This window comes from Myotis daubentonii, chromosome 5 (assembly GCF_963259705.1).
Source record: "Myotis daubentonii chromosome 5, mMyoDau2.1, whole genome shotgun sequence".
In the NCBI taxonomy this organism is placed as follows: Eukaryota; Metazoa; Chordata; class Mammalia; order Chiroptera; family Vespertilionidae; genus Myotis; species Myotis daubentonii.
Window position 1 is genome coordinate 58,901,958 of NC_081844.1, and position 72,089 is coordinate 58,974,046.

The 72,089-nt window shown below is 43.9% G+C and overlaps 2 protein-coding genes across 3 annotated transcripts; both read right to left on the minus strand.

Annotated features, from left to right (window-relative positions):
* Window positions 1-5,205: 5,205 nt before the first annotated feature.
* On the minus strand, window positions 5,206-18,316 carry REELD1 (reeler domain containing 1). Its single transcript, XM_059697907.1, is given in 11 exon segments — window positions 5,206-5,616; window positions 5,618-6,114; window positions 6,885-6,948; window positions 7,449-7,561; window positions 7,564-7,649; window positions 7,652-7,738; window positions 8,109-8,138; window positions 12,079-12,203; window positions 13,809-13,895; window positions 13,897-14,032; window positions 15,831-18,316. Coding segments are annotated over 11 exon segments (1,542 nt in total). The 5' UTR covers window positions 16,018-18,316; the 3' UTR covers window positions 5,206-5,486.
* A 6,421-nt stretch (window positions 18,317-24,737) lies between these two features.
* LSM6 (LSM6 homolog, U6 small nuclear RNA and mRNA degradation associated) lies at window positions 24,738-38,241 on the minus strand. Of its 2 annotated transcripts, XM_059697905.1 has the most exons (5): window positions 38,088-38,221; window positions 36,582-36,685; window positions 31,457-31,572; window positions 28,091-28,204; window positions 24,738-25,058 (listed from the first exon to the last, which is right to left on the minus strand). In XM_059697905.1, exons 3-5 carry the CDS (start codon window positions 31,548-31,550, stop codon window positions 25,024-25,026), a joined length of 243 nt encoding a protein of 80 aa, XP_059553888.1. In that variant the 5' UTR covers window positions 31,551-31,572; window positions 36,582-36,685; window positions 38,088-38,221; the 3' UTR covers window positions 24,738-25,023. The 2 variants fall into 2 exon arrangements, with proteins under 2 accessions (XP_059553888.1, XP_059553889.1); XM_059697906.1 differs by lacking the exon at window positions 36,582-36,685 and having other exon boundaries at window positions 38,088-38,241.
* Between the last annotated feature and the right edge of the window lie 33,848 nt (window positions 38,242-72,089).

Below are 72,089 nucleotides of genomic sequence, written 5' to 3' on the forward strand. Positions count from 1 at the left end.
AAATCTGACACGGAGGTGCTCTCACCGTCACCATGGGTGCCTGGAACGTGCCCCCCTCACAAACATTAAAGAGAAAGAACAAACTATGTTTTGCTTTCTAGTTTGTGTTTTCATATCAAGAGGAGTTGATTTTCAGTCCCAGAGGGTCTGAGCCAGTAGGGGACTCAGCTTCATCAGAGGGCGAGGGCTTACACATGCCCCACAAATAACAACAATAATAAAAATAAAAAAAAATAAAAATAATAATAATAATAGAACTAATGCATGCGCTGCATTTGGAGCTGGAAATGATCACTGGCATTTCCTCGGATGAGGTTAATCATCCCGGCAACAGGGGCTGCACATTTGCATAATAAAGATCAGAAGCCACTGCCTCCTACATCTCCCCGGGCACCAGCCGACCAGTGTCCTTGGCTCAGGACACAACTTCCTAATGTGCGTTCGTGCTCGGTCCCGGGCAGCGATTCTCCTCTTTGGCTTGTGTGTGAAATGTCAGGGTTTCCTCTTTTTTTCGTCTCAGAGAACAACAAATTAGGCTTCCCAGTGAGAAGGTGCCGCCTGTAATGGAGAATACAATCTGAACGCGCAGAGGCCGCACCGGTGACCCCTGGCGCTGACCTAGCAAGCCCGAGTCCATTGTTCCCGCCCATCAGTGGACAGGAAAACATCACTTTAGACGTAATCATTAATCATTAGTCAAAATGGATATCCCCGTTGGTTCCTCGCCTCTCAGGCAACCCTGCCTAGCCCGACAATAAATCAGGAAAATACATTTCTTCATATCCAATGGAATGTATTTCCAGACAGCCTCTTTGCTATATGAAGTAACACAACACTTTGCAGAAGCCGTCCATCACCCGCGGATGGGAAGAATCTCCCAGGATACTGTTGTAAGGACGGGAGAGGCAGCCGGTGGCTGTAAACCAAAGAAACGTCTCCTCACAGCAGTGGCTCTAGGTCAGGGGACAAGGACAGCCAGCCCCTGCCCGTCTGGACCCACGGGTTCCTTTCCCCTTCGTGAGATCTTCTCCCCAGCTGGCAGGTCATGCCCTGGCCTGGCCACCGTGAGCACCAGTCCCCGAAGTCCGTCCTGGTCCTTGTTCTAATGTGGATTCATTTCTCCAGGCCATTTCTCTGCTTGCTCCTGGCTCTCTCTGGATCCACTGAAATGTTTACAGCCCCCCAAATGCTCCCAGAAGATAAGTGATCCGCCCGAGGACGGTGGGAAGAGAAGTGGACTGGCCGTCAAGAGGGGAGGAAGGGACTGAGGACTCCCCTAGACCCTAACTCCTTGAGGGTGACCTCCCGGGGGCGTGTTCTTTGCCCCTCCCCAAACCACCCCCACCCCACTGTGAAAGGGAGGTGCTGTCTATGGTTTCCAATCTGTGCTCCCTGGAGCCCTCAATTCCTGAGGCAGCGCCTCAGGGGGAGGTGTGAGGGAGGATGGGGAAGGGGGAGGGGGGACGCCTCAAAGGTCCACTAGAGCAGCCAGTTTTTATACGTGCTGGGGATACAGCCAAGGACAAAACTCAGTCTCTGGCCCTGGCTGGTTTACACAGTGGATAGAGCGTCGGCCTGTGGACTGAAGGGTCCCGGGTTCGATTCCCCTCAAGGGCACATGCCTGAGTTGCAGGCTCGATCCCCAGTAGGGGGCGTGCAGGAGGCAGCCAATCAATGATTCTCTCTCATCATTGATGTTTCTATCTCTCTCTCCCTCTCCCTTCCACTGAAATCAATAAAAATAGACATTAAAATTTAAAAAAAACAAAAAAAACAACCCTCAGTCTCTGCCTTTACATGGCATCCTAGTCAGGGGAGGCAGAACAGAATAAAAAATACAAATAAATGCTAAGACCCACTAGGTAAGAAGCATGAAAAATCTAAAGCGGGAGGGGCACTGAGAGTGGGAAGAGTTTCCTGTGGCCGGAGAAGCCGCTCTGATGAGGCAGCACCGGGACAATGTTATGAAGGCTGTGCCCATCTGGGGGCTGTGCCCATCTGGGGGCTGTGCACATCTGGGGGCTGTGCCCATCTGGGGGCTGTGCACATCTGGGGGCTGTGCCCATTTGGAGGCTGTGCCCATCTGGGGGCTGTGCACATCTGGGGGCTGTGCCCATCTGGGGGCTGTGCACATCTGGGGGCTGGGGTTCCAGACAAAACACAGCCAGAGTCCGTGAGCTGAATGGAGCTGCGCAGCATTTGTGGAGCCTTCACGGGGCGCTGAGAATGTTTGGGAGCCTTGAAGGTGGTGAGAGCCGGGTCAGCCAAAGGAGATGCTCAGGTTTCCTTCTGAGAGATGGAAAGCCATTAGAGAAGCCAGAGGCAGTGTGGCATAAACAGATTTATGGTAAAAGCAAAAAAATAAATAAAAAAGCACCAAAATACATTTGGCAGGCTTCAGGTGTCCTGGCCGCTCCACCATCACTGTCAATGGAGCAAAGTCTCCAATGTCCTTTTTGTGCATTTAAAGAACAGAAGAAACAGACAAAACGTCCTCTTTCTTTGCATCACAAAGGCCCTCCTGATAGTCTAAACCGAGGCTGCTGGGGCTGGTTTTGCAGCCCCCCGTGGCCATTTGGAGCAGAGTTCTGAATATCCTAAGACTGGGAAAAAGTTCTCAGGTTTAATAAAACAAATTAATGCAAATTCCTTTCACTCGAATAACAGGAGTTCCTTGCCGCACACCACTTTCAGGAGAGGGGAGCTGCATTTCCGAAAGGCCAGCGTCGCTGATTAATGCCGGAAGTCCAAGGCCGGGAGAGGGTCCGCTGTCTGTAACTTGCTCATAAGCTGCTAGCCTTTCCCACGCGACTTTGCAAAGTAAACGCGACACTTGTTTAAATATTTACCAGCCTGTTGACCCATTTTTGTTGTTGTTGTTAATTAGAATTTTTTAAGAAGAAAACAAACATCGTAACAGCAAATTAATCCAGACAGCCTCAGACAGTGAGACCGCTCAGCCCGACTACAGTTAAGCATGAAGTCAAGATTATAGTATCCAAGGGGAGACATTAATTAGAAATATCAAAGACAGGCTCTGAATGCAAAGGAGGTGAAGGCCCAGCCTGCCCCCAATCTGTGGCTGTTAAATTAACAATGGAGGTGAAAACATTGTTTAGAATATAAAGAGTCTTCAGCAATTGTTTTTCGGTTACTTTCCCTTAACCGTGTGGTCAGCTCCAAACCTCTTTCTCCTACAAGAAGTGGTTGGCTGAGCAATCCTGTAGCTGTTCCTACAAAACAAAACAAAAAAGCTATTTTTAAGATATTGCGTTGGAGTCCGTTGCCTTTGTAAAACTTGTAATGGCTTTGTGCTTTAGGAGGCCCCTTCAGGTTAACAGCATCCTGCGTGCTCCCCTCTGGGCCTCCTCTGAGGCCAGGCTGAGACCTTCAGGATCCCAGGAACAGAGGGTTTTATGTCTGCTGATGCAGGCCTGTGGACTCCAGCTGCCCTTGCCAAAAAGAGAGTTTACTCAGAAAGTCTCAGCAAAAATGCCCGGCCCCCAGCAGGAACTGTTGCCAGTGGCGACCATGATGACTCGGGCAGCGTGCACGCCTTGATTTGCTGGGCTGGGAAGAAGGGACCGCAGGGGTGGAGGTTGTCATGGGAAGAGAGTAACGTTTCCTTGGTGGTCACAGAATTTCTCTAAATGGACTAGGCTTAGAGCCATGTCGCAGCTGCAGGAGGAGGTTGGTCACCGTGGCATGTCCGTTGCAGTTAGTCCTGGACAGCTAAGTGCTGAGCGTGAATTTCTTCTACCCAGCAGCCGCAAGAGGTAAATAATTTTGCGATCCGCCTTTCTCTGACAAGGAAGCTCAGGCTCCAAGGCCATCGGCCAACTCTTCTGTGTCACTTGAGTCTTTTGCCAGAGCTGAAGTGCCCAGCGGGAGGGGAAATGCCCACCTGAGCCTGAAGCCTGGAGAGTTTCCTCACCCGCTTTGATGCTTCTCAGGGAAGGTGACCCGGGGCGTCTCCCAGATGAACGGTCTCTCCTTCCGCTCTCATGTAAGCCCCGTGGCAGGTCGGCAGTCCAACGAGAGAGGCGGTGAGTTAGAGAGAGCTTCACATCCTTTGCCACTTCTTCCATCAAAAAGTGAAATTGGCCCTGACCAGTTGCCCAGTGGTTAGAGCATCGACCTGAGGACTGAAGGGCCTCGGGTTCAGTTCCAGCCAAGGGCACGTACCTCGGTTGCAGGCTCAATCCCCGGCTCCAGTTGGGGCAAGTGTAGGAGGCAACCAGTTGATGTGGCTCTCTCACATTGATGTTTCTCTCTGTCTCTGCTCCTCCCTTCCACTCTGTCTAAAAATCAATGGAAGCCTTCATCAGTTTGGCTCAGTGGATCGAGTATCAGCCTGTGGACGGAAGGATCCCGGGTTTGATTCCGGTCAAGAGCACATGCCCAGGTTGCAGGCTTGCTCCCCAGTGTGGAGCCTGCCGGAGGCAGCCAATCAACGATTCTCTCTCATCATTGATGTTTCTATCTCTCTCTCCCTCTCCCTTCCTCTCTGAAATAAACAAATATAAAATAAATAAAAAATAAATAAAAATCAATGCAAACAATATCTTCCGGAGAGGATTAACAATGTGAGGGGAGCACATTCAAGGTTTATATTGGAACCTGTCGTTTTGACCCTCCGTAGTGTCTACAGGACTCTGGCTACACCAAGATGACCTTCCTGAAGTCACCAGGGCACTTGGGTGGGCTCCGTGCACGATGCTCTCTTCCTAACACCCCCCGAGGCTGTTCTCCGAACTGTGCTGGCCTCGTTTTCTGTCCAGCCTGACCTTTGGCAAAAGGTAATACATCTGCTCACTGTTGGGCTACGTGAGCCTCTCGTCAAGTGTAAATGGATGGGCGGTCTTAGATCCATTTACACCTGATGAAGAGCTGACTTTATGGCCTCGTGTTCTGTGTATGTTTTCCCACAGATGTGTTTAATCAAGCCCTCACGCTCTCTTTACTTCCAATCGATTTCCATGGCGGGTCTGCTGGACCTCTGAGTTCCCGACTACTCTGACTACCCTTGCGCTCGCCTAGCCCAGTGATCAGAGCCGGGTCTGAACTCTCGTTCTTTGGGGGTGGTTTGGATGTGTGAAGCGAGAGTTACAGTTCTTTCTCTTGCAAGAGACACAACCCCACTTTCCTTTTTTTTTTTTTTTTTAAGAGTTAGAGGAGATGAGGCTGACACAAGGGGGAGGGACACAATCTTTATTTCTGTGGGTTCCTTAAGGCAACAGAGGAAGCCGAGAGGCCACTGGAGTCTAGTTAATGAGCAGGTTATACAATATTCATTGTGTTGAGTTCAACTCTTCAAACAGGACGTCTAATTGCAAAAGAAGAAAAAGCAGCTAAATACAGTTGTTGAAACAACAAAGCTTGGGAAGGACTCGGTGCTTCCTGCACTAACCGCGAGCTGACAGCACCCAGCGGGCCCTGTGCTCCCCAGCTCTTCTCATTAGCTCTGTTCTGAGACACTACAGGGTCTAAGAAGGCCCCTGAGAGGCCGAGACGATGGCTTCTCCAAGGACTGTTTTCTTGCCATCCACAGAGGGGGTGATCCAGTTGTACTCAGCTTCAACCAGGACACAGCTGTTCTCCCCAAGCTGCCTCACTCCTGGCAACCGCACCCCCTGCAGGCTCCCTGAAGGACACCCCTGTCCGCTTGTGGCAATACTGGGTGTGCAGATACCAAAGGCCAGCAGCCAACACCATGCCCAAGGTGGCCAAAAGGCAAAGCAGGATTCCCAGTTGGAGAGTCTGGAGCTGGATCCCTGAAGGGGCATGGGCTCCCTCTTGCCCAGCCTCGGGCCTTGGGCGGGTCTTCCTGGGGTAGCCCACTCTGCCCTCTCCATTTCCCTCCCCCTCTCTGAGCTCCTCATGCTTTGACTGAGGCAAAAAGCTGGCAGAGGCCCCAGCTGCCTCCAATTGGCCAGCAGTAGTGAGTGGCCCGGGAGAGGCCGAGGTGTGGGAGACAAGTGTTGGGTTGGCTGCCCCAGCCCCAGCCCCAGCCCCAGCCAGTGTTCCAGAAGACCAGAGGCGCTGAGGGTAGGTAAGATGGATGGTGTCCATGCGAGGCCTCATCACGGTCCTGTTAGAGGCCTCCACCTTGTCCTAGAAAAGCAGAGGGGAAGTCAGAGGGGCTGGTCTTCACCCAAACTGCCACTGAACGTTGCAGCCAATCTGTGCTCTTGAAAGAATTCCAAGCAGCAGCTGAAAGCCCAGTCTTGTGCCTGCTCCTACAAGAGCTCAGAGTAAATAGCCCGACTAGATAAATATGCACGTGTTATTGATGGGACGGGGTGGCTAATGGAAACCCCACAGAGAGCACGGAGGCCAGTTACCAGAACAAACTTGGGGTGGCTTCTAGACCGATATGGATGGTTGTCATCGCCAGTGGCCGACAGCTGTGAGTTATCTTTTTATGCTAACACCCATGTAAGTGGGACCATTTAATCTGATAAATCTGAGTAAGAATATTATACCACGTTTTACTTTGTGTTCCTTTTAAGACTTCAAAGGAACATTAATTCACTGGATATGTCTCTTTTATATTGGCCATTTATCCAACCTCTGGGACTATGCATGGTCTTATAAGGCCAATGTTATGAAGCAGGGGTTGGGGGCAGGGAGGAGAGAGGAATTATTAACCAAGCTGAGTGGAAACATAAATCACTAAAACCATCAATTTCTACAATTGCCAATAACTTCAGAGACAAAGGCTGGTATTGGTTGGTAGAACGATGCTGTGTATACATTATACCCTTGCCTCCTTCTCTCTAGCTTTGGCTACTAGGCTAGTAGCTCTTATCTCCCAGCCTGGACCTTCCCACTCTGAGTTCAACATACCAACCTCACCCTCCATGCACAACTCGGGGTGTTACCTGTTCATTCCTATCTGAGGACAGGCAAGTTTCTGATGAATTGAAGCTTGGATCATCCTGAGTCCTAAAGGGAAGAATGGAGGTGCTGAGAAGAAGTCACTAGATCAAAACGCAATTTTTCCTATCACTGTTGTGTATACTGATAAAGTCAGATTGCCTTGAAAAATGCCTGAGTTTGGAATTGGGGCTGAATGGGGAAAGAGGTGAGTGAGGATGGCAGCAAAGAACTCACTGACCATTTTTATCTATTACTTTACATAAGTGTATATTTATATGTTATAAATACATATGTCTAAAATATAAAACATATTTATGTTTCATTTAATTTATAGCAGCCTTTCAGAGCCCTCACTCTGTCCAAGAGAGTACACTTTGCCCAGGTGATTATCATACCCAGCTCTTTTGACCAGTAGCCCTTCTACAATCAGGGTTTCTCATACACTGAAGAATAACTATGGTTGAGATCTTTTTCTGTCTGACTCCAAGAAGTTCACATTTCCTCAGCACCCTTGTGTGTGGAGTCATCCCACAAAATTACTGACTGGCCCACCCCTGGCCCATTACCTGTGGTGGGTACTAGGGCTGGCAGCAAAGCCCTCGGTGGACAATCTCCTGAGGGCCACGGGCCCCTCCAGCTGGCGGACATCCAGGGAGGGTTCTAAGGTTGGGTTGCTGTCCCGCCGGCCGGCCGGCCACGGCTGTCTGCAGTAGCTGTGTGTGAGGGCGGTTGGAACACAGCCTCTGCATCCCCAGGAAACACTGAAGCTCGAAGCTGTCCTCCTCTGCAGCCCCAGCGAGGGCAACGGCAAGAGTATCTGTGCGCTGCTGCCCAAGAGTGACAGGGAGACTGGGAGCTGAACAGAGGCCCACAGACACTACAAAGAGAGGGAGAGCGTTTCGTGGCATCGATCGGCACCAGCAGCGGCGATAATGGGCAAATACTCGAGACTTTGATGTGCCTTGAGGACAGACCATTAAGTGTGAGCCACTCAAAAGTGTTAATATAAAATACAAGTAATACAAGCCCTGACCAAGCAACAAAGCACTCCATTTCTCTTTTTGTTAATCCTCACCTGAGGATATTTTTTTTCATTGATTTTTAGAGTGAGCAGAAGAGAGGGAGGGTGGGGGTTGGGGGGAGGAGAAACATCAATTGGTTGCCTTCCACAAACACCCCAATTGGGGCTGGGCATTGAACCTGCAACCCAAGTACTGGCCCTTGACCGGGAATCAAATCCACGACCCTTTGGTGCATGGGCCAACGCTGTAACCACTGAGCAACACTAGCCAGAGCAAAGCACTCCATTTCTTAGCTCTTTTTAGAGTAAATTGCTGGACTTCTGGGCTTGTGTATTCCTAAATCACCAATCAGGGAATATGGAAACCACTGCATTTTTTCTCATCTCTGCCAAAACCTGCTTCTAGCTAGAAAAAAAAGTGAAATCTCATAAATCAGATGTTGAACAGCCCTCGATCTTTCTAGCCATGTTAGTAACACGAAGTTTCCGGGCTCTGGCAGTGACTTTAGCCTCTGCTGTGAGATCACTGCCCTGCACTGCCCTCCACTGTCTCGTGTCCCCTCTGTGACCGGCTAACACGACAGCCCAGCATCAGAAATAGCTGCACACAGTGCAGTGAGCCAGTGTGGGTTTCACAGTCAGATTAGTGTCTGGATCAGCGGTTCTCAACCTGTGGGTCGCGACCCCTTTGGTCGAACGACCCTTTCACAGGGGTCGCCTAAGACCATCCTGCATATCAGATATTTACATTACGATTCATAACAGTAGCAACATTACAGTTATGAAGTAGCAACGAGAATAATTTTATGGTTGGGTCACAACATGAGGAACTGTATTTAAAGGGCCAGAAGGTTGAGAACCACTGGGATTGTGCTCTCCACTCTGCTAATTGCTGGAGGCTTTGGGCAGGCCCTCCCAGAGCATCAGTTTCTTCATTTGCAAAATGGGACCCACAGCAGTCCCGGCAGCGCGTGATGCTGAGGGGGTGATGTGGGTCGTTGAAGGAGCATGACGCCCTCCTGGCACAGACACACGGTGCCGAGGCCCTTCCTCCTCGATGGCTAGGGTGATGGTGATGGGGTTCTCACCAAGTGTTGGCAAACTTTCCCTGCCCAGGGCTCCAGCTGGGTTGAGTTGAATCATTTTATTTGGGGGGGGGTAGTGGGTGCTACTTTGTTCCATTGACGTCATCACTCAAAAACATTGAGAATGAGGTGAAAAATCAATAAACCTAACACAGAGGTATGACAAAAATTCTTGGCAGTGTAAAACTCCCACCTGAACTCTGAATGCACTCAGACATCTGCGGGCCCACTGTGTGCTGGGCACTGCCACGGGTTCAGAAGGGGGGATTTGTTTCTGAACTGAAATCTAGGAGAGGCTCTTAGATGTCCAACCTGTCAACGACATTGTGGCGACAGCTTTAACACCAGAGCTAAGGAAGCAGTTACATCTGCCTACTGAGGAGAATGGGGCAAGTTTCACAAAGGAGATATCTGAACTGCCCCTTGGAAGGTAAAGAGATCACCATGAGGCACAGTCCGGTTTGAGGAAATGTCCGAAGGCAAAACATGGAGACATAAAAGTAGGTCGTGTCAAATGAGGTCGGGCAGGACCCCGAAGTTTGAGAAATACAATATGCTATCTTCCCAATGTGAAAATTCACAATTCCCACTGGCCTGGTGAGGTCGTCTTATGGTTAAGAAATCTATTTCATCTTGTTAGATGAATGACACCTCCCCCAACATACACACACACACACACACACACACACACACACACACACACTCCTTTATCCTTTGAGAAACACTAGGGTTTATGTGGAGCAACAGTTCTCAACCTGTGGGTCGCGACCCTTTTGGGGGTCAAATGACGCTTTCACAGGGGTCGCCTAAGACCATCGGAAAACACACATATAATTACATATTGTTTTTGTGATTAATCACTATGCTTTAATTATGTTCAATTTGTAACAATGAAATTGGGCGTCACCACAACATGAGGAACCGGATTAAAGGGCCGCAGCATTAGGAAGGTTGAGAACCACTGGTGTAGAGGAAGAGGCAGGAAAGCAGGCTGGGGTCGGAAGGGGAGGAATGTGAGCAGCATAATCAGGCATTACCCATTACCCACAGCTGCTCAGGCTGGAGGGTTGGACCCCCTCGGGGACAAGGTTCCCGCGGGGTCAGCCAATGGGGACGTGCATGACCATCAGGAGGCCCCTTCCTGAAGCCTCACTTTTACTCAGGCGCATTGAAGGAAGCATGCCTGAGATCAGAAAGCCACATTTGCATGATTTATAAAACAAAACATGAGACTTCAGACACATGGTGGGCTCGCAGCACCTGCTTCAGGCCACACAGAGAGGTTTGCTGCGCTTTTAGGAATATGCTGGTGGAGAGGCTGGAGGAGCAGCGCTGGGGGCTGGGAGAAGACAGAGGCTTGGGGCAAAGGCAGCGTGTGGAGGGTGGAGGCCCAGGGTTAGCCCTGGGACTGGGTCTACCAGACTGAGCAGTCAGGGATTCAAATTGGATCCCGGGCATAACAAGTTAACAGAGAATAAAAGAAAGAATAAAGGAAAGTGGGATTGATTGGATTAAAGACTAGATTTTCTGTGCATCTGTTCAGAGCACTTAACTAAAATTCAATAATGAAAATGAATTCCATAGCACCAGTAATTTTCAGGTAGGTGAAGCATTCTCTAGCTGGTTAATGTTTTTGTTTTATTTGTTTGTTTCAGAAGTTCATGGGTCAGTGGGGTCTAAAATCACATGGTGAACAGGGAAAGATATTTCATTGCCATCAACAGACTGATTCCTGGGACTGTTCTCCAACCCAGGCTGCCAAGAGCCATCTACGTACTGTGGAAATGAACAATAAACTGGATGAGTTCTTATTGAAGAAGGAAGAAGAGGAGAATGAGGAGCAGGGGAGAGAGGAGGAGGAGGAGGAGGAGGAGGAGGAGGAGGAGGAGGAGGAGGAGGAGGAGGAGGAGGAGGAGGAGGAGGAGGAGGAGGAGGAGAAGTGATCATTTCTTTCTTGAGCTCCTCTGCAGGGTTTGAGGAAAACCACTGAAATATTGTGACGATTGGTAGAGTTGGGGGTGGCAGAAGGCGGTTGCTATTTTTTTGTTTTATTGTACAGTTCTAACTCTTCACCCTAAGGTTCAACTTAATTTGGGTGGTTGAGTGGACAGTGTTTGTTGCTACAAACACAGAAACTGGGCACATCCCCACCTGCTAAGGGCTGTGTTACTGTGGTAGGCAGTGAGAGGACATGAGCAGAGCAAGGAGGATGGGCCAGGCACACAAGGTCGCCAGGGCCAGTAGTCCTGAGTGCCTAGTAAAGGACAGCGTAGGATGGGACCTCGCCAGCACGGCGCCCTTTCCTCTCCTGGCATACCGATGGTCATGCGGTTTGGACCCCTGACCTTTCCTCCCTCCCTCGAGATAACTTCTAGGCCTCTGTTGTATTTCAGCTCCCGGCTCAGAAAAGCCACAAAACCAGACCAGTGACCCCAGGGCTGACCTCAGGACCAGCTGCATTGAATAATGACCCCGCCCTGGTGCCAACCAATCAGTGGAGACAAGACCCTGAAAGGACACACCTGGAGAGTGCTGAATATTCTGTTAAGATCTCCCCCGGCCCTCCCCTGAAACCTCCACCCTGAAAACCCTTAGGCAGAGGGTCCAGTACCCTCCCACCCCAGCCTGCCCCTGCTTTCCCTTCACCTCCCCCACAGCCTCCCCAGGCACAATACCATTAGCCTCCTAACTCCCAGGCTCCCAGGGCCTGCCTTTGCCTCTGTAATTTGTTTCCTCAGTGCATTTCTTCTACGAATTACTTCTTCCATTTCTGTGAGTTTATAAATAAATGTTCTCTTATAGTTTGAATTCTTTCCTAGCCAGAACTCAAGTGCCCAGGTTGCTGAACCCAGGTCCGGCCTGACCCCACTGGTCTAACACCTGGAGCCTTTCCTGTCGCCAACAACATTATCACGAATTGCTGCTGTCGGCCAAGGCAGGTGACTATTGCTTGTGTTGCAGAAACTGGAAACTAGTAACTTTGAAGTGAAAATAGGTAACTCTAAATTAGAATGCCAACCCGGCTAGTGAATACAGCAGCCAGTGGTACCTGGGGCAGGTCTTTCCTCCGCATCTTTGGCCTCCGCCCCGGGGTGGGCAGCAGTGAGCCGGGCTCCACGCGGCCATGGGGAGGGGCTCCACTGCTCCTCTGCTGAGACACAGCGGACGACTCGATCCTTGCCCAGTAAACGAAATATGACTGGACGACTGATAAACTGGGGAAAGACAGCAGGGCGATCAAGGGTTTAGTTTTCCTTAAATAAAACCGCAGGCCATCCTACTAGAAAAGAAGAAACAAACAAACAGATAAAGAACAAAAGTCTGAATTAGAAGAGCCAGAGAGAGATGACAGCATTGGCCCTGGAGCGACTTCATTCTTTTTAAAAACAAAAACTCAATAGCAGCGAATAATGAAAATAGGAGAGGATAAGCACAAATCAATAAACATAGTCATTAAACATTGCCTTTTGACTAAAGGGCGTCTTCTTTAACTGTTCAGACTCAAAAGGTTTTATCTTTGACTTTATTAATAGCCACTTCTGGTATATTGTTATTTGAATTACACCATCAATTATAATTCTATTGTACAATTGCACAATTCTATGTAATTGCAGATTCTATTGAAAATTAGAGATAAGGCATTAATAAATACTCTAAGCAACATTTTGAATACGTATGCCTTTCTCCAGTAAAAATCAGTTTCATAAACATTCTCTCATTTATCCTCCCCAAAATTTCACCAATGTAGTAATCAGATTATTGGCAAGTGTCATTTTTCTCACGGCAAATATTCAGAAAGCAGTTACACAAATGTGATTGATTCGCTGGGGCCATCCAGAGTGAAGGTGCCCGGAAGAGCCACGGTAGGGGACTCGACACATGGTGGTTATTGTGGGAAAGGACGGGAGGTGAGAGAGCGTGGGGCGACTTTGGGAGCCGCTTCTGACCAAGTGACTTAGCTCCTTTTCTGCCAAATGGAGATAACAGCTTCTAAACTAGTTCCTGTGGCAGCTGAAATGGTAAATCTGAAAATAGAAACGAGATGCTTTGGAAAAATAGAAGTAACTGTACAGGTTTAAGGACTTCACACCCCACACACCCCTGCATTTGGACCAGAACCAAAAGCTTGGCAGAAGCTGGGTCACCCCAGCAGCCACGTGGCTAAATCATCAGAGCCCGGGGTTCTCCTCCCTGCTGTTCTGCCTGCTGCGTTAGGACACGAGGAAGGGATGGAAAAGGAACACCCAGGGTGGGGGCCACAGACCTCCTCCGGCGCTGTCCCCAGTGCCGAGGGAAGCATGGGGTCCGGGTGCCGCCACCCTCAGGCACAGCCTCCCTCTTACACGCCCAGGGGGTGGGGAAAAGCAACCGAGGAAGAAAGGAAACACCCTTCCCTAAAAACAACAGCAATGAAATGCTCTTTCTTTTTCAATGCAAGTGTCCCATGCAGCTTACACTGGGCTCTCTGATGCCAGGCGCTGCTCTGAGCTGGTGGCCTGCAGGGCCCTTCCCCGGTGGTGCTGCCATTGCTACAGGGGCAGAGACCTCGGTGGCTCTCCCTGGGCCGCGGGGGCTCCACCCGCCTGTCTGCCTCAGCCGCTCTCCCACCAGCAGCTCCCTGGTCCTCGGCGGGAATTCCCTGGGGAGGTTGCCCAGGATTCGTCTGTGCGCAGGGAGGAGGGGAAATCGCATGCTTTCTGGACCACGGAGAATGGGAAGGAGGGGAGATGGGGCAAATGCTTTCCGTCCCCCGCTGCACAGGCTCTCTAGCTGGGCCAGCCGGGAAGGCTAGTGACTGAGGAGCAGCGCGTGGCTCGTACAGGAATCGCACGTCCGCCACGGGCTGGGCAGGGGCCTTCCACACGAAGGACCGGCTTCTCTTCCGGGACTTGTCAGCGTGGGTGACTGTCCGCCTCTTCAAAACAGCTCATCAGTCCCGAGTGAGGAGGAACGAGCAGGGAAGGGCCGGCTACTTGATGATCGGACGCTCTCCGGGCCTGAAGCAGAAATCCCAGGAAATCAGGACCGCTCCTCACAGTCACTGCAACAGAAGACGCGCGTTCCAGGTGAGCGCACCTGGCGCAGCGCCACGTGCGGGCCTTACAGGGGCGTCCCCCAAACCGAAGCGTCATGCTTGGGGCCAGCCCCCAGAAAATGAACAGCTCATGGGGTGGGGTGTGGGGGGGTGGGGTGGGGGGAAGAAATGGATGTGATACTTTACACCCAAATAATCTCCATTTGGATCAGAGATATGTAAAAATCACATGCAAGGGAATTAAACAATTAAAAACAATGTTTTAAAATATTTACATTGGAGTTAGGAATGCCTCTCTCTCTAAGCCAGCGGTTCTCAACCTATGGGTCGCGACCCCTTTAGGGTCAAACGACCCTTTCACAGGGGTCGCCTAAGACCATATATAATTACATATTGTTTTTGTGATTAATCACTATGCTTTAATTATGTTCAATTTGTAACAATGAAATTGGGGGTCACCACAACATGAGGAACTGTATTAAAGGGTCGCGTCATTAGGAAGGTTGAGAACCACTGCAAGCAAAACCCAATAGCCATAAAGGAAAAGATTATTTTTTTTTTAAGATACTGCAAATGGAAGAAATCAAAAGACAAATGGTAAACTGAGAAAAAATATTTGTAAGATACAAAACAGACAAATATACAGAGTTACAGTGAATCCATAAAAAGATAACAAGACCCAAAATTATGAAAGGACTCCACAAGAAATGAAACAAGTTCAAACATAATTGTAAACATAATTATAAATGAAACACCGTTTTATTCCCGTCATGTAAATAAACTTAAAACTGTGTCATCATAGCCGTACTGATTGGACTACAGGAAGAGGGGAGCGCTCATTCACTAACGCTGGGCCTCTAAATCGGGCAACTCCTCGCGGGGGCAACGGGGAAACATTTTCCAGACTTAAAATGTAGTCGCCTCTGGTGCACCTGCAGCGTGGATGGGCCTAGGAAACCTTATAGCAAGTGAAACAAGTCAGGCCCAAAGTGACAACTATTGAATGACTCCACTTAGTATATGAGAGACAGAAAGATTCGAGGTTGCCAGGGGTGGGGGAGAGGGGAGCACCCTCTTACTGGTGCCTCTCTCTTCCCTGGCTTCCTTCCCCTCCTCCTCATCTGCGCGTCTGGGGATCACCTCCCAAATAAACTCACTGCACTTGAATTCTTTCTCTGCTTTTGGAGGCCCCTGAACTAAAGTAGTGGGAAATGCTCTTTCACTCCTCAAATAATTTTGGTTTTAAATAATGAGGAAAAAAGTATATTTTACACATCCAGATACACAGGATACATGAAGTTTGTTCAGGGTAACTACATTATGTCTTATACTAAGGACAGAATAATGTTTTAAAAATATATATTTTATTGATTTTTTTACAGAGAGGAAGGGAGAGGGACAGAGAGTTAGAAACATTGATGAGAGAGAAACATCGATCAGCTGCCTCCTGCACAACCCCCACTGGGGGATGTGCCCGCAACCAAGGCACATGCCCTTGACCGGAATCGAACCTGGGACCCTTCAGTCCACAGGCCGACGCTCTATCCACTGAGCCAAACCGGTTAGGGCACAGAATAATGTTTATAATAACGTTATTTGTGCCCTCCTCCTGTAAAGATGAGTATCAATATAGAGATTAGCTATGCGATAACAAATATTTTGTGCTTGTCTTTGGCTACTTTATTGCTTCTTCGGATGAAGCCAGAGTTTAGCCCAGGAAACTCCTGGGCGGACAAACCACTTTGGAATTTGTCACTGGGGCCCCGAGGCTCCCCGGGGTGTCTCAAAGCCTCTCCCGTGGTTCCTGGCACCGTGTCACCTGGAACGGAGGAAGACCTGCAGGTGTAGATGGTGACGTGGTGGGGCCGGGGCTTCTGCGGCTGGGCCTGGAGGTGCTGGGGCTGCATGTCCTCGCTCCAGGGAGAAGACGGAGGAGCAGGAAGCCAGGCGAGGGCGGCACAGACCCAGCCTGTGAGGGCAGTGGCCACTCGCATCCTGCCCTTCCCTACGTCACAAGAAACACCAGCTTCAATCCAGATGCTATTTACCAAAATGACATGATGTCTTTGTGAATGTGACTGACCTGAGTCCCTCTCTGCCTTTAAGCCCGAGATCCCTGGAAGGCTGCCTCCCAGATTGCAAGCACTCAAGGTCAAGATCAAAGACACACGATGCTATTGGGAGTGTTTCATTTCTAAACACTTAAAATAAAATCACCTTTCTTCCTTTAATTTTCTCAAAGTCCAGACCACTTCTTTTTAAAAAGAAGATTTAATATTTAAGTTGAAGAAATAAGACAAGAAAATAATTATGCTCTATTGCGAACTCCTTACAGACTGTCTGCTATCCACGGTCAGGGTGAGCTATAGTTGTTTAACACATTATTGCTGAAGCAAGACACCCTGTATTCCAATACGGTCAGGCAGCACGGCATATGGTAGCTTGGATTAACATCTTATCTCTATAATTGCAAATCACAGTTAAATGCTACAAAATTCTGCCAACTCTCAATTACTTAGAGGTCACTGCTGCGTTCCCAACACATTGACAGCTCCTGTCCTCCCTCCTGTTGACTGTTTTTAGTTATTTCACTACTTTTTCAAAGAGGAGATGAGCAGAAAAAGTTATAACCAAAGGGAGCCACTCTACACCTTGTTAAATATAGTGGCAAAAAGAACTGGCTTGGAAATGGAATAAAATGATTGGATGAAGTAACATTGACAGAGTAATTTTCATTTGTGTTTGCCACCTTGAATAACCATCAACAAAAAGAATTCAAAGTTGACCATGTAAAAGAAGTTCACAGGTGAAAATAAAGTGAGAGATAGCAAATAAGACAGATAAAAAGCTCTCTGAATAAATATTCAGGACTGTCAGACATTCTTTTTTAAATAGCTATTTGTTTTTATAGTCATATGCACAGATATTTTAAAAGTTATAATATTTTTATCTAAGGAGCAATGCAAAGCAACAATAGCCCTCCTCTCTAGTGAGTTGGTTTTAAAAGGTAAAAATAAAATGTACTCCGGAGTAAAAATTTGGTGAAACTAGTTATAAAAGCAATAGATTAAAGAGACCATCCATACAACTAAATAATCAAGTGTCATCTAATTCTATCTTATCTTCCCATGCCATCACCACCATCTTCTACACTGACCAGACAAGGGAGACAGGAGCATGATTTATAGATCAAATCTCTTAGACTTAAGAGTCCTTCAGACTATACCTTTCTCTGCTAGGTTTGCTTTCCATGATGCAAAAACCTCTACACCACAAGGCACCATCCTACAGCTTTCCAGAACATCCTATATAATAAAAGGCTAATATGCAAATTGATCAAACAGAAGAACGACCAGTCACTATGATGCGCACTGACCACCTGGGGGCAGACGCTCAATGCAGGAGCTGCCCCCTGGTGGTCAGTGCACTCCCACAGTGGGAGCACTGTTCAGCCAGAAGCCCTGAGCTGGGCTCACAGTTGGTGAGTGCAGCGACGGTGGCAGGAGCCTCTCCTGCCTCTGTAGCAGTGCTAAGGATGTCCGACTGATGACTTATGCAGGGAGCGAGCCTAAGCCATCAGTCAGACATCCCCCAAGGGCTCCCAGACTGTGAGAGGATGCAGGCCAGGCTGATGCCCCCCCCCCCCCCCCGCCAAATGCACGAATTTCATGCACTGGGCCTCTAGCTAAGAGATAATGAACAATGAATCGTAAAGCATATTCTCAGTGGAGGGGACCTAGGGCCCTGACATTTTCAGAAGGGTCACATAGAAAATGCCCCTGTGCCCTTGTTCAGGGCAAAAGGTGGTCTCCTCTCTCCAAAGGCAGATCAAACACTGATGCCTACAGAGGCAAGGGGTGAGTGCCACGCCCCACAGAACCCCACCGCAGCCACAATCCTACCCCTTCCCTCCTAAGATCTTGCAATTTCTGCTTTCTCCCAGCACCTGGTCTACCTGAACCTGAGATAGCATGAACTTACCTAAGAGCACACGGTCCTTCAGGTTTGATGGAATTGCAAAGACACGTCCTTTATACAAGTCTTTTCTCCTCCATTCAGTTTCTCCTCAAATGGGCAGGAAAACAGCTGTTACCCTAATCCTGGCATCCATAGGAACTGTCCCTCCGTGTCCAAATCTGGCCTTAATCGCATTGATTTTCTCTAAGACCACATACACGCAGTTTCCACATCAACATTATCCAAGCCCATGTGAAGAACTAGACCGAACTGGAACAGGTTGTGCCCATGACTGGCACTGGCAGCAGGAGCCCAATGCCTTTACCTTGGTCTCCCTGCCAACCTCTGCATTCTCTGCTTCGGAGTCAAGGTGGGCTGAAGACGTTACCCCCGGTGAGGTGGGGTTGATGCGATGGCCAGAGAGCCAAGCTTCACAAAAACATCCCACAGCACACTCCCTCCCCTCTAGTGCACTGAAGATGGAGTTCACAAATTTGGATACACATAAGAATCACCGTAGACTCTCGATCATAACACAGAGCCTGCACAGCAGTGGCTCTCAAAGTAGGGTCCCCAGAGCACATCATCGGGACCTTGTTAGAAGTACAAATTCCTGGACCCCACTCTGGACCCACTGAATCAGGGGTAGGGTCCAGCAATCTGTGGTTTAACAAGCCTTCTAGGTTATTCCAGTACAAGCAAGAGTTGAGAAACACTAATACAGATTCCCCAGGCTTCTCTCTAGTCCCGTGAAATAAAATCTGCAGGAGAAAGTATTTTAAATCTGCATTTTTATTACACACCCCAGGAGATTCTTTTGACCAGGCAAGTTAGGAAAACACAGAGTTGAAGAATCAGAAGAAAGCCAGTCAGTAAACCCACGGAGGCTGGAGGCCCTGTCTCATCTGGGATTTACTGGTAACGATGTGAGCGTCTCCAAGGACGTTTGACAGGTTGCAATGAGAGTTAGCAAAATGAGGATCTGAACACCAAACTTGTGCCAGGCATTGATTTGGACAAAAAACAAAGATGAATTAGACACTATCCAGACCCATCAATACGCACAAGAAAATGGAGGAGACTCAAAAGGCTACATGGTGTGTGATTCTATGTTTATAACTTTCTGAGAAAGGCAAAGTGATAGGAGCAGAAACAGGTCAGGGGTTGCCAGGGGCAGGGCTGTGGGGAGGAGTGATTGTTTGGGGGATGATGACACTATTCTGAAAGGCATGTGGTGCTCACATAACTGCATGCACTTGTTAAAATTCATAGACTGCGCCCCAAACCCTCATATAAATAAAAACTGTGTATAAATAAAAAAGTAGAACAAACAAAAAAAATGAAGGTGACAGATAGACACAAGTAACTATTAGGGAAAAGGGATTTTTTAAAGGTGTTAGTTGAGATGAACTCTATGAGAGCCCCACAAAGTTTCACATAGGTTACATCTGAACTGCATCTTAAATAGCGAGTGAGTTTTTCTTGTAAATGAAGAGAGAAGAACATTCTAGGAAAAGAGGGATGTGTTGAGTACATTGTAGTCCGTGCCCTGACTGCAACCCCTGCAGAGTCTGACGGGTTCAAAGTGTGGTCCCTGGGCCAGCAGCATCCCCATCACCCGGAGCTCATGAGGAGGGCAGACCCTCAGGCCCCACTGAGTTACCACTGAGCTGAGTTCAGCATTTTAACAGCCAGCCTTTCTCCCCTATGGTTCTTACGCATATTGAGGCCCAAGCACACTTCTCCAGAGCTCATCTGCCCTCATCTCAGCCCTGGGAAGAGTCCCCACACACCATGCCACAACCTCCCCTTCTCACCAGGATTGATTGGTTACAGGTGGCAGTTTTCCCAAGACCTTAATCCATTGATAGGGCAGCAACCAATCAGGCTGCCTTGGGAATCTGGACTTTGCACAAAACACATTTGAGCTAAAAGATTAAGGAAAGCTAGAAGGGACTAGGTGACAGCAAGCCAAACAGAATTTCACTTTCGAGAGCTTTCCCAACATTCCCCTTCTCCTTGACTGAGTTTAGTGTGAGGGTTAGAAACATCAATGATGAAAAGAATCATTGATCAGCTGCCTCCTGCATACCCCACATGGGGGATTGAGCCTGCAACCTGGGCATGTGCCCAGCTGGGAATCAAACCACAAGTGTTCATACATCAACGCTCAACCACGGCCACACCAGCTGGGCCTCATTATCTTTATGGACCATTGGGAGAAAAATGGGCTAGGCCACAGTGCATAGATATTTGGTCAAATATCCTCTGTGTTTCTGTAAGATATTTTTAGATGAGATTAACACATAAATTGGCAGAATTTGAGTAAAGCAGATTGCCCTCCATAATGTGGGTGGGCTAAATCCAATCAGTCGAAGGCCTTAATAGAAAAAGAAGGGGAGATTCTGCCGGCAGACTGCCTTTGGACTTGAACTGCATCCCTTCCCCAGGTCTCCAACCTACCAGCCACCACTGTATTTTGGACTTGTGTGAGCCAATTCCTTAAATAAGTCTCTCTTCCTCTCTCCGTACACAGACACACACACCCTATCGGTTCTGTTTCTTTTGTGAACCTTAATACCTATACTGGGGTAGTTATTACCATTGTTCACAAATATTTCTGGTTTTCTCTCCATCTGCATCCATGAAAGGATTACATGTTCCTGAAAACTTAAAAGTAAACCATGGTCATGTAACTTGCTTTGGCTAATAAAATGGAGTGAGTGACCGGTACCACTTCTAAGCAAAAGCATTGAAGAGCCAGGACATGATTTTAAGAAAGTATATTTTGGTAATCCTTACCCTAAGGTATTTTTTCCATTGAATTTTTTGAGAAAGTGGGAGTGAGTGAGGGAGGGAGGAGGAAGAGAGATGGATTAGTTGCCTCCCCAAAAGTGCCCTGACAGGGGCTGGGGGCCAGGGATGGAACCTGCAATTCCCATACATACCCTTGACCGGGAATTGAACCTGTGACTCTTTGGTGTGTGGGCTGACACTCTAACCACTGAGAAACATTGGCCAAGGCCAGGGCATGATTCTTTAGTCTCTCCCCTGTGGCACCAAGCTTTGAGTCATGCTGATATAGTAGAAACTTAAGGTGCTGCCTCCCTCAGCCTGGGACACAGGGTAGAGCACTAAAGAGAATCGTTTGCCATTTCAAAAAACTGCGATTTGGGGTTGTTTATGATACACCGCTCAACATGCCGATTACAAATTTTTGATTTTTTCATTGTTGCAATTTCAGTAGGACTATTTGATATGGACAATGAATAGTGATTTGGAATACTGTGTGCATTCACATGATGGCATGAGTTTTTCTAAAATGTTTGTATGTAAACTTTTCACTAACTGGCTCCCCTTTAGTCCACACTATTGTTACAATATTTTGCCAAACCCACCAGCATCAATTCCATTATAAAACTTGGAATAAATGGAGCCCATATGGATATGAACATTTTGTAAACAAGACCTCGAGAACTAGTCTAACCAACTGTCAAATGTTTTATACTTTTATGGAGATCCTAGAATGTGTCCACCTTCTAGCTGCTACAAGTCCCAAATTACTACTAAGAAAAGAAAATCTTTCAATAAGGCAGATGAAACAAAACAGAAAATGTGGCTTTTGCTAGATGGAAAAATAAGTATCAAGATGGAGGTTGAACCACATGGGCCTGTGGGGAAATGAGATAAGCAGATGGAGACAATCATTTTCAAAATTATCTAGTCCTGAGGTTATCTGGAACCTCAAGACATGAACATATGGTTGAGATTATCAGATCCATCTAAAGTGTTCTGATTTTAAAATGAATTCTCAAAATTTTGGCCCAGTTAGAAAAAAAGGATAGCACTTTTTCCCACAAATACCCAAATCTACAAACTCAGTATGGAGGGAATGAACCAGGTAGCATTTACTTCAATGCCCCACTAGGCCTCGCACAGTACCCTGCCTACAGTTGTCATTCAGTAAGTGCTAAACTGACTTCTGTTACCACTTTCTCAAACCCGCCATCCCCCAGACAAGGGAAGCAGACGAACAGAGGAGCAGGGCGGACATCAGTTAGTGTCACCTCCACTGTCCTGTCCCCTTTCTTGTCTGTCCACATCTGCAGTCTTGGCCCCACTTTGGCAAACTGAACTCCCAACTGGTGAGTCAAAGCTGGTCAGTTAACAACATAGACACTCAGCGCTGCATGGCTGTGTATTGGTACAAACAGGCAGCAGCTATTGGAATGAAAGTAGTTGCTGGACATTCAGGCCCCAGAGAGGCCAGGACTAACCCTGCAACTTGTCGAGTGGAGTCCAGCTCAACAACCATCGGTCAGTCTTAGTAAAGGTGCTCAGAGCCATGCTGGCGAGTACAGGACCTCCAGAAACAAGGTCACCGGAGACAAAACTTTGTCTTCCTTTTGGCAACGGTGTCTTTTTGTGAAGAGAAGAATGGTTATGCAGTGTGGCTGTAAAGAATAGTCCTGGCCACAGAATGGGCTGGGATTTACAATAGAGGAGCTAGCGAATCCTTGAGGATCATGTGCTCTGAGGACAAAGGTGTCCTCCACACTCAGGGAAGACCGGCCTTCGGCCTGGAATGCTGTACCGAGGTCGCCGGTGTCAGGGCAATTCTCAGGCAGTTTCCCCCCAGGTTAGTATAGCCTCCCGGGCAATAAACCATACACAGCAAGTCAATGCTGCCGAGACTTCAGACCTTGGGGAAATCCCTTAGTCACTTGTGACTATTTGTCACATAATTAAGCACACTCCACATTGCCCTGAATAAAAAAGCTTAAGCTGCAAGCCATCTCTCAGTCACATTCCCTTGCTGGATGCTGAGATGAGAACAGGAAAATCATACCACACGTCTGCCATCTGTATTTGTACTTGTCAACAGCTCTGTTTTGGGATAAACAGTTTTGAAGTCAGAATCAATTCGACTTGTTGGAAGATTAGCCAAGGAACAGCTCAGAAGACCAAAACAGAAAATGAAGTCAAATAGTCTAAAAAATTAAGCACAATTTCTGTTTCTCACTCAACATTCCGTTTTGTTGCAGAACAAAGAAAAAGAGCATAGCAGCCAGGGTTTGGGGGCAGAGAATATATGTTTACTCAAGTGAAAAATTACTCAACTTAGAACAAATGCCTTTGCTGCGATGCAACTGGAAAGCATTCACTGACCTCTAGGAGACTACAGTTAAGAAAAAAGTAATTTCAGCAGTTACACTTTTCTCATGGTTCTATGTGAAGGCATACACAGGGGACAGCTTGCGTTGGGTACAGTGCATAATACGGCCCGTTATTACCATAAAAACGGTAGCATTTCCCAAAGTCGATCTTGATTAGAAGTAGTTCCATGGTTGAAAACACTACCCACTGTAGAGCTATTAAAATAGAGAGATGGCAAGGGGGAAATAAAGACATACACCGAAAAGGAGGCCGGGGGGGGGAAGGTAGCACAAATAGGATGTACAGATTGCTGGGAGATAACAACGGAATTGCTTTCAGAAGCAGCTGGTGTAAGTGAATGAAGGGCCCGGTAACCTGGCAGCCCCGCAGATCCTAGGAAACAAATGGGAACATGCATGCTCCACTTGAAGGGACATCCATTTTCTCCCTAAAAGAAGTCGTTTGTAAAAGAGCAAATTGGTGATTTGTACTTACAGACTGGTTCCTTTTCAAGCCCGTCAAGCAGTGTTAAATTATTGAAGCACAGCGTAGTGTATTTTTGGCGTACACAGTTAAACCTTGCAAATTTTTCTGGTCACCTTTCTCAAGTTATTAAAAAATAATTGTTTCCACTTACTCGACAATCTTTAAAACGAAACAAGACAAAGTGCCACACATCTCTCTCCAGAACCATCACCGCCCCTTTCCCCTGCTTCCTGATCCGGCCCCCCAATCCTTCAAGCAAGCAATTGTTTAGACTGGGGAGGTGGGAGGAGGAAGGCCAATACAACATTCACACAATTGTCTGGTGTTCATTCAACCACAGGGTTGTCCCGAGAGCATAAACTGTTCAGAGAATAAAGCGGGGTTGTGGACATCTCATTAGTAACTTGTGAACCCCCCTCAGAGGGGTCACGTACTGCAGAGGGGCCGCCTTGTGCCAGCACTGTGCACACAGCTGCCACTTGAGGAAGGCTTCCGGACGGACACCCCTCCCTGGTCAGGAGTGAGGAGATTCTCCCCAGTCAGCTGAGCAACTGAAACCTGACTATGTTTACAAACCCTAAGCTGTGCTTTAATCTAAATGCCCACCAGACAGATGAGCAGGACCAGCCCCTCCCCTGATGTGTTCACAAAATGAGTGGCATTGATGCCAATGCTTCGGAAAGGGAGCAAGGGAATCCAACAGGTCGAACAGCACACGGGGAGATATGAGATGACTGTGGGCAGACTTGGCTTAAATGGAACGTTTTCACCCAACCAGCATACTGGGAACCTTTCAAATTTCTCCCCCAAATCAAGTTGGATTCCCACTCCCTTCTGTGGAAGAGCCACTCCTAGGTCCCTGATGCTATTTTCTATCAGGTGACTGTATCAGAGGCTGAGCTTCTGACCTCATGGACCCTCAGACTGAAACTGGATGGCTTTGTAGAATATTTTCACTCAAGTATTTTGTGTGGGAAATAGAAGGGGAAGGAATAAAGGGGACAACTCTAAGATGTTTGAATTATCATCCTGCGCATCATTTTAGTCAGTTAAGTAAGTAAAACAATCAAACCAAATGACTTAAAAGTCATGTAGGGAGAAACAAAGATCTTTCTTTTTCTTTTTTTAATTCTTTTTGCATCCTGCAGACACAGAGGTAAAAAAAAAAAAAAAAAAAATGACTGACACTTAAATATGAAAGAATTCTTTACAATTAAATCCACAACTTTATACATTTATCTTACTCACATGTCAGTGAAAAATCACCAATTATTACTGTTTCTACTTAATAACTGAAAAATCACCAATTATTATGAAATATGACAAATTATATAAAAGAACCAAAAAGATCTCATAAAAAAATATATCCAGGTCTGAAGAGTGCTGTAAGCTTGATGCCTTCACATCCTTCTCTTCTGTGTGCTTATGTATAACACTGAAAAAACAAAACAAAACATACAGACATTGAAGAACTGTCCTTAAGCATCATAACAGTAAGTTTCTTTTAAAAATATATATTGTTTTGATTTTTTACAGAGAGGAAGAGAGAGGAATAGAGAGTTAGAAACATCGACGAGAGAGAAACATCGATCAGCTGCCTCCTGCACACCTCCCATTGGGGATATGCCCGCAACCAAGGTACATGCCCTTGAGTGGAATCAAACCTGGGACCCTTCAGTCCGCAGGCTGACACTCTATCCAGAGCCAAAATGGTTAGGGCATAACAATAAGCTTTAAAAGCAACAGATTTTGGCCTGACACCTCTACAAATCGAAAGGAAATTTCCATACTACACAATAAACTCTAGAACTACTGTAGACTAATTTTATGAATCTAGACTTGGTTTGATGTTATACAGGACTGTGTTCTAGTCTTAGCTGACTTACTTTTGTGACCAGGAGGATAAAACAAAATGAATGTGAAAGTTACCAGAATACAAAAATGTTTTATGATTATAGGTACATTAATTATGCTTGAAGTAAAGTAAATCAATAAATTTTACGAGGCTAGATTCAGATTATGAATAAAGAACATATTTTCACCCATTTCCCCAACAGAAACTCTAAATTTACTGTCTAATTTTATAATTGTGACAGGATAAACAAGATCTGAGGAGCTTGTTATTTAAAAAAAAAAAAGTCCTTTTTCTGAGTTCCCTGGTGTTGCCAAAGTGCTGCTTTGCTAGGCTTCCTGTGACCACCCACACTGAAGTCTTCAGGAGAGGTGGTCCATAAGAATAAGACAGGATATAAGACAAAATGCTATGCCTGGGTCACCAAAGGTGTACCTCCCTCACATCCCCACCTACTCAGATTCTGACAGATTTGTTCACAGGGAAATTTAGAGGTATCTTGATGAAAGATCATCCTATATAACAAAAGCATAATATTCTAAGTGTCCAGTCGTCCATTCAACCAATCAAAGCATAATATGCTAATGATATGTTAAGGCCACTCAACCGCTCACTATGAAGTGCACTGACCACCAGGGGGCAGACGCTCCAACGGGTAGGTTAGCTTGCTGCTGGGGTCCAGCCGAGCTAGACGGTCTGGACATGCCCTGGAGCCCTCCCTGCGGTTCCTCCTCAGCTGGCCAACCTCCCGTATCCCTCCTCGACCCCGATTGTACACTGGTGGGGTTCCTCCACCTGGCCTGGGCCCTCTCGCAATCTGGGACCCCTTAGGGATATTGGAGAGCCGGTTTTGGCCCGATCCTGCTCAACACAGGAGCTGCCCCCTGGTGGTCAGTGTGCTCCCACAGGGGGAGTGCCGCTCAGTGAGAAATGGGGCTCACAGCTGGTCAGTGCAGTGGTGGTGGCAGAAGCCTCTCCCGCCTCTGCAGCAGCCCTAAGGATGTCCGACTGATGGCTTAGGCCCACTCTCGATCAGTCAGACATCCCCCAAGGGCTCCTGGACTGCGAGAGGGTGCAGACTGGGCTGAGGGACACCACCCCCACCCCCAAGTGCATGAATTTCATGCACTGGGCCTCTAGTAGCACAGATTAATCAGGTAAGCAGAGATCCTCTTTAAGAGTCTAGGACAGGGGTGGGCAAACTTTTTGACTCGAGGGCCACAATGGGTTCTTAAACTGGACCAGAGGGCCGGAACAAAAGCATGGATGGAGTGTTTGTGTGAACTAATATAAATTCAAAGTAAACATCATTACATAAAAGGGTACGGTCTTTTTTTTCAATAGTTTTATTCATTTCAAACAGGCCGGATCCGGCCCGCGGGCCGTAGTTTGCCCACGGCTGGTCTAGGATGTGTGTGTGTGTGTGTGTGAGGGGGGAGGGGGGGCGTTAATTGGGGAAAAAGGAGACATATGTAAAACTTTAGATAATAAAAAAAAACGTCTAGGATGTGAATGTGGGAGTCTAAAAATAACTACCACTGATTATTAATTATTACATCATGGAAAAGATATATGAAGAGAAGCATCAAAATGACAGTAAAACATCCTGGGAAATTGGACATGGTTTACATGTTGTATACGCATGTGACAGGATCCACCCTATCACTTACAGAACCTGCAACTGACTGCTATCAGTTGTCTTGAAATGTTGAAAAATCCTAACATTTCTTAGTAAATGTAAGAGATCAAATAAGAACAGTATGAAAAATGAGAGGAGAAACTCTACATGTTAGAACTAAAAAGCATATTATATATGAAGATATGGGAAAATATGGCATTGTACGACCAGGAGATAGAATACCCACACTAAGTCAGAGCGCTGAGTTCACAGCAAAGGGGCTGAGGGAGTTACCCAGAACTAAAGAACGCACACCAATAAAAAGCCCAAACTCAGGTTCCCAGAGCTCCATTTGGGGAATGGGAACAAAAAGTGGGGAGGGGTCAAGGGATAATTACCATCGTTTTGAAGTCTTCTCCTTCTCCCTAAAAATTCATATATTACTTTAGTGATAATGTGTTTTTAAATGAGGTACTTAAAAGTAAACATAATAATCACAGCCATATATTAGCTGTTAAAAAGCTGAGTAATTTTAGAACCATATTTCCTGTTTTGTCATTTTTGTCAAATTAAAAGATACAATCTCCACAGAGAGCATTTAAATGATTCACAAAGGACAAATAGGACAAGCTAACTGCCAAATGATGCAAACCAAAGATAGCAGGGAAACACTGGCCATTCTTACAGCCCCAGATTCCAGTGTGAGAGGCAGTGTTGGGGGAATAGAATAAACTGTATTCAACAGAAAGAGTTCAGGTCAGTATACCAATGCCCCTCAGTAAGGGCAGGGGAGATTTTTTAGTCCCCAAATCCATGAAGCTACTAAAAATAAACTGGTCACACTGAAGATTTGAAATATAAAAATTTAAAAGTAAACAAAATAAAACTAAAACTGAACTTTTAAGTTATCTAGAAAACCCGCTGGTGATCCCAACTATAAACACAAAGGCTTAGTTCAGATGTTGTACAACTACACTACAGAGCGAAGGAATATTACCGTTGTTTCCTCGGATAAATGCATCCCCATACTTATTCTTCAGCTGTCCATTTACATATTCTTCTGTCTGCTCCAAGGCTATATTCATGTAGCCATCCAGACAAGCCAGGACCCCTGCAGACAGATTGAGTCAAAGAGAAGATATACAAAGCAAGGAAGAGTTGAAAATTACAGGATATACCTTAGAGCTGACCATCTTTCCATTCATTGGCTCTTACATGCTTAATATAAAAATTCATACTGTAAACAACACTGAATAGATGGACGCATAGAAAAATGCCTTTATTTAATGTACATCTGAATAAAAGCTAAGAAGCATACAGCATGAAAGTAGGAAAAACAATGATCTGTCACTTTTTTCACGGTATGTGTGATAACAGTAACTTGTAAAGCCTTCACAAAAGTAACATAATAAGAATACGCCAAATATAACACCATTCTTTGAAAACCAAAAAAATGAGTAGGCAATTATGCAGGAGCAAATGACCATTAGCCAAGACTCTTCCCTTCCAGGGGCATTTCTTACTTTAGCCACTAAGTGAAATACGGGTCTGGCAGATTTATTTCATTCTTTCACAACAAGTACTGCAGCAAATGAATGTACTCCAAGGTTAAGAGGAAGTCTCCACAATCTGTTAAAATAATAGAGGAGGAGACAGCAGGTGCTCCTGAAGGAACAACTTAAAGCTGTGACTCACAGTGAAGAGCAGCTTGAGAATACAAGGCAACATATTGCATTATAACACATCCCTTTCTGTTTGTTACAGTTATAATATTTCAAATCCAGACTAATACAGAAAAATGGCCACAAACATTCTAGGGAACTTTCAAAGAAACTGGGTGAATAGTTTTCAAAACTGAGTCTCTAACTTAAAGAGGTATTTTCTAGAAAAATAATTTAAGTGAAAGCAAATACTACAGATTAGATTCAATTAACCAAGTTGACAACTTCATTTAGTCTCAATTTCGTTAGTATGCTCCTCACTCCCTGCCTCCGGCCCCATTCTCCTCTAAACAAAAGTTTCTTTTCAAAATTGTATGTGTAACGAGAGCACAAAACATTCACCTAACAGAATTCTGCTAAAAACTGGAAGCTTTCAGAGAATCACAATGGATTCTGAACATTAACAATTATCTCTTATCAAAAAGTTTATGATACAACTCTACAGTTTATTTCCTGCTGTATTAATTTTACAATTAAACCACAATTGTAAAAGAGCAAGAAACTTCTGAGACCTGGTCTGCAAATCTGTTTGAAAATGCATCAAGAGCATTTCAAAATTAAATGTTCACTTCTAATAAAAATAGCTATTCTCAAAGGAAAGGTTGTGTCTTTTTTTTTAAAAAAAGAAAAAGGTGCCAGGTTATAATTGTAACACCTTCCTTACTCTAAGGGATAAACTACTATAAATAATAGAAAATAAAGTTTTCGTTAAGCTTAAAGAGAAACTGCTACAAAGAGCTGGTTTTTAGTAGTATTTAACCACAAAATGAGAGCTCTGTGTAGTAATACTCCCAACAGTGTACACCACTTTGCTTTAATAGTATAGAAGCCATGAGCCAGACATTCAGAAAGAGAAAAGTTATGACTACCACCCATGTGAAAGGTTATTTAGCCTCACTAGTAAACAGAGAAATATAAATAAAATGAGGTATTACTTGTTGCCAATTAGGATGAAAAAGTTGAAAACAAAGCTAATACAAGGGTAGGTGAGAGCCTAAAGAAGAATGAACCCTCTGCTCCAATGCTCTTCGACTCAGAAATCTTAGCCTAGGGAATTGATTCTAAAGAAATAGTTGGACAGATGCTCAAGATATGTCAAAGGAGCAAATATGTTTATAACAACAAAACTGATAAACCCTTAAATGCGCATTCATAGGGAATTGGTTAAAAATTAACACAAAATTATGGTACATCCACACAAGGTAACCCCATGGAGTCATTAAACACTTTATATTGTCAGATAACTGAACATATTTTTTACTATTAAAAGAAAAATCAGGGTGCATGTATAGCTGATCCCACTGATGTAAAACTATGCTTATATGGAGACAGATCCAGTTGGTAAGGCTGATTGTCTCTGGGTAGTAGAATTTTGGGAGAATTGGCTTTCTTCTTGAGTATACTTTTCTCTAGTATTTGCTTTGAAATTTATAACAAAACAAAAAGTCCCACATATATTACATTTATAAATAGGTAAATTTTCCCTAAAGAGCAGAGACAAAAAGGTCCAGCTGGTTGGTCTCCTCAATGAAGCGGGTACTGAGAAGATATTGAACACAGTGTTCACTCTAATCACCTGCTGAACATACTCAAATCTCTAGAAGTTTATTACATACTCTTTTAGGTTCATCAAAAGTTCATGGATGAGAAGCAGTACAGAGAGACTTTATAGTATCTCACTATTTAGTATAATCCACTGGTTTCACTAAAAAATCCTATTAAATTGGAGATGTTATTAATATCAAGAAACCAAAGCAGTATATAAACAGCAAGGCGTTTGTGTCATGCATGAGTCTGAGTCCTAGTTCCTCTCTTACCAGGTGGGGATAATCAACGGAGATCTCAAAGGACTTATATGAAGATAAAATGAAAATTAAAGTGTTGAGCACTCATTGGACCCACAGTAAGCTCTCAATAAAATTAAGTTTGCATGTGTGAAATAAGCTCAAGAGATTACTATCATTATTCAGAAGAGAGATGAAAAATTATTCAAAAAGGAGACTAAGGAAAGGCCATAACATCTGCTAACGAATTAGTTTTCTGTACCTGTAAACTAGTCCAGGTAATTTAACATATCTTAATTTTGGAAGACTAGAAATTTAGTAACTTAAAAAATGGAATTTGATACCCACGCAATTAATTTTAGTAGTGTCGCAGCCTTAAAAAGAGCATTCTCTAAAAGAACAGAAAGGTGTTTTTGGATAACCCGCACATTATGCGAGTGGGAAGTTTATGCTGTAACATGACACTGTCTAAATAGCTGCTGCCAACCTTCAATACTTCTGCAAAACAAACGCTATTGTGCCAAGGGTCCTTCAGTATCCAGCCAGCTATTCACGCCTGAGGCGACTGGGAATCCTTGGCTGCTACCAGGGTACCAGGGAACTGAGGCACACAGGCTCTCAAAGCAGAGACAGGAGACGGGAGCCACAAACCACACCGGAAGTCAGAAGCACACACTCTGGTGTCAGTTGTGTCTCTAAAGGGGATCAATCCAGGGGAAGAAAAGAGGTGGGCATAAAAACTGTTGACAACCAATGATTTTTGAGATTCACTGGGTATGTTTAAAAGGTTGCTAAAAATCAGTTAGTCATATTTACTTATTTAATTACACCAGTGAGGATGAAGCAGAAAAATATTACCTCGATAATCCACTCCAGAATTTAGTTTTACCACCACTGGTCGTCCAATGATTTGCTTTAAGAAGTCACTGGGAGTTTGCTTCCGTAGACTCATTGTAACAATCCTGATCAGAAATCTGAAAAGGGGCAATAAAGGCAAGGACAAAAGTTAATTAATGAACCAAAAAAAAAAAAAAAAAAAAAAAAAGAGCCTGAAGGCCTTAACATATTTAAAGGACACCAAGCATCAATGGAGCACATGTGAAGACTCCACATTATTCTACCACCACACAACAGCTAACATGTTTCAGGACCTACTAGGAGCCAGGAACTAAGTGATGTGCTTTCCATACATTATCTCATCAGTCCTCACATCGACCCTCTGACACAGCCTCATCGTAGAAGGGCCCTGTTCTCAACCACTTGTACTACTGCCTCACACACAAATCAGTATACCCATTCATTGAATGCTTGTGTTATTTATGCAGAGCACTCTGCTAAGATCCTTATACACACTACCAAATTTAATCTTTACAAGAACCCTGGGAAGGTCTTAATATCCCCATTTTGGTAATGAAAATAAAGGCACACAGAAAGATGAAATAATTTGCTCCCAAATGTGGTGAAACCAACATTCAAGCTCAAATCAGCCATATTTTAAAGTCTATTCAAAGGTTCTCATAATTTAAGTTAAATAATTTTCTTTTCCAAGAGAAGTCAACATCCCAAGTTAAATAACAGAAAATACAAGTTTTAAAAACTACTCTTGAATTTGGGACCTCCTCATCCACTGCATCTCCCCAAGGCCTGAAAAAAATCTTAATGTGATCAACTGATTATTTTGCTCAGCAAATTTTAATTTAACTTTTCCACTGAACTGTCAGTGTATTTTTTTTGCTACATACTCTCAACAGAACTAAAATCACAACTACTATTCTGGATAACCACTATTCATTCAGGACTCAGACCACACAACAATGTTATGCAGTTTTGAACACAAGGAAAATAAAAAACAAAGTAAATACTGTAACAGATTATATACCTTTAATGGGTTCAGTAAAAACAAATCTTCCCATTCATTTATAAACTGCCTTATTTATGTGCTGAACATGTGCCATTTTGTGGATGAATAGATCCAGAGACTATTAACCCTGAGGGCCTGATATTGACTCAACTCATGAGTCTTAAGTTCATTTCCTATCAGATGCTAAATCCCATTATGCCAGTTTCTTCATATATAAGATCGAGATCAAACTAGCTATTTTGTGTTAAAAAACTAGTAAGATGCATCATGAAGTGAAAATCTAGTTCACAGGGATAGTATTAACTGCCTTGTTCAGTTAACAACAGAAAAAAGAATACAAACCTAGACTATTAGTTGTTTAACTGATTGTGTCCCGGTTTTTTGTTCGTTTTTGAGTTTTTTTGCATTTTTTCTTTTTGTTGAATTTATTGAGGTGACACTGGTTAACAAAATTATACTGGTTTCAGGTGCACAATTCTACAGTGCATCACCTGTACTGTATTGTGTGTTCACCATCCCAAGTCCATCACCATTTATCCCCCATACCCTCTCACACCTCCTCCTTCTCCCCCCACACAAGCACCACACTGTTGTCTGTGTCCATGAGTTTTTTCTTTTTAACTCTATCCCCTCCATCCCCGACACCCAACCCCACCCCCTCGATAGCTGTTAGTCTGCTCTATGAGACTGTCTCTATTTTGCTTGTTAGTTCATTTTGTTCATCCCAGACTATTAGTTATTTAACTGATAGTGTTAATATTTTAAAAATCTTATTAATGTTCTCTCCCCTCACCTTTAAAAAAAAGCTCGGCTATAGCCCTAGCCGGTTTGGCTCAGATCAAGCTGTGGACTGAAGAGTCCTGGGTTCAATTCTGGTCAAGGGCACATACCTCAGTTGTAGGCTCAGTCGGAGCTGTGTGGGAGGGAACCTACCACTGTGTTTCTCTTACATAGAGTTTCTCTCTCCCTGCTTCTCCCGCTCCCTTCCATTCCTTCTAAAACATCAATGGAAAAAATATCCTCGGGTGAGGATTTCCAAAAACTAAAATGAATAAATAAATAAATAAATGTACAGCTATATTCTTGTAAGCTTATCAAAGATCATACCTCTGCCATTACTAGTAAGCCTCATCTTTACTCCAATTAACACCGATTTCTGTCTGAAGGCATTCAACACTTCAAACTTTCACCAGCACCTTAGTGGCAGGCACATAGGCTGGGTAGGGATGCAACACCAACAAGATATGGCCTTGGACCCTTGGAATTTATACTCCAAAGCAGACCACACACACACACACACACATACACACACACACACACACCCCTTGTAAAAGGAGAATTTTTAAAAGTTGTATGTAGTTGGACAGAATTTTGCAGAGAACAGCACACAGAAAGATCAGAGGACTTCTGGAGGTGACACCTGAGCGGAGTGTGAAGGAAGAGTCCACCGGCTGGAAGGGCAGAAAGCTTGGCGAAGGCCTTGGACAGTGTGAGGAGAACATCGACACAGGCAGGGAGGGCCAGCTGCCGCCTCCGAAGGCAGCAGGGCCACATTCCTGGGGAGCATGACTAAGAGCTTGGCCTGGAGCCTCTAGGGCCGTTTCCCAAACATGAGCCTTTGGATCACTTGGAGATTCCGCTTCAGTAGAACCAGGGTAGGAACCCGGGATCTGTTTGCACAAGCCTAGGAGACTCCTATGAACCGGTGGGTATGGGAAATAGTGTCCGTGGCTGGGGACACGGGATGGTTGAAGCAGAGACCTGCATGAGTACCACTGTCCACTTCAGATGGAGTGGAGATGTGCTCTGGCAGCAAGTTTCACATCTGGTTCTACTTGACCTGTCACCAATTACTGTCGTATATTCTTTTTTTTTTTTTTTAATACAAGTCTCTTCTCCCTCAACAGACTGTAAGCCACATGAAAGGAGAGACAAATACCAAGCTTTTCATTTATTCTCCAGAGCATCTATATTCTGGCAGATCTCTTGAAAAATATTTTAACAGTTATTTGGAAAGAGGATGTTGCTTCAAACACATTTTATCCATCACTTTAGAGTCCATAATTTTTACATTTGTCTTCATTAGGCTTCCTTGATACTCCCTTTTACTTAATAACTTGCCCATAAATCCATTTTGTATGAGTAAATTGGTCTCAACATCACAATTTTTCCCATCACTTGGCTCACGTGAAAACTTTGTTTTCATCTTTGAAACTGGATAAGGCAGAAGGAACAGTTCTGACCATTTATGAAGCAAGAGAACAGACGCTTGAACCATCTATATTATAAAAGGCCAGTGGCCGTAATGCAGTAACGACCAAACGACCGGTCACTAGGAGGTGCACTGATGGGTCCCCAGGTCCTGTGGGTCTGGGTCTCGTGCAATGTCACACACTGAGGCTTTAGTAGACACATAAGAGGAAAAAGGCCTCCTTTCTGCAGGGTCACCTTGATAAAACTCCTCCCTTAAAAATTAACGCCACAACCACCCTCTATGCCTCCAACCCCGGTTTGTTCTAACTAAATTACCTATTTTCACACATGGCTATTCAAAGGCAGAAGCTTCTGAGAGTTCTGAGAACATCTGCAAATCGCCCTGCAGAGATTTCCTTTAGTAAAAAAAATGGGGGGAAAGAACCAAATTTTACTCATTCAGGTATGTGCCAGGCATTAGAGTCCTGAGCAATTCACAAGGTCACCAGGTGAGGTGGCAAGCAGAACCAAGGCTTGATCCCAAAGCCCAAGCCCTTGCAAAGGCACAACTGCCCTTTGGACTATGTCAAGGTTCTCCTGTTAAACAGGCGATGGCCAGAGAAAGTGAGAGGGAGCCTAAATTATTGTAAATCAGCCCATAAAGGACTATAACGACCAGAAAGAAATATCTCTAATGTAATTTTGAGTCATGTCACTGAGCAAAAAAACACGTAAATTCTTGTTTCTTGGCCATGTTCACCTGGAAATTTTTGCCTACTCTTAAAATATTTACAGCTTAGGGTGAAAAAAAAATTTGAAAAGCAAAATATTGCTATGAAACATAATATTACAACCCAAGTAAATATACTTTAGCAGAATATATCAGTCTGAGAGGACATCCAACACTGAGAACGGCTCTCCTTTCTAGCGGACCTGTCTCCCACAGCAGGCTCCAAGCTTCTGGGGGATCTCTGGTACCTAAACACACTGCCCAAGCCTGTGGAAGGGGCATTTAAGGGCAGTGCTAAGACAAGTCTCCCGTCCCTCCCCTCGCCAACTATGGCTATAGTGACTAATACAGTATCATTCATGCACCTGAGCAGCTATAACATAGTAACCACCAAATAAAATATGGAGAAAGGAAAAATGTTTCTTTGTTGTCCAAGAAGCACCTGCATCTGAATCAACAGAGATGCTTGCTAAAATGCAGATAGATTCCTGAAGCCTCCCCAAAGTCAGGCTGTCCAGGCAAGGGGCGTTGGAACTCACATCAAGTTCCCCAAATAATCCCCGTAAGCAAATGGTTCCTGACCAGGAGAGATTTTGCCCCCAACCTCAGGAACATTTGGAAATGTCTGGAGGCATTTTGGATTGTCCTGAATGAGGATACTAGATACCTACTGGTATCTAGTAGGTAGAGGCCAAGGATATCGCTTACCCGTGTTCAAAGGATAAGAAAGCCCTCCCTCACAAAAAATTAACTGACCCAAAATGTCAATTTCGGGTGAGAAACTGCTGTAAATCCTAAATCAAAAAGAGCACTGTTCTCTGGTCTCGACATCAAGTTTTGAAAAAAAACACCTTCGAGGTGGAACAAATGAGAACAAACAGCTAAGTTCTAACGGGATGACAGAGTATAAATTGTAATTTATTAAATACTTTATCCCAGCAGTTAGAGAATCTGAAAACAACTACTGTCAACAAATCTTGAAGGGGTTGTCCTTCTAAATAAGGATTTCTAGCCCTGGCCATGAAAATGGACCCTTTCCCATTTTCAGTGCCACAAATCCCTCGGAGGATAGAAATCTCTGTTACTTGGTACAATTGTAAAAGGAAAGATTCATCCGGGGATGTAAACATCTCTTCAAATTCTAGTATCGAGTGTGCCACAGTTCAGTAGACCACCGAGGCAGCATCAAGGGTACTCACTTGGGAGGCAGGACACCTGAGTTCTAATGCCAGCTCTGCTACTTAATTAGCCGTGCGCCTCGGGTAACTCATCATTTCACCTCTCAAGGCCTCAGGCTCCTCATCTGCAAAATAAGGCAGTTATGCTAGAAGATCACTAAAGTGACCAGTCAGCCAGCCTGCGCAGCAACTCCAACAACACACACACACACACACACACACACACACACACTAACATACCCTCTCAAGATTCCTTCGCAAAACTTAAGGAAGTGGACTTGCCAGACACCACCATTTAACAAACAGAAAACAAACAACAAAATTCCAAAGACAGGCTCACCTTTGCTGGTTGGTGTATTAGAAATGTATTATCAGCTATCATAATTTTGGTGCAACAGGCACAGTCCTACATGAATGATGTAAACGACTAAACTATTTTGTTAAACAATTTGGCAATGTGTATGAAGACCTAAAAAGACCTTAGTAGAAGGCAGCACCTATTCCAATCATTTCACTTCTCAAAATCTAGTCCAAGTAAAGAATCTAAAATACAGGTTTTTTTAAAAAGTTTATCAGGGTATTGCTAAAATGAAGCAAGAACTCACCAATATCCTAAATGCCCCAGAGTTGGGATAGTTGAGTAATTTGGGGGACATACATAATGATGGGTTAGGGAGCCAATCAAAAGAATATACAAAATTAGAGATGTTATTTAGAAGATTTTTTTTTAATTGATGAGAGAGACAGGGCAGGAAGAATTTTTAAATAAAACTGGAAAACTAAATATACTGTGAAGTGACCAAATAGGTAATCTTAGCTCAAGGAGAAATGAGCACAAGCAAGAGTAAAATAGGGAAAGAAATTCTAAGTGGAGGGTTCAGAGGATGGTTTTCTCACTGAGCTCTTCAGTACTTTCTTTTTTTCTACAATAACCTGTACCTCTAAGGGGACCACACTGAACCACGAGCACCTTACCTGCACCCCCCGATGCTGGAAGCCAGAGCCAGAACCCCGGCCAGCGACGCGCGCCCCTGCACACAAAAGCCCTGTGCCAGAGCTGACCACCGGTCAACGGCAGGTGGGCGTCCCCAGCCTGGGAGGGTGGGCCAGCCCGCCCTTAATTCCTGGGGACCCGGTGCAAGCACCCCGATGGCTACAGGCTCGGCGGACAATGTCCTGCAGCCCTAACAACCCGGCGCAGCGCGGCCGTGCCCGGAGTCCGCTTTCCCGCCGAATCCCCAGGCTGAAGTCGGGGTTCCCTGCGACAGCCTGGGGTGCACTCGGAAGCCAGATCCGGGGGCCCCGGCGGGTGCCGTTCGTTACCGCGCGGTCCAGGCGCCCCCGCGGGAGGGGCTCTCGGGAACGGCTCATCCCGGCGCTGACCACCCCGGACCTCCCGGCCGCGCCAGGCGCCACGAGCGCGGCCTTCGCGGGACCGGCCTCCCGCAGGCTCCGCGGCTGCTCCCCACCCTGCCCCGGGCGGCGCAACACCGGGGCTGGGAGTGGCCCGTGCGTCTGCGGGCTCACCTCGTGGCTGGGACCAGGAATGCCCGCTCTAGGAGCCCCACAAGTCCAGCCTCCGCCAACGGGACGAAATCGAAAGTGAAACCGCGGAGGCGGCGGCACTTTCCCGCCTCAGCCAATCACTGCTCCCCTGGCTACGGCGGCCCGCGGGGCCAAAAGAGCCCAGCCTGGCGGGAACGCGCAAATCCTGAAGTTCAGATTCGCCCGAAGGCAAAGTCCGTGCTGCGGGGTTAAATGGAAAGCGCTGGTGCTCTCTCCTTTAACAGAAAACCCCTCTTAAAAAAGTAAAAACGGTAAGAAAAACAGGAAGTGATCTTTCAGGCAGAAATGTAAGAAGTAGCTCGAAGTCATAGGCAACTAGAAATTACTACGAAAGTAATGACTATACACACCCAGAAATGTCCTCGAATAATTGAAAGCAAATAAATAAATAAAAGAAGGAGCCTCAAATATTTAAGTCCACCTTTGGATTTTGACTTAAGTGTGTGACGATGAAGCCATTATTAGCAGGATTTGTTTCCGTGTCAACGTTAATTGACACAAATAGGATTAAAATCACCAAAGTAACTCTGTATTATAATGGAATAAATTGCGTTCCATTACAAACTATTTCTAATTGGAAATGGTGCGCAGACATTAAGTGCTGCTATGGGAACCTGGTTTGGAATTTTGCTTGACTTCTCAATATTCTTGCTATAAATGGAAAGGAAGAGGTAAATAAGGAAACTGTCAAACCGAGACTTGATTCCTTTTTCTACACACATGGCCTCATCACATTAAATCTTATACTTTAATTCTACATAATTTGTAACACCATAAACAGTGGTGATTTCTTTAAACAGATTCTTAACCCTAAGTGTTATAGAATCTAAGAGGCAGAATTTTTTTCTAAGACAAAAATGAATTCCTCCTCTTGTAAGCTAAAGAGATGAACTTTTGATTGATATCACAGATAGGGAACAACTGGGCATGGTTTGCTACAAAAGACAGACTTTCCTGTATCCTTCTATAAAAGCTCACTTTGGGTAAAGACCAAGCATTATGGATTTTTTAAAAGACTGTATTTGAAGTCCTTGCAGTATAAAATATAATGTAAACACAAAATTTAAATAAAGTATTAATTAAAATAATTAGCTGCAAAGAACATACAAAATCTATACTAATAAAAGGGTAATATGCTAATTAGACCGGATGTCCTTCCGGACAAAGCCATGGTAGCGGGGGCCGAGGCAGAGGCGGTTAGGGGCGATCAGGCCGGCAGGCAGATGAGCAGTTAGGAGCCAGCGGTCCTGGATTGTGAGAGGGTTCCCAGATTGGAGAGGGTGCAGGCCGGGCTGAGGGACCCCCCCGCCCCCCCTCCCCCCGCACGAATTTCATGCACGGGGCCTCTAGTAGAATAGAAAACCCTGTCCCTTAAAACCTTTTTCACAAAAGACATCAAATTGTACCATATTCCCCACTACTTGTTTCAATTATTTAAAAAAAGAAGGTTTGATTCATACCCTCTTTCCCTTTGCCAGACAGCCCTGATGGAGTCATTAAGACTGGTGTGGTGGGCAGGGGGTCATGAGGAGTTTTAAGGTCATGGTTCATCTTCAGAGGCAGCTGTAATCCTTTCCAAGGGGCATGGACTGTAAGGGCCCAACTAGACAAATGGGGTGGGCGCCATGAATTACTTCACAAGCCAACAAGTTTACCTAAATGTGTTCATCCAGAATTCTTTCAGCAGCTTATGATTGGCTTTTACCAATTCACAAAGCAACTTTCCATATTTCACAGGGTGTTTTTAGTATCTTTAATTTTGCAAAGAATCAGCAGGATTTTTCTGAAGACTAGTCCACCAAGAACTCATCTCCAAACCCATGGACATAAACATTAATTTATTAAGGCCATAAAAATAAATAAGATAAATCATAACAGTAATTTGACAAGATTTCGTTTAGCTTACATAGTTGTTTAGTTTAATTTTTAAAATTGACAAACCTACATTGACACATCATTATCACCCAAACTCCATAGTTTATATTGGGGTTCACTCTTTCCCCTCCCCCCAATGTTTTTATTGATTTCAGAGAGGCAGGAGAGGGAGAGAGAGGTAGAAACATCAATGATGAGAGACAATCATTGATCAGCTGCCTCTTGCATGCCCCCTACCCGGGATCAAGCCTGCAACCCTGACATGTGCCCTGACGGAACTGAACCATGCGTGACCTCCTGGCTCATAGGTTGATGCTCGGGTATGGTTTCTGAACCACAATGGCCAGGCATGGGTTTACTTTTGGTGTTGTACGTTCTATGGGTTTTGAGAAACATATTCTGCACGTGCCCATTATGACAGTATCATACAGAGTATTGTCAATGCCCTAAAAATCCTCTCTGCTCTGCCTATGCATCCCTCTGTCCCCACGAATCCCTGGCAACCACTGATCTTTTGACTGTCTCCACGGTTCTGCTTTTTCCAGAATATCATAAAGTTGGAATCCTACAGTATGTAGCCTTTTCCGGTTGGCTTCTTTCACTTAGTCATATGCATTTAAGTTTCCTCCATGACTTTTCATGGCTTCGTAACTCATTTCGTTTTAATGCTGGACAGCAGCTCATTGTCGCTATACCACAGTGTATTTATCCCTTTCCTTACTAAAAGATGTCTCGGCCACTCCCAAGCTTTGGCAGTTATGAAGAACCTGCTGTGAACATCTGTCTGCAGGTTTCTGTGCGGACGCAAGTTTTCAACTCGCGGTAAATGAGTTGAGTTTTCAACTCTTTGGATAAAAACCAGGGAGTCAATTGCTGAATTATATAATGAGAGAATATTCAGTTTTGTAGGAAACTGCCAACCTGTCTCCCAAAGCAGCTGTACCATTTTGTATCCCCTCCAGCCACGTACGAGAGTTCCTGTTGCTTCACAATGTCACCAGCATTTGGTATTTCCAGTGTTTGGATTTTGGCCATTCAGTAGGTATGTAGTGGAATCCCACTGCAGTTTTAATTTGCATTTCCCTAATGACATATGATGTGGAGTATTTTTCTAAATAATTTAAATAGATTTTTATTGATTTCAGAGGGAGAGGAAGGGAGAGGAATAGAGAGATAGAAACATCAATGAAAGAGAAATTGTACGGCTGCCTCCTGCATTCCCCCTGCTGGGGACCGAGCCCACAACCCCAGCATGTGCCCTGACTACGAATCAAACCGGGGACTTCTTGGTTCATGGGTCAATGCTCAATCACTCAGCCACACTAGTTGGGCTGGAGTATTTTTTTTTATATGCTTATTTGCTATCGGTATATCTTCTTGGGTGAGGTATCTATTCTGATTTTTTGCCATTTATTATGATTGATTGATTTTTTTAATCATTGAGTTTTAAGAGTTTGTTGCATATTTTAGATAATATTTCTTTAACAGATATGCCTTTTGCAAATATTTTCTCCCAGTCTATGGCTTGTCTTCTCATTCTCTTGAACATATTGGGTATTCTTAAAATAGGCAAATACTAGTATAAAAATACTAAGGTGAACTCTTGCCATTTCATTAGTTGTTCCAAACTTCTAGAGTCCTATTCCTTTAAAAAAAATATGTCCTTTAGAGTTTCATGTTCATAACAAAAAGTATCATGTCTAGCTTATTTTTTAAAACACCCACCAACCTTGTGGACATGTGTGTGATTGTATTTTGTTGATGCTGCTAATAATATATACAAACATGGAACTGGATTGGCCAACAGTCTCCAGAACAGATTTGAATACCCGAATCAGTGTTAGAATCCTAAGAATGCTGGTTGCTCTTCCTCAAGCAATGCATTACTGGTGAAGTGCTGGCATGCACCTGGGCCTTTCCTGGACCTTCAGACTGGACAATAAAGACATCTAATCTGTTACACCCTCGTTTTGGACTATTATTATCTCCCTTGTATCATGGGATGTGAAAGATACCCTATAGTTATTGAATATCTCCCCCCCCCCTCTCTCTTTTTCACAGTGTAGCCTTTCAATCATCACAAGTATGGGCAGGGTCTCAATTCCAACTCTCTACCCCAAATGGGCCCAATGCCTTCTCTCTTGTACTCCTGGGCATTAAAACTGCCACTTCCATTCTTCTTTCTTCTGATCCAATTCAAACCTCATCACCTTCTGGGTGACTGTGAGAGCCTTGAAACTGATCTCATCAGTTGGAGCCCAAGCCCCTTCTCTTCAACCAGGCCAACTCCTGATTGTACTTTAGGTCTTAGCCCAAACATAGATGCCTTAGAGAAGACCTATTTTTAAATATACATTTTTATTGATTTCAGAGAGGAAGGGAGAGGGAGAGAGAGAGAAGTAGAAACATCCATGATGGGAGAATTATTGATCAGCTGCCTCCTGCACATTCTCATGTGCCCTGACCAGGAATAGAACTGTGATCTCCTGGCTCATAGGTCGATGCTCAACCAATGAGCCATGCCGGCTGAGCGTTATAGAAGACCTTTGATAATCCCTCAGACTAAAATATTTTTCCTCTTGTTCATGATCATGTACTTCTCCTTTGTGCCCCTTGTGAATGCCGCTATTAAATAACTCGTGTGTGTGTGTGTGTGTGTGTGTGTGTGTGTGTGTTTTCTTCCTCATGTGTACTCTGTGAGCCCCGGGCCGATGTCTATATCATTTAATATTGTGCTGTAATACCTTCTGAGGAGTAACATGAGCTCATGGACTGATGGACAAATTTCTCAGGAAAGCCGTTGTGCCTTTTATTTTTGACACAAGATGGGACATATTCTACATCATGGGCACTTGGTTTCAGATATCATGTTTGAGATGCTTAAATAAATGCTCGGACTTCACTGGCCATCATTTTGGCATGACTTGCATTTCAAAAGCGATGGACTCCAGGTCTGAGCTCCTCTGCGCAGAGCCTTTCAACCGCCAGGATGCTTTATGCGCCACTGTGAACTCCAGAAAACCTCTCTCAGCTGTAAAACTCAGTGAAATCGGTGTGACGCTGCCCTTGTATTTTAATCAAGATGAACTTGAAAGGTGAACATTATAAGTGGGAGAAATTATTTATAATTTGGTAATAAAAGTTTATGTCCAACACTCCAAATTTCATACATCTGCGATGTGCTGGCCCTGAGATATAAAACAATTGGAGTTGCCTTTACATTTGGCCTTATATGAAAGGTCATAAATTAGAGTGATAGCATTCGTCCTCTTTCCTAGCTCACAAAATTTCCATATTAACTTCTTCACCTCAAACATAAATGGTTACCCAGCTGCAAAGAAAAGAGTTGCGTTGGCCTTTATGAATTATGGTTTACGTTGGAAATCTGCGGAACACGGCCTGCTGCTCGTCTTGCACTGGAGCTAATTCTGCCGCAGTGAAACTAATTAAAACTGTATGGCCAGTTCAAGTCAAGACAGCACAATATACAAAACTCAGGCATACTTTAGATGCCAGCAAATGACATGTGGTTCTTTTAACTCTTAAAAATGCATTTCTACATCTTTCAAGGGTTTTCTCTGCTAGAATACCTGCTACCACATTTATATAAAATAAATTCAATTTTCAAAATGTTCCTAATGTGGTTTTAACGGATAATGTGAAAATTTTGATTTTTTTTAAACTACAAAAACCCCACAATCCGTTTCTATTATGACATAGCATAACTAAATTCATTCCAAAATATTAATGAATTGGACCAGTGCTTTAAACATTTCCAAAAAATGTTTACAGCAAAGAAAAAAGAAAACAACAAAACATAACAGATGTCCTTGATTTTCTAGGGTGGCTTATCAAATCCATATGCTGTGTGTGTGTGTGTGTGTGTGTGTGTGTAAAGGTTCCCTTTGCAAGCACTGTAGCGCAGTTAAAATGAAGCGTATTATACACCAGCAGGGTCAGTCTCAAGAACAACTGCAGAATCTTAGGCCTTCATCTCGGCCCTAGATTCTAGGGAGAATGCAAAAATGTAATACTAAATGCTACTTCTCTGTAACTTTTAGCATCAGAAGCGTGTTTTTTTTTCCCCCCAAATTCTGGATTAATAAACATAATGTAGCTGAAAATCACCAATATGTTAGCATAAGCTCGTTTATCTCAATTTTGCTTTTCTTAAGTAGTTAGCTATTTTTCTCTCTAATATCAGGAGAGATGGATGTCTCTGCAGTCATCGAAGCCGTTGCAGTGAGAAGCACATGTGTTGTTACCTAAAACTCCTAGGAGCAAAGGCTATAGTTGTCTCTGCTGTAACAAAGTCTGCACCAATGTCTGGACAAACTTCTAGAAGGTCACCACACAGAGAGGGTGATCAGCTGTCTCAAAACACAACACTGGCCCGGCCAGAGTGGCTCAGTGGTTGAGCATCAACCTATGAGCCAGGAGGTCGTGGTTCAATTCCTGATCAGGCCACATGCCCGGGCTGTGGGCTCGATCCCCAGTGCGGGGCATGCAGGGGGCAGCCCATCCATGATTCTCTCTCATTATTGATGTTTCAATCTCTCTCTTCCTCTCCCTTTCACTCTGAAATCAATACAAATACATTAAACAAAACAAACACTGTCCTCTTTTCATATCTGTCCTAAAAAGAATTGGGGGAACTGACAGGCATCTCCATAAATTCTAACTAGAAAAAAGGATAATACCCTTTTACCTTGAGAGTGTTCTCTACCAACTCAAATGAGAAGAACCCTAACTGCCTCTATTAGAAAGAGAATCGAGGCCTTTTGATTTATGCTGAAGAATTGAGGCAAACAGGTTGCAGAGGACACCAAATGTGGGAAGGACAGATACAACCTCCACCTATCAAGAGCCAGGACGGATGTTACCATTTCTAGATTGACTCTAATCACACTCCAGGGAGGAGGTGGGGGAGGGGACTGAGTTGTAGGTGTAGGCATTTGCTAGATTAAGGTCCATCCTACCATTATGTCCAAATGACAAGTTGTTCCCTTTTTAATAAAGTCTTGTGAATTTGTTCAGTGCCTGACAAAGAATAGGTGCTCCTAAATATCAAAGGATGACTAAATGGCCAGGTGGATGCATCCTCAGCTGGTCCCAGGATCACAGCCCCTGGGTATCATAGCTTGAATAAATGTTAAATAAAATATGAAAGAAAACAAAGTTCCTAGATGTGGGTTCTAAATCAGAATCTCAGCACTTCTTGAACCTTTTCCCCCCAACACTAATCACACAACTAATTAATAAACATAGCTTCACTGATGATTATTAAGTGCCTGGGCCTGCTGTCCCAATCGGATTTTTGCCTCTGTTCCTATTCAGGAGCAGCAAAGATCTCAGAACCTTCATTGAAGCTTACTTTTCACTCTCCTCTCTACACAGAGAACACACCAACCAGTTCAGTGCATAAGTTACCCTCTATTGCACATGAAGGAAAACTAGGGTCTTATGGATCCCAACCCCCCCTCCAATAATTTATTCTGAGCTAAATTCAATAGTACACTTATAAAATTCAAAACCAAGAGAAAAAGAGATTCTGGTGGAACTTTAGTCATACAGAAAATTGATTGCTTTTAAAATGTAAAGGAATATGACTTTTGTATTCTTGGGGTAAATACCAGTGTCTGTGTTTTAAAAAGTAATATGTTATTCGTTTCCACTAGCTGGAGCAGAGGAAGCCTTGGCTAAGTGCTGTGCATGGCCCTGTCCATCTTTGAAGTTTCTTCATTCCTAAACCACTGGCACCTTTCCATTGGCCCAGGAGTACACTCAGCTCACTTGGTGGTAATACTTGACAAAGGGTGAGGCCATGGACTTCACAGAGTGCTATATTAGAGAGGGGGACACTTTTTTGTCTGGGAAGAGCTACTGAACAAAACTGAGGCAGGGCTCATTTTCCTCCTTTGAACACATGCAAGACCAGTGCCGATACTAAAGCTGACTACGTTCATCTGAGGGCTTTGCTGGAGCGTTATGACTGTGGCAATCATGAGGTATACCACCATAGCTCACCCATCCCTCAGCCTGAGAGGGCCATGGCAAGTCAGATACGGTGGCACAGAACAAGAAAACCCACTGGAAGACACACTAGAAGCAAGGTGTCTATAGAGAAGGGGTGTGAGGAAGGGATACGCCTTGCCTCCTGGTAGAGGAAAGTACGTTCTGGGATGGTGCCGTCAGCCTCCCATGTGGATGGTGAATACTGGCCAATAAGGATGCTATTTGAAGGAGATGAGTGTCTTTTATGTCCTCCCAAAGTTTCCTTCTCAAGGAGCTCCTCTTCCTAGTCTCATAAATCATCTTCTGACATCACATGAATTCTCACCATGGTGGCCCCAGCTGGTGCAACCTGGGCTCTGGCCTCTGCACTTCTGCCCTCTCACTGTTCCCCAAGATAATTCATGTGCTCTCAGCCTCTTTTCCAGTTTTTTAACTTAATGTCATCATGCCAAAGACCTTATAAACACGTGCCCCATAAGGTAATAATAGCAGATTCAATATGTGATGCTGCCCATGCACATTTTAATATGGTAGAGTTCCTTAGCAGCTTAAAGGGGCAGATCTCTTCTTATGAAATGCTGGCATCCGGGCCAGGTGTGGGGAGGCAGTGCATGTATTTGTAGGTGTGATGGCTTTCCCAGACAAGCAGGAGAAATGTCCACTTGCCTACTGACTAGCCTTCCTATTGTATAGGGCCAAGAGTGGACTATATAAACAAGACCCTTTAAACTCTCCACATGTATGAATGAAACAGGCAGTCAAACAATTTCTACTAACAAGAAAAAGCTTAAATCCAACACAAAACACAAAGGCGACTTCATTTATCAATTACAGGTGAATTGTGGGTTAAGCATTCTTTTGCCACTTTTCAGAATGAGCAACTAAAAAGGAAGGGCTAATCGCTGACAATGTCTAATGATTTACTACAAGAGCAAGTGTGAAGTGCATGCATTAGTAAACTGTCCTCCAGCCGGCTTTCCTATCTGAGCTATGCCAGCCCACTTTTTAAGCCTGAATTTTAAGAACTTAAAAAAACAAGAGGGAGCTATCTTTTCAAAATTGGCTTATATCATCTTCAGTTAAGAAAAACGTATATTTATTTTTTAAAGTAATGTCATTTCCAGAAGCCTACCTCTTTCCCTTTGACAGGCCAACAGAATGCTTATCTTCATATTTTCATAATGAAAACTCCCCCAGCTCAGGCTACTCTGGCAGATTTACAACCTTTGAGCAGGAGAGCTGACAGGCATTTTAATATGAAAGGAGATACGATGTCTTTAATGTACAGTGATGTCACTCCTAACAAGGGGAAGCAGCTTTCTGCAGTGCAATCACCATAACAAGGCCAACCTGGCTGCTGCAGGCAGGACCTTCTAACCTCGAGAAAGGTCACAGATAAGGCAGAAAAGCGGGGCCTCTCCTGACTCAGGTGGCAGGGCACGGAGTGAGGTCACAGTCACAAGCCTATGATGGGGGTGCATCAGCCACAGGAAGTCGAAGCCAGGAACTGTCCAGACAGAGCCGACCTTGAGAAGGGAAAAGGTCAACTCTGAGACTGAAAGGGTAATGAAAACCCTCCAGGGACTGTTCAAATGGAAGCTGGATTGCCTGTTGGCCATCTTTCTCCTCTTTCTCCTCCCATGCATAGGCCTCAGAACTTTAAAGTGATATTGACAGCCACGTGGTCATTAGCAGGGTGTGTGATTATTGTGCCCAGAGAAATGACCATTAGCAAATGCTGGAAATTTGCGGCCTTTTATTTGCAAATGAGGCCTTAAAGGTTTAGCATTTTGTGTGGAAAATACTGCTTTAAATTCTCTGAGGCTGATATTCACATGTCCTTGTCCTAAGCCCCCTAACTAATACTGTAAGGATCTTCATCAGATAATCTGAGAACTGCTACATCACTAAATCCCATGTACCCGGGAAAGGCTTTTCCCTTACGAGCCCCAAAGCTCCTTCCATGACACCAGAGAATGAGGCGTGGTTCCCAAGGAAAATTCTAATATTAAATAACTGGGTAGGCTCTCACTATCCAAGTAAACTTTCATTTGTTGAGCAACATTTCTGGAGGTACGAGGGTTAACTTAAGAATTTAGAAGATTTTGCTAGCTCAGAGGATAGCCAAGCATTGAAAATTTGCCAGCACAATTAAATGTACTTCACTTTAATTAAACATAGGTACATTCAACCATTACACACTCAAAATTAAGTACCCAAGATTTATCATGTCAAGGAGCCAAACAGCAAAGGCAAGGGTCAGAACTGACCAATATCAGAAAGGACTCTAATATTTTTAATCTGTTATTATTTAATTGACTTTACTGCATGATTATAAGCTGGAGCAGGCAGCCCTGGGCTGTGTTCTACCTCTGCCACTAATAAGTGATATGATTTGCAAAAGTTACCTCATTTCTTGAGGCCTTGGTTTTATTGTATGTGAAATGGAAATAATCATTTTATATATCTCACATAACTTCTGTAAGAATTAACTGAATCAATGAAAACCATTTATCACGATGCCTAAAGCATGGTTAAATATTCTCTAATTGTTACCTAACACTACTATAATTACTATTGAAAACAGATAAATATACATATTAGTCATTTGTCTTGTATTAAAAATCTCATTTGTAATACTTCAGATTATATAAAATTACCTTATGGTTACAGTTTGTAAAGGAATTTTTTTTTTCCTGGTTGCTCAGAGGATCATACTTCAAGCTCTGAAAGACTACAAGTGGGACCATGGGCTAGTCATCCTTGCCTGATGAATTTGACATAAAAGTGGGTACAAAGCTGTGCTCAATTCTTAATGGCTACTACTCCTCTTCATGTCTGCCCTCCCACACCCCATGCTACTCTAACGCAATGCTCTCCAGCTTTGATGCGCACAGGAAAATAGGGGAGTGAATTATCAGTGCTGACATTCTGGTTTGGGGGATTGAGACAAGAGCCCAGGCATGTGCAATTTAATAGGAAGTCCCATAGATTCTGCTGCATGGAATTCACTGATTCCATGGAGACCCTAATAGCCTCCTGGAGAATTAAGCGTTCCCTCTCGCTTGTCAAGGATGAGAAGAGGGACCTTTAGAGGAGATGTAGTTTCTATATTCTTTCTTGGTTCAGACTTGGATTGCCCTCTGCTTAGGAGGGGCCTTCAGATCCAAGGATTCCAATGGGCCAGGCGGGGGCCAAGCAAAAAGCAAAAGGGAAGATTTCTTAGGCTATCTCTTTCCTCTGTTCTGAGGGAAAGAGAGGAAGGATTTCTGGATGTTTCACTGATATAGGAGAGGAATTAAGGACACAGTTGAAATCTTGGTACAACACTTAACACTGTGTCTGTGGCTGCAGCATTTTTTGTTGTCTCTTAGGTTCTGAATGTGACGATAGATTTCAGATTCAGGGGAGGTGTGGGAACCAACGAGTATGCTTGGAACATAGGTGGGAAGGTCACATTGTACTATAGGAGCTCTTAAACTTAGATCAAGTCTTACTCTGGCTCAGCACACGAGTTCATGGCCCACACACCAAACCTTTGATGCTTTACTAGCTCCATTTTCTGTTTTTCGTCATCTGCATATATTTTTAAAACTCACAACAAGAATTTTATAATACTGTGAGGCATGCCAGGCAGCCTCATTACTAAAATATTGAATCAAAACTTTTATTAAACTCTATTAACATACTACTATTATTTATAAATGACAAGCAACAGAAAGCGCTAACCTCTGGTTTCCAGCGTGGCTTTACGGAACTTGGAAGTCATCACACCTATCTACAAAACAAGAAAGAGCTAAGCAAACTAAAAAACAAGTGTTCTTAGATCCATCAGAGCATTGAGGTCACAGGGCAAACCTCTACCCCAAAAGTTGGAAAGGCAGACAGGTGGCTATAGAGAACCAGAACCTACCAGAGCAGAAACCACTTTGGGAACCAGCGCTGGGGCTGGAAAACCTACATTGGATGCTCAGCCAGGGGCCTCAGTCCAGGAGGCCTCCACACTTTTGTGAGTTTTACCACCAGGAGGCCTACAGGTTCCCACAGTAAAATGGGAGAAAGAGCCCATTGTGTTCCGGGTAGGGGGCAGGCAAAAGCAGCCATTTTGAAAAATGTGAGAGGTCTCTGTTCTTAAGAAGGCCCGCCCTCAAGGAAACTATTTTACAAAAGCCTAACCAACATGGGTTCTACCCAGTGGAGTGGGAACACCCAACTGCAGCCACCTCTAGGCTTCCTGTCTCATCTAAGAGGGAGAGAAAACACTGAGAAGCACTTGTGCAGGTCACTGCCCAGGGCCTGGGCTCACTAACATACGAAGACCTAATCATAGGATTATAGAAGGCTTCTCTCTCCCCCATCTTACCAACATATCCTGTGTAATACATATCCTGTAGGGCTCCTGTATGATAACAGAAGATTATAACGGAAATAACTGCACATTTCAGACTTCATTTAAGAAGAAGTCTCTAGGGAACCCAACAAAAACAGAGTTTAGAAAAAGAAAGAATGAAGACCACCAGAGAAAACGTTAACCTCCGACACCTATAGCTACAACAAAAGTAAATATATCTTAACTCCTAGCCAGATAAACATAAAACTTTATATTCAGAGCCTATTTACTTCAGTTCTTTTTATTCAGTACATCATGTCCTCCTTTCAATAAAAACTTACACTCAGATATGGCAGGTCCACATTCAGATACGGCAGAGTCATTGGAATGATCTGACCAAGACTTTAAAACAAATATGATTAACATGCTAAGGGATCTATTGGCAAGAGCAGACATCATTCAAGAACAGATGGATAATGTAAGCCGGCCGATAGGAATTCTAAGAAAGAATCAAAAGTTAATGATGTACATTAAAAACACTGTAACAGATATGAAAAATGCCTCTCATATGCTTAGCGATAGACTGAACACAGCCATGGAAAGAGTCAGTGAGCTTGAAACTTCTAAATGTCCATTGAAACTTTTAAAACGGAAATATAGTCCATTGGCAGGAGAAGGGGCCTAGGAAATACGAGATGGTGCATTACCGAGGTGCCAGAGCGTCACATGAAAACACAGCCATTTGTTTGAACGTTTAATGTCTCCAAATACTAGAATGTTTGGAAAAACCACATTAGAATAGACTGAGAAGAAGAAAGAAGAATTTATCTGCTGGTTCCTCACCCCCTGCTACTCTTATCTTTCACTGTTAAAGTTTGCCAAGAGTTAGCAACCCCTATACTTCTGATTTGCATCACCTAACCCCCACTTTCCTCCTAGGCAGCTGCTGGGGAAGCCATGCTCCATGATCTGCTGCATGATACTGCCTTTGAGTCCAGAAGCAGGTGGGAGGACCCAGAGCCTCCAGGCCTGGGCGGTAGCTCTTGTAGTAGTAGGCATGGTGAGTCATTCCAGAACCAGCTCTTAACCTGGGGGAAGTTAGGATAACTAGTGGTGTCAAAAATTGGTGCTGGTTAACCTTAGGTGACAGACGCAATGGGCACAGCTCTCCACTGAGAGCAGGTGGGGTCAAGCAAATCTGGGGAGATGCATAAACTGGGTCTAATACACATTCTAAGCTTTGTCATTCAGTCCAGCTTTCATGCATAATAAAGCAGATGTTTTTATAGTCATCTAAGCCGGAGGTTCTCAACCTGTGGGTCACCAACCTGTGGGTCGCGACCCCTTTGGGGGTCGAACGACCCTTTCACAGGGGTCGCCTAAGACCATCGGAAAACACATATATAATTACATATTGTTTTTGTGATGAATCACTATGCTTTAATTATGTTCAATTTGTAACAATGAAAATACATCCTGCATATCAGATATTTACATTACAATTCATAACAGTAGCAAAATTACAGTTATGAAGTAGCAACGAAGATAATTTTATGGTTGGGGGTCACCACAACATGAGGGACTGTATTAAAGGGTCGCGGCGTTAGGAAGGTTGAGAACCATAAGCTCTCTTAGGGTTGATTTAGAAGCACCTGTGCCCCTCCCAATTGGTTCCGAGCTAGGAAGGGGTAAATGGCTATTTCCGTTGCCTTTCCAGATCTCCTACCCATGTTTCTCCACCTCTCTGAGCTCTGGAAGCGGCCCTCAGGCACTGTATCTATAGGTTCCCCAGTTGTCTAGCTTCCAGTTGTTTAACCAATGGGATGAACCAAGCGATCTGAGGATGCAGTGAGAGCGAGGTTGTCAGTGTCAGCTGTGTCCTGTGTCCCTTTAACAAAGAGTACAGCTCCTATCAAGCAATCTTCTCCCCCAGTAAGTCTCTAGTGGCTCCTCCCCTTGTCCCAGCTGGTCTCGGAGCTCCCCTCTGGTGCTAGCCCTTGGGAACTGCCCCACCCTGTACAGGTTTCCTGTAACACAGCCGATACTTTTGAAAAAGTGTCCTTTCTTAAAACTCCCTTTCCTTACAACTTGTGCCTTCTCTTTCCTGTTAGCACCCTAAGTAGTACACGTGGGGACAGGAATATAATTATCAGCACAGAAATAAGGCCTAAGAGTTGTTAGTAAATTACTAGCAAATACTCTTTGACATAAATAAAAATAAAAGTTTTATTATTGGCTCATTGTACGCCTATCAGTAGAGAAATGAAGGACTTCATTTATTAATCAGTATGAGGTTCATCAGGTGAGCCACTGGGGCTCAGCTGAACAATTGCTGGAATGAAGCAAAATGCCAACGTGTTCTCAGGGGAAATAGACAGAACTCTCATTTCCTACCATCTGCCAGGGAAGAACTGGAAGGAAAGAGGTAATGAAAACAGCTAATTTACTCTTTTTGGGAAATTAGGCAAGTCCCAACATTGATTTTATGAAGGCAGAAGGAACATTACTGAGTGGCAAATATCCATGAATACTTTTATCTGAATATAATTCAACCAACTGTAACTCTAGGGCTGTGCAGTTTCCGATACAGTAGCTACTAGCTGTGTGTGGCTATTTAAACTTGAATTCATTAAGATTCAATAACATTTAAAATTCAGCTCCTCAGTCACACTAGCCACTTTGTAAATGCTCGATAGTCACCCGGGGCTGATGGCTACAGTATGGGACAGCACAGAGACAGCACTTGTCCATCATTGCAGAACATTCGATTGGCCAGCTCCGCTCGTAGGAATGAACTCCAGGTTTCTCTATGTTGCATTGTTTTTTCAAACTACCATGTTTATTGGACATTTGGGGCACTAAATTATCTGATACCAGAGAACTATATCAAGTGTAAGCATATGATGTTATATGGAGAAGTGAAAGAGGTCTGTATTGTGACCCTTTAGAGGAGAAAAGATTTCATGACATTGCAGAACATTTTAAAGTGTGCATTTTAAAATTTGTTAAATTTATTTTAAAAATAACAAAATGAGGAGATATTCACCCTAATTGAATAAATATGTATGCTTTTTTCCTCTAAGATATTAGCATTATAGCAACTTCATTTGTTTTAAAATCAATTCTGGGTTGAAGATAAAATCTTAAAAGCCATGCATAATATATTCAGAATGACTTTTGTTTTAGCATATTTGAAAGGAAAAGTACTTTTTAAGATAATAATAAAAAACATGAAAACAAATTAAGTAAAGACCTACAACCTACCTACTCCAGGTAAGGCCAAGAAAAACTAACATGTTAGGTACTTAAACTTGAAATCTATTTGAAAACAATGGGAAAGTTAATCATGAAGCTCTCCAGCCATAATGAGAAGAACTGGTGAAAGAAAAAGAGGTGGGGGAGGGGATCCATGCAAAATTGATAAACTACCTAGGATATTAGAATTGATTGGTATATGAGTAGATCCAAATAAATAGCCAGCTTAGCATAGATAAGAGGCCTTTAAATTACTTTTTATGCATCTCAATATGCATCTTTCATATATATTGAGATTAAACTAGTTTGCAATTTTTACTTTTAAATTCTCAAACAGAGGAGTCAGGGTTTCTTAGAAGGGCTGTCATCATGGTTGGGTTGCACTTACTGCCATCTCCTGGAAAATATGCTAAAAACCAGACCACAGGGGTGGGCACCGAAAGTACACTATTGACTCTTTTAAATGGACGTGTTGTTTTTCTGGAAGAAAAAAAAAAAAGACTGAGGGGCACGGAAAAGAAGAATCAGCGAACATCTACCATCCGTTGGTTTGAAGTCAAGGCGATCACCCTGATAATATGGGTGGGCCTCCTTCAATCAGCTGATGGCCTTCAGAGCAAAGTCTGAGGTTTCCTGAAGAAGGAACTCTGCTCAGACTGTAACAGAGTTTCCAGCCTGTGGCCTGTCCTAGAAATTTCAGACGTGCCAGCCCCCACCATCCTGTGAGCCAGTTCCTTAAAATAAATCTCTCTTTCTCTCTCTCACCCTGACTGACACAGAAGCTAAGTCAGGAGAATATTTCAAAGAGGCCAAACCAGCGCCATCTACCCGTCTGATGCCCCAGAGGGGTCAAGTATGGTGCAAAAGAAACACTAGCAAGTCAAATGGACATTTTAACTCTTCCTATACTGTTAACTTTCTTCTGAGAAGGCTTTCCATCTTCGGGAAGTATTTCAAGCCGATATTTGACCTCCATACTTTGATTATTGTTCTTGGGCTTGCAGAATGAAACCTTGTGCTCTCAGGTATGACCTCCTCGCAGACTTTTCTTTGCAGTTCTGATGGTTCCTAGTACTGAACCCAGTGGGGTCAAGGAATTTTAGCACAGTCCTCTTTGACTCCATCTTCACGTTCATCACCTGTAACTAACGAGATGTAAAGCACTGTCATTTCCTCCTTCTTGCTCAGATCTGTCCTGCTTTTGGTGTGTGTGTTTTCTCACCGTTCCCATTGATGCCGCTATTGCCCGGCCTTCACTTCACCTCTAGTCTCAGGAGTTTTGAGGCTAAGCAGGACCTCAGGATTGGTGGCCGCAGTGCGTGAACACGAGGGATTGAGGAACCTCCTGGGGAAGAATGGCTCTGAGGGCGGAGCTAGGTGCACAGTGTGGTCCAGGGTCAACCCCTCAGGCTCAGAGGGAGGAAGTTCTTAGGACAGTTTGGTGCCCCTCTGCCCCGACATCCCACTCCAATGTCACACTTGTGCCTCAGTCTTCTGGAGAGAGGGACAACTGACAGGGCCTTTCCCACAACCTTTCACAACCTTTTGAGACTCTGGAAATCCGAAGGAGACGTCAGCTTTGGGAAGATGCAGCCGAGTATGTATGAGGGGATTAAAGGATGCTGCCCACTTTATTCCAGAACATGGAAGCTTGGCTTCTATGGACTTCAGGCAGTGGTGTGCTGATAATTTTTAACCAGCAGCTCTCTGGAAAGAAAGAAAGAAAGCCCAGATTTGTAGAACTTGCTGATTCTCATGGAGTGAATGTTCCCACCATGCCGATTCCAAGCTACCAATGTGGTGTCATTAGCGCAGCACGGGGAGGAGACAGACAGAAGCTCTTTTCCACTCATATGTTATTGAAACTAACAAGAGGTTCTCTTCCTCATCCCACTCCTACAGTCTACCTTCCATTCCGCTAGCCTTTTAGTTCATTTGAGGCCTTTACCCATGAGCTGGAGGGGGAACTTCTTGGGAAAGGGCAACTCTATGGAACTTTTCTATATCATTTCTCTCTTCTCAGAGCCACCTTTCCTAGGTCCTGCCTGTCTGTGACCAGGCTTTTCCGATGACATGTCAGGGCAGTTCTTTCTCAACTTTGGGGAGGAAGGAGGGTCCTTCCATGCTTCGTAACACCTCCCCCCACACCCCCATTTGTATCTCTTGCTTATACAAGAGAACTTTTCACTTTAAATGAAGAATCCCCGATCCCCAGAATCCCATCATGCTCACCTCTTTCCTAATAAGTAAAAACATAGAGTGAACGCAGTGTACGGTGACTAAAGATTTCCCCGGCGACAGTTCCCTGGATGAAACACGAGGTCCTACTTGGGCCACACCGCCCACCAGGAAGGGTCTTCGTGGACATGCTGCATCTCGGCCTCAGTCCCTGTCTGAGCCAGGCGGGGACTGGCACCTTGCCTTGTTGGAATTGGCTCTGCACCTTGTTTAAGTGGGCACCCCGCCATACTAATTGATGGGTATGAGTGCAGACATGCTAGAGAACCAGTATGCACATCAGATCTGAGGAGGAGAAGGATTTCAGCCCAGAAATAGCAAAACAGTGCTGAGTTCCTGTGCCAAGGACAGAGGGAAGATGGTATCAATGTCATTGCTGCAGCTCAGAGTTGGACTTATTTTTAAATGCCCCAAATAGCTTAAAAAAAGAAAAAAAAAGGAAGGTACGGGCCTGAGCAGGAGTAAGAAGGGGCAAGGTTATTGACTTTCAAAAGCAATAGCTATGTCTGCCAACTGTGGTATAAGAAGGTTTTTCATCTAAGAAGTTCCTTGGTTAGAGTAACTTTCTAATCAAGCCTTTGGGCAGATACAGACATTAGAGTCACTCTGGGGTGGGGTCCCCAAGTTAATCACAGTGGGGCTGCTGAGGGTGGGTGTGAATTAGCACTCCCTCCCTGGGGAGTGATCTTCCTGCTTGTCCTTGACCTCCAGCCACCCGGTGGGACCCGCCAGCTCTGCAGCAAATAGTCCAGCAGGCCATCCACCCAGAGCATAGCCATCAACTTGTCCATCATCTTGTCAATTGCATATTTGGTGCAATACAGTCCCTCCATTGGAAGGATAGCTCAGAAACAACCCAATCTGAGTGCAGAAAAGAGAGACTTGACAATGTTAGAACAAGAAAGGCATTGAGAGGCTCTGCATGTACATTAGCACAGGCTACTCCTTGTTTTCCTCTGTGGCTGGCAATGACCTTCTTCAACCTGGGGATAAAAAGCTCAAGAGAATATTAAGTGAAGGACTCAAAGACTGAATAACAGAGATACTAGGTCATCAAGACATAGGACCTAGGAAGTGACAACTATACAGATCACTGATGAAGATGGGATTTATACCTCAATATATGTCTGTCCCAGGATAATATACAAAGTTAAATTAAAGAAGTTTTGGTTGAACTTGAAGAAAGGAGCTGTCTGAAGACTTTAAAAACTCACCCTGAACTGCTGCATTTTTATGTGAGTTGATTGATTATGTATTAGAATATGGGCCACCAATTCAGCCTCTGTCAGCTTTTGAACTAAGTTACTCACTTTATTAGCAATTGAATCTCTGTGCTGAGTAGGAAGAGAAGAAGCCATTGCTCTGAGCCTATTTTTACATCATCCTTCCCTTCCTGACTGTAAAAGTACTTCGTGTTTTTCTAATATTTAAGTCATAAAGTCAAGATGAAAAATTATATAGTGGTTAAAATAAATATGATCATGTTTAACTCGTGTTTAGTTTCTCTCTGCCCTTTTATTTTGTATAGTATTTTTAAAATGTGAACCCAAAAGAAGCAAAATCGGGATAGGGTAGTGGGAACAACACCAAAAGTTTCTTAGTCTCAGCCGAATTAAAATGATTGGGAATAGGTTAGTTTGCTTTTACCAAAAGGCCCCAATCATTCACTTGAAACCAATGGGAAGCATTGAATTCTGAAGGAAAAGCCAAAAGAAAACCCTTTGTGTTGTCCTTGGGGATGATGGGCCCGCTTTTACTGAAAAAGAGGTGAAATCATTTGAGTTTAATGACTCTACTCCTAATGTCTTCTAATGTTGGATGTAGTCTAAGCTTATTGCATAGAAACTTGTGTCCATAATTCCCAGTAGTGCCATTAGAATGACTTATGCGTGTGCATATTTCTTTAGCTTGGCTTCAAATCCCATACACTGTGATCAGTCCAACCAGCTCTCTAAACCGAGGGTCACAGAGGCCCCCTCACACACAGCACCGCTCACAAGGAGCCTAGAGAAGTTCCAGGTCGGTGCAAGTGACTCGTGAAGTTTTCAAGCGTTTTCTCTTCGTGACTAATTAAAGGTCAGAGGAGGGATGTGGGCCATTTTCCTCCTCAGTTTTCCTCCTGTGATTTGTTAATTTAATAACCTTTAAGATTCCAATTCCACAATTACGTCTGACATTCCAAATGCTGCTCCGAAACAGTGTAGTGCCCCGCTTTTCGTAGTATGATTTCTACTTCTGAGACAGGGGTGGTACGTGATCGATGACTCATTCCGTCTTGAGTGTTTTCCTTCCCAATTCTGGCTTCTCAGACACTCAGCAACCAATTCTGTGCAGAGTCAGAAATGATTTCTTTTTCCCCAAAGGCCCCATTCTTCATAACGGCGGCCTCAGTTCTCAGTGGTCAGCACTGTTTTCCAGGCTCACCCCGGGGTTCACAGTGTCAGTTACCTGCCGTTTCAGTCGTGCGTTTCCTGAACCTGTCTTGGCTCAGTCGCAGCCCAGGCCAACAGCTGCGGGGCTGTGGAGCCTCGTAGCCATACACCACCTGGAATACGTAGAGTGAGTCTTTGGCTCCCGAGACCCACTGAGTGGCCCTCGCCCTGTATTTGTTTCCTATGTCTGCCATGACCAAGTGCCACCAACTAGGTAAGACAACGTGAATCTATTGTCTCGCCCTTCTGTAAGCTAGAAGTCCACAGTCAGGGTGTCAGTGGGGCCATGCTCCCTCTGACACCTGCAGGGGAAGGGTCTAGCCTTGCTTCCTCCAGCTCCAATAGCACCAGATGCTGCTTGGCTTGTGGCAGCACAACTCCCATCTTCACTTGGAATTCTCCTGTGTCTCATCACGTATGTTTGTGTTCATGTCCAAATTTCTATTTTCATAAGGACACCAGTCATATTGGATTAGGGCTCACCCTGATGATCTCATTGGAACTTACTGCATCTGCAAAGACCCCATTTTACCAAAGAAGGTCACAGTCTGAGGTCCCAGGTGTTAAGACTTCAATGCATCTATCTGGGGAGACACAATTCACCCATAACACTCCCTCTCAATCTTTCACCCAGTTCATCTGCTTTCATTCTACAAATGTGTTTAATTGAGTACCTACTATGTGCCTCACACTGGGGAGGCACAAGAGAGAGATGTGGAGAATACCCCATAAAAGTTGCATTTTAACAGTCAAGGCAGACAACAAACAAAGAAAATGTGGCATGAGATAAAATCTGAGTAAAATAAACAGGGTCTCTGATTGGGGATAACAGAGGCTGCTTTAGAAAAGGAGTGAATGAAGCATAGGGCTAGCCCTACCTTTCCTTATGTTTTAGTTTTTATTACTTCCTATACGATACCACAGAAGTTTGCCTTTATAACTTCATTTGAACTGCCTTTACATTACAATCCAGAGCCCTAGTATGAGTCTATTGTTCCATTTTACAGATGAGGAAACTGAGTCTTGGAGAAATTAAATAAGTTGTATGTGGTCACATGGCCAGTAAGTGGTAGAGCCAAGACTTAGATCTCGGTCTAGGAGACTTAAAAAAAAATTCCACTACACATGCTATGGATTTCTTATAGCTGTTAGATCCAGCTACGTGCTATTTCCATGAAACATGCTTAAAGGAAACTGTCACTGGTTGGACAGAAAAAAAATAGGCAAATGTTTTAAAAAAGTAAGTAAAACTATATCAGTCAAATGTAAACTAAATGGCATGTAAAAGGTTTGTCAAAATATAGATTTTAATGCAGAAATCATTAGTGTAATGTGAGATAGTATATATTGATTATAAAAATACAACACACAAAGAAGACAAAAGAGCCAACAACTATTTTATACCAAAAAACCCCAGTGATTAAAATATAGATAAACCCCCAAAAGTTAGAAATACAAGGAACATTGTCAAAACCGCAATCCTAATAAGAGAGCCATACCTCTCAAAACCTGGCAGGTCAAGTAGTCAAAATCTACAACATTCTAGAGAATTTGAATCACAATCAACTAATAAGCAAGCCAACACACAAAAACTATGAAACATTTAAATTTTTATTATGTATCAGGCCATGAAGAAAATCTCAATAAACTGTAAATATTATACACAAACACATTCCCTGGTCATTATGCAAGAAAACTAGATGTTGGGAACAAAATATATCTAAAATAAATCTAACTATATGGGATGAGGAAAAACTACGTTAGACATTCTTTTAAAAAAATAAGAAAGGAAACTATTCAGAATGAGGTACATCTACAAGAGTGGCTAAATATATTTCCAAACTAAATTAAAATAGCACAGGTTATAAAACATTTAAATTTTCATGTATTTAAAAAGGTCTTCATATGTATCTGATATTAAATACATAAATAACTTTTCTGTAAGAATATACAAAGAACTGTTGACATTGGCTATCTTAAGAGAAAGGGGATAGGGTTCAAAGGCAGGAAGGAAAACATGGTACAGAATTTAAATCACACACAATTAACAAGCTATCCAATATACAAAATTACACATTCTTTCCAAATCCCTAGTGAGTATTTTTAAAAGTTTATTATATGGCAGGCAATGAAGAAAAATTAATAAATTCCAAATACTATATACAGACCACGTTCATTAAATGAACATAACGTAACAAAGACCAGCAAAGATTGCACATAAAAGAAAACTACAGACCACATTCACTTATCAATCTTAAAAAAAATATCCTAAATAAAATATTAGTAAACAGAATTCTGCAGCATACTGAAATAAAAATACACCAGGACTAAATGGGGTTTCTTTCAAGAACATAAGAAAATGTCAATATTTAGAAACTTTAGCATAATTTCCCATATTATTGCATCTCAGGAGAAAATCCATAGGATTATTTCCACAGATGCTCAAAAACATTTGATAAAATTCAAATACATTCTAAGACCAAATTTTTATTTATTTATTTATTTTTAAAATATATTTTATTGATTTTTTACAGAGAGGAAGGGAGAGGGATAGAGAGTTGGAAACATTGATGAGAGAGAAACATCAATCAGCTGCCTCCTGCACACCCGCTACTGGGGATATGCCCGAAACCAAGGTACGTGCTCTTGACCGGAATCGAACCTGGGACCCTTCAGTCTGCAGGCCGACGCTCTATCCACTGAGCCAAACCGGTTAGAGCTTTAAGACCAAATTTTTTTTTTTTTTTACATTTACTTTTTTTTTTAATTAAATCTTTATTGTTCAGATTATTACATTTGTTCCTCTTTCCCCCCCCCCCCATAACTCCCCTCCTCCCAGTTCCCGCCCCACCCTCTGCCCTCACTCCCCACCCACTGTCCTCATCCATAGGTGCACGATTTTTGTCCAGTCTCTTCCCGCATCTCCCACACCCCTTTCCCCCCCAAGAATAGTCAGTCCATTCCCTTTCTATGTCCCTGATTCTATTATAATCACCAGTTCATTCTGTTCATCAGATTATTTATTCACTTGATTCTTAGATTCACTTGTTGATAGATGCATATTTGTTGTTCATAATTTGTATCTATACCTTTTTCTTCCTCTTCCTCTTCTTAAAGGATACCTTTCAGCATTTCATATAATCCTGGTTTGGTGGTGATGAACTCCTTTAGCTTTTCCTTATCTGTGAAGCTCTTTATCTGACCTTCAATTCTGAATGATAGCTTTGCTGGATAAAGTAATCTTGGTTGTAGGTTCTTGGTATTCATCACTTTGAATATTTCTTGCCACTCCCTTCTGGCCTGCAAAGTTTCTGTTGAGAAATCAGCTGACAGTCGTATGGGTATTCCCTTGTAGGTAACTGAGTTTCTTTCTCTTGCTGTTTTTAAGATTCTCTCTTTATCTTTTGCTCTTGGCATTTTAATTATGATGTGTCTTGGTGTGGTCCTCTTTGGATTCCTTTTGTTTGGGGTTCTCCGCGCTTCTTGGACCTGTAAGTCCATTTCTTTCACCAGGTGGGGGAAGTTTTCTGTCATTATTTCTTCGAATAGGTTTTCAATGTCTTGCTCTCTCTCATCTTCTGGCACCCCTATAATTCTGATGTTGGTACGCTTGAAGCTGTCCCAGAGGCTCCTTACACTATCCTCACATCTTTGGATTCTTTTTTCATTTTGCTTTTCCGGTTGGATGTTTTTTGCTTCCTCACATTTCAAATCATTGACTTGATTCTTGCGCTCCTCTGGTCTGCTGTCGGGAGTCTGTATAATATTCGTTATTTCAGTCCGTGTATGCTTAATTTCTAGTTGGTTCCCCAATATAAGATCGAGGGTCTCATTAGTTTTCTTGTAGATCTCATTAAGTTTATCGGCGGCTTCTAAACAGTTCTTGAGAGACCTTAAAAGTGTGGTTCTGAACTCTATTTCTTCCATTGACAATTTTGTCCTGTTTCTTTGTCTCCGCATTTTGTTATGCTTCCTTGGTGCACCCCCTAGTGGTCTTTGTTCGCAGTCTTATAGTTAAACCTTGATTGTTGTAGCTAATTCCAGGGAGGGTTTGACCTCCCTGAGTCCCAGCACCCGCTGCAAAGCTGGGAGAGAAAGCTGCACTCGCTCTGACCGAAGCCAGACAGTCCCGCTTCTCCCGTTTGAGTCTGGGTCCCTAAAGACTTGCCTGGATCTGGAGCTCAGAGTCTGCGACTCCCGCCCGATTGAAAACAACAACCGCGCCCTCCGCCGCCAGCCCGCTCCACGCACTCGGCACCTCAGAATTTGACTTCAGCACTGCGCCTCCTCTGAGTGTCCGTAAGCGTTTCTCTTTCCTCCTAGTTGTAGGACTTCTACTCAGCCAGCGTTCCTGTGGTTCTGGGTGATGTCCCTTCCGTTTTTTGGTTTCACTTTTGAAGTAGTTGTTCAAAGCAGCAAACTCCGGGGTTAACCTATGCCGCCATCTTGGTTCTCGAAATATTCTTATCCAAGACCAAATTTTTAACAAAACAAGGGTAGATAGGTAATTCTTCAACATGATAATTTTTTATATATCTATAGATATAGATGTTTTTCTCCAAAAACAAGGACTAGAGTCAATTATTTTAACTGAACCGGGACCTCTAAGGCTTACCAAGTGGCTAGGAGACCCTGATGTAAGTTGGTGGCCCCCAACAATTATAAACAAATTGCTCCAGGACTGCACTTTTTGCTTGGAAGCCAGGCATTAACTTGCCTCCCTCCCAAAACTATGGTGACTTGCACTTTGGGGGTGGGTATCACAGACACCTTCAAGTGTTTAAGGAAACACCATGGGTAGATATCATATAGCCTTCAGAAGGCTGTGGAGCCCTCTCCAAAATAAGGTATTATTCATTACTTGGGGTTGCTTCCCAGATAGATATCACATTATTTATGCACACTTGGCAGGCAATTATCACTATGCTAGGAGATAGGAGTGATCCAATTAGAAAAGGTAGTATAAAATGTGTCCTTTACTTTAGCTCAAGTGAGCAGTGATACCACCCAGGCCCTGGAAGGCATTTTGCTCAGCCTCAGCTCACTGGCAAGGCTTGTTCTGGGTGATAGAATCATCCTAGGCTTCCTCCTATGGGTCGTGGAGAAATCTGCACAATCGCTGGGACATGCTGCTGTACCTGGAGTAATGCCATGGCCAAGTGGAAAGGTCAGTGCTGAAACTTCAGGAGGAAGCCACCTGGCTTTCTAAGGCAGACCCTGGTGGTTTATCAGATTTGTGAAGCTGGTTGGCCCGGAACTCTGGAGGGCATGGCTGAAGTCAGCACTGTAGGTTGCCCTCGTCCTGCCACGTGGGATCCTGTTCATTGGGGCCTTAATTGTATCAAAAGAGCCTCACAAATGCTCCCTGAGACAGGCTCTGTGGGTTTGGTCCCAGCCTCCGACAGTCAGATAACTCAGAATAGCCAATGGGGTGGCATGCTGAGGGGAAGATTCTTTAGAAGTCAAGCTAGCATAAAACAAGGGGTGGATATTACTGAGGGGCAATTCTCTACTGATCTGTTGCATTCCTGCCTGTCTTGAAGACAGGTACCAACTACCCTGAATTTCAGACTATCTTTTCAAGGATGTTTGAATAGCAAACTGTCTGACGGTAAAGATGTGTCTCCTTCCAGTGAAAAGGGTAGTTTTGCTTACAGCCTTAGGCAATAATGTTTCCCACTGGAGAAAAGATGAGGCATACTTACTGCTTAGTATAAAAGATTCAAGTTCCCAAAGCTCAGAGTTCCCATCTTGTAATGTGATGCATGGATTGCATCTACCTGGGTCCATCTGCATCACTCCCTTTGGGCTTGGGAGCAAGGATAATGGACACAAATATGCTGATGCTCATGGTCATTGCTGTGCGGAGAGTAATCAAGTTCTTTGTCTCTGATCTGGAGTCTCATGTCCTCTGCTGGCTCCATAACACCATGGCAGGCCAACTCGTTAGTTTGCAAGTAGAGTAACATCTCAAGCCCTTCATTCTTCTAGACAATAATAGAAGACAAAGACTGATTTATCTAGCCCAGCTTACAGAAAAAAAATTTTTAAATGAAAATTCTATGGCTTCTTATCTAAATGAGACCTCACCTTATCTTGATATCCCTTAGACCCAGAGGAATTGTCAAAACCTCCCCCAAGTTCCCTCCAAATAGGATAACTGAACCCACATAGTCCAATCTATACTATTCCATTCCACAATTTCTAAGGCTTTTTAAGATTCTACCATTGATCCCACTCGAAGAAAATCTTTCTTTATCTATACTAATAACAGGGTAATATGCTAATTAGACTAGGTTGACTGGCCATCTTCTGGACTTCCAACTTCCTTCCGGACAAAGCCATAGTGGTGGGGGCTGAGGCAGAGGTAGTTAGGGGTGATAAGGCTGGGCAGGGGAGAGCAGTTAGGGGCAAGATCAGGCTGGCAGTTGAGTGGCTAGGACCCAGTGGTCCTAGATTGCGAGAGGGATGATCAGGCCTAAACCAGCAGCCGTAAATCCCCTGAGGGGACCCAGATTGGAGAGGGTGCAGGCCAGGCTGAGGGACAACACCCCCCTCTGTGCACAAATTTTGTGCACCGAGCCTCTAGTCTAATATATAAAACTTCCCTCCAGGGATATCAAGCCATCTTGCAAAAACGTAATACTGGATTCTTCATTTTTCTTCTGGGGATTTCAATAGCCCTGAGTCCCTGGAAATAAAATTCTCACATCATTCACCCATTTATTCATTCACCAAATATCTGTAACACCTGGTATACCCAGCACATAGTAAGTGCTCAATAACTATTTAACAAAGGAGTAAATCCCAGTCTAGTTAGGAGAACTGTCAATCAAATCAATACTCAAATATTACATAATTACAAACTGTCTCTGCTTCATCAGTCCCTCCACTGACCCAAGCAGGTTCCCCATCTCAGCAGTTTCAACCAAGCCCATGCTCACCGTGAAGGGACAGCCTCCACTCTATACTAATTTGCATACACTAAGCCCAACTACTCATGCAACCTTCACTGATTATTGCCACTATAATCAATGACTCTCATCAATATCTCATCTCTCAAGTGACTTCAAAGAAACTTTATGATACAACAAAACTTTTAAAGATGACAGAAATAACAGAACTAGAAAAATAGAACACCAGCTCCTTACAGGGTCATTTGCGAGCCCAGCAAATTCCTGTATTAATTGATCCGGCACTTTTCCTGAACAAAGTAATAGAAAGTTAGCCAGCCACAAAGAAATGTCTGGTGGCCAGTGGTAGACTTCATACATAGCAGTAAATACTTCCACCTTTCATCATATTAAAATAGTTGCTCTTTTCTCACAAAACTGTTGATTGGCATGGAAAAATGGTACTTACCAACCACTCTATAACAAAGCATAGGAATGTCTACATTTTAAACATCCTCCTTCATCATTCAGATCAGAAGAGGGATGTGACTTTGAGAGGAGGAAATATGTGACTGACACTGAGTGTAGTATACACCCATCTCATGTTCAGGCTTTGGTATGGGGCAGGGTAACGCACCAATTCTGGCCAATGCCAGCCAAATTTGCTGTCAATAATGAGATAAATCCACGACAGGGTAAGAATCGCTGTCTACCACAGAAAACAGCTTCTTGTTAGTGACATTACTTTGCTGTTCTGTGACCTCCTTCCAGGGGTGATGAATAATATGACAGGCCTTTTGTGAGCTTGTCCAATAAAATTTACAGTTCCTTGCAGTGAAATGAAAGTGGGTGTTGAAGCTGTGTTGAGTGCATAGGCTGCGATTTTCTTAGATAATACCTTGAATTGATCTGATTATGATGCTATTTTGATTTGAAAAAGTAAATGATTGCATTTTGGATATATAATTTCTAAGTCTGAAATATTTTGCACATCACCCAGTCCTTCTCTCTCTGAATTACAAATTCAACACTAAATACAGTAACTCATGATTGTTTGAGAACCTCTTATCTGGAGAGTTTATATTTTAAATTCCATAGGTCTTTAGTTTTCAAAATTGCAAACAAAACAAGTGCTAATGTGAGTGGTGATTGAAAGAAGGGTCCATTCACATTAATACGAAATGACATCAACAAGAGCATGACAGGTAAGGAGAGTTGGTGGGTATAATGGGAGATATCAGCGAATCACGTTTGTGATTGTAAAGGCGATCCATAAAGCCCCCTTGGCTCCAGCCATCTCACCAGACGCCAGTAGTTGGGTTTCGGCCATGTAATGAATGAGCTCCACTGAGATCCATGATGGGACAAAAGCCGCCAAGGGAATAAGTGGGTTGCTTTTAGGACAAACCACTCCACAGAGGGAGGATGGCTTCCCATGGAGCCTCTGGCCCTCTCCCCGGGATCTTCCCCCTTTCTGTAGAGTACTTAACTTTCTGTCCTCATCACCCCTGGGACTTAGGTCCTCATTTTCCACAACCATAGACACAGGAGAGCACCACCCAAAGAGGCAGAGGGAGTGACCAAGTGGCATTCTTCTGAGGTGAGTGGAGTTATGAACCTGGGCCTCAGCACGGCTAAGGAAATGAATGGCGAGTTGGGTTCCTTTTCCTTCCACCATTGGCCCAGTGAAGACTGAAATCTTCCAACAGACTGTGGTAAGAAAACAGTTAAAGATGTAATTTAGAAAACCTCTAAAGGCCAAATTTATAATGTAGAAATTTCTGATAATTAAATTCTGGCAACAAGTAGGTTGACTCAGGCTGCTTTTCCTTCTGGTTCTGCTTTTTAATTGTAGTTTTTGTTTCTATGTTTGCATATGAACTTAGGGTTTCTTTTCATTCCATACCCCTCAATTCCACCAGTAGACCATCACCAACACAGAAATGTTACCTGTTAATAATAACAGTTGCCATTTATTGGTCATCTACCACATCCAGGCACTTTATATAAGAATCCTATGCCAGGTGAGGCCGAAATGGCCCCGGTGAGGTTGAAACGGCCCCAGTGAGATAGGGATAGCCCCGGTGAGGTCGGGACGGCCCCGGTGAGGTCAAGATGGCCCTGGTGAGGATGAAACGGCCCCGGTGAGGTTGGGACGGCTCCAGTGAGGTTGGGACAGATAATGGGGACCAGTATGGACTGATGAACAGGAGTAGATGCAGAGGCAGAGCAGCATTGAACAGACTGTCAAACTACAGTGGGAAGCCTGGGGAGGGTTTGAGCTGGGGGAGAGGGGGCGCGTTAAGAGATCAACCGAAGGACTTATATGCATGCATATAAGAATAACCAATGGACACAAGACACTGGGGGGTAGGGGCCAGGGGAATGTCAAGGAGGGGAAAAAAGGAGACATATGTAATACTCTTTGTAATACTTCAAGAAATAAAAATTATTTTTAAAAAAGAATCCTATAATGTAACTAATAATAATAATAATAACATAAAAATAATATCATACATAACTTTGGGGAACGTTTCCTACATGCCAAGCTTCATTCTCATTTAATTCTCACAACTATCTTAAGAGGTAGGGACTGTTATCACCATTTTAGAGATAAGTAAATCCTATTAATTTCACATAGCAGGTGAGTAAATGATGCTCAGAGAGGTAAATCAGACCGTTATGAAGTAGCAGAGACAGGATTTAAACCAGGGTCTCCGATTTTTAAAATCCATTTTTTAAGAACAGTGTTCCACTCCACCTACGAGTGAATACACCACCTCACAACCAGAGAACTCCTCCTCTTTCCAAAGAGGCTGCAAGGTAGAGATCTAACATGACTAAGACCACTGTTGGGTTGGGGTAGCCCCATCCAGGATCAAGTTCTTAGCCTCACTCCCCTCCTAGAGAATTCCAACTAGTCTTTCCTCTCTCATTTTGGGTGGTCCTTTCTCTTCCATTTCCTGGCAAAATTCCTGACTTATTGGGACGGTTCACGATATTATCACAACATTCTGGCAGCAATGTCACCGAGGCGGAAGGGGGAAGAAAGGCCGTCCCTCGACTCCTGGAGATGTGGGGGCTCTTGGACCACACATGGCACCTCCCTTCCCTGATCGCAGAGTCAGAGCTAAACTAGCCCTGTGATGAAGACAACAGCCTGTGGGCAGACGGCCCTACCTTCTGGTGGCTTCCCATGCAGGAGCCAGGTGACCTTTGTCCAGTCACCGATTGTGCCTGGGTTCTTCATTTGTAAAACGAGAACAGGGCCTTCTCTAAGTTGCAATGCGCATTAGAAGTAGCATTTGGAGAGCACCCAAGGCATAGGAGGCCTGTGATAAATGGGAGCTGTTATTATCCACCCTGATTTCCAGGCTCCTGTTCGGCTTCATCTCTATTTTAAGGTGAAATTACAGAGGGTGCTAATAAAGCAAATCAATATTTTGCATTTCACTTCTGTGAACAGTTTAAATGTCATAGTCATTGAGAAGAAGGTGGACCCCATGACTGTTCTAGATTTTTAATTTGGGCTGGAGCTTTGTCATACAACAGGAGGGCCACAGTCAAGGTGACTTGCCCAGAGCCTGCCCCGTGAGCGCGTCATTAGATGGATGTGGTGGACTTCGGCCAGCTCTCCTCTGTCCGGGCTCTGAATTAGTGACTCTGGCAAGGATGGATCCATGAGCCTCAACCCTGAGCTGATTGTGCTCCTTTTGGCTTTCCTTGACATTATCTCCTACTCTAAATTCCACAAATCATTGCTTCTTCTTTTATTGTATTTTGCTGTGAGTGATTTATGCCACCAATATTCGAAATGAGCCTGCACACGCCCCTGTGTCAGGTGCAGGGATATGAGCGTTTAATACACTGTCTCTCTAATTTCTAGAACAAACCGATGAGCTAGAGACTCCATCTCAGAGACGACTGAACAAGTTCAAAGAGTGAAGTAACTTGCCCAAAGTCACATAACTGGTAAGTCACAGAACCAGGTCTATCAGGTTTCAAAGCTGATGGAGGAAATGAGAGCACTTCACAAGTCTACTTTCCTCGGGGTTTTGTTTTGCTTTGTTTTGTTTGTTTGGCTTGCTCTCTTCACCAGCCTGACAACTGCTGCAGGTCTAACCAAGCTTTTACCTCCTGGAGGTCTCCCCTGTCCCGTGAGACGGGGCAAGTGGCCTCCTCTGAGCTCCGGTAGAGTCCGCACAGAAGTGGGTCATGGTACTTCCCACACTGAACGACCACTACGGCGTTTCCCTCTGGCTGCCCCTTCTAGACTGAGCACCATCGGCAGCAGCATCTTTGCTCACAGCAACTCACTCGTGTTGGGTGCCTTCGCAGGGGCTCAGGGAAAACTGTGGACTTGAACTGCAAGGGTTCGCTTTAGCACAAGTATTCAATTCTAATATTGACCTGAAATGTTTGCTAAGGGGAGAGAGAGAGAGAGAGAGAGAGAGAGAGAGAGAGAGAGAGAGAGAAGTAGTAGGCCTACAAGCTTTCTCTCTCCTATCCTACTATTATTCCCAACATCACTAGGCCCAGAGAATTTTAATTCTCTACCTGAACATCAGACATTTCTCTGTTCCCTTTAAATAATTCCTCATTTTATGTCTCCCCTTCTCTTCCTTATTTCCTTTACTTCAGACAAGATATGAGCCCTAACACCACCTTAATTAAAGTCTGAATGAACTGCAATTTGTTTCATGTTGGAGGCAATAAGGAAGACTAGATAAGACTATTCAGTTGAAATGCACAATCTAGCCCCATTTTTTTGGGACATAATAGCATAACTAAGATTATAGAATGTATACCATGTGCCAGGGACCATGCTAATCACCTTAGTTACATTTACTTATTTACTCTTTACAATAACCTTTTGAAGTAGGTACTATTATTATCCTCATTTTACAAATGAACAGATGGGGCATGTTACTTCTCCAGGGTCACACAGCCAGTAAGCGGAGTCAAATAATGAGACCAGGCAGGCTGGCTCCAGAGCCCACAACAGACCAGCCCTGCTTCCTACCACGAAACCCTTTTATTTCATCATGAAATGAGGTTCATGATGATTCTGACCTTATCTCAGTTGTTTAAGTTGTAAATTATAGGATCTTCAAATTAGAAGGGACCTTGTAATTAAGCCTAACTCAATTTCCTATCCTCTGCAAAAATCCCTTCTAGAACTTCCCAGATTGACGAGTATTCATTGCACTCTGGTAGAGCACTCCCAGTGACAGGGAAGAAATGCTGAAATATGCATGTGAAATATAAACTGCTCACAGATAAATTATTGCATAATAAAAATATACCCAATGGCTACACTCCACTAATATGTTCATTTGTAGCTATTTTTTATGTGTAAACCTGTCTTGATAAAATTGCTTATTTTAAAAAAGTTATATAATTTGTCTTGAGACACCTACATTTTCCTTTTGTACCTCCTTATTAATGGGCTTATTAAAGAGGAAAGTAAAGCAAAGACAAAGAGAAAAAATTAGTCACTGTTACTCAAGTTGTTGTTGTTTGGGGCTTAAAAATAAATGCTAACAGTGTGTGAGAGATCTTTTCAATATTTGCCGTTAATTTCCCACAAACACTTTCCAAAGCTACCATGGTACTGTTTTCTCCTACTACTAAAAAATCTGTTTGACATAAACTACTGGAAAAGTCAGGACATCATAAATCACGCTAAATAGAACAATTTCTTTGATATTTAATCCCCAATTACGATGAACATATCAATTGCAGCTGTTCGTTAGGTATGTTCTTGGTTGGTGTTGACACCGCAGCAGGGGAAGAAAGTCCCGAATCCCATAATTTGGGAGAGATTGCTAAATGCTACTGTTACCCACAGCTTGCAAGGGCAGATGCTCTCCACTTCACGGTGGGCTTACATCCCGTTAAACCCACTGAAAGTGTCAGAGCCAAACGTGCATTTCATCTCCTACTCCATCAAACACCTTAGCTTAGCCCAGCTCACCTCAGGAGCCCACAGTTGAGCAAAATCATCTAACACAATGGATACACTGAGAAGATTCGGTTGTGTAGCTTCCAGATCACGTGGCTGACCAGGAGCTGTGCTCACTGCCGCTGCCCAGCATCATAAGAGAGTATGGTACCGTGTATCACCAGCCCGGGAAGAGATCAAAATTCAAAATTTGAAGCATGATTTCTATTGAATGTGTATCACTTTCATGCCATCATGAAGTCAGAAAAGTTGTAAATCAAACCATCAGAAGCTGGAGACTGTCTAAATGGCATTGTGGGAAACAATGGTACCGCCACATCTGAGAGTGTGGGGGACATTTTATAAAATGTGTGATTGTTTAATCGCTATGCTGTACACCTGAAACTAATACAAAATAATATTGAATGTAAACTGTAATTGAAAATTTTTTTTAAAAGAGTGTAAGTTCTGGAGTTACATGGCCCGGTTCTCATCCCTGCAGTCTTCACCTCATTGGGAAGCTGAGAATGTTCATTGTTCTTAACGCCCAGCTCTTCAGGTGCCCGATAAAAGCTAATGATATTGTTCCTACCCCAATGAGATCTTTTTAGACGTGTAGGCAAAGCTTGGGACTGAGAAGGAGGGGTCAGATGCAAAGTCTTGTAGTCCAAAGTTTTCTAACCATTTCCTCAATTTATCCAAAAATGAAATAGGAGGAGTGAGGTACTCCATGAGTGACATATTAAAGCACCAAAAGATAGGCCAGAGCAGTGTAGGCCAAGAAACGGCTATGACCCATGTCAGGCAAGACCTCAGCAGCCAGAGCCCCACCCCTGAAGTCATCAGGGCGAGCGGGAGCAGAGATATTTCCCACGCTACGGTGCTTAAAGCCCACCCATCTCCTTATATGTCCTTGTCATGGATGAATGACCCCAGACCAGGCTTCCAGATACCTCGACGTTAGTCCTGGGTCTGCCCTCT

Bases quoted from the DNA above. Each gene is read 5' to 3' on its own strand.
- LSM6 (XM_059697906.1), bottom strand. From the start codon at position 31,550: ATGAGTCTACGGAAGCAAACTCCCAGTGACTTCTTAAAGCAAATCATT. The intron at 28,205-31,456 runs GTAATATTTTTC...ATCTGTCTGCAG, and splicing joins TTCTGGAGTGGATTATCGAG to GGGTCCTGGCTTGTCTGGAT. The intron at 25,059-28,090 runs GTAATATTCCTT...TTGTTTTTTCAG, and splicing joins ATTTATCCGAGGAAACAACG to TGTTATACATAAGCACACAG.